This window comes from Schistocerca cancellata, chromosome 5 (assembly GCF_023864275.1).
Source record: "Schistocerca cancellata isolate TAMUIC-IGC-003103 chromosome 5, iqSchCanc2.1, whole genome shotgun sequence".
Lineage (NCBI taxonomy): Eukaryota > Metazoa > Arthropoda > Insecta > Orthoptera > Acrididae > Schistocerca > Schistocerca cancellata.
In genome coordinates this window covers 15,993,698-16,065,786 of record NC_064630.1, presented here as the reverse complement: position 1 = coordinate 16,065,786, position 72,089 = coordinate 15,993,698, and the positions used below count along the sequence as shown (strand labels likewise).

Below are 72,089 nucleotides of genomic sequence, written 5' to 3'. Positions count from 1 at the left end.
CACGATCATCGAAATATTCATTCAGGAAATTAAAGACGTCGGCCGTGCGATGTGGCCGGGCACCATCTTGCATAAACCACGAGGTGTTCGCAGTGTCGTCTAAGGCCGTTTGTACCGCCACAAATTCACGAAGAATGTCCAGATAGCGTGATGCAGTAATCGTTTCGGATCTGAAAAATGGGCCGATGATTCCTTTGGAAGAAATGGCGGCCCAGACCAGTACTTTTTGAGGATGCAGGGACGATGGGACTGCAACATGGGGCTTTTCGGTTCCCCATATGCGCCAGTTCTGTTTATTGACGAAGCCGTCCAGGTAAAAATAAGCTTCGTCAGTAAACCAAATGCTGCCCACATGCATATCGCCGTCATCAGTCCTGTGCACTATATCGTTAGCGAATGTCTCTCGTGCAGCAATGGTAGCGGCGCTGAGGGGTTGCCGCGTTTGAATTTTGTACGGATAGAGGTGTAAACTCTGGCGCACGAGACGATACGTGGACGTTGGCGTCATTTGGACCGCAGCTGCAACACGGCGAACGGAAACCCGAGGCCGCTGTCGGATCACCTGCTGCACTAGCTGCGCATTGCCCTCTGTGGTTGCCGTACGCGGTCGCCCTACCTTTCCAGCACGTTCATCCGTCACGTTCCCAGTCCGTTGAAATTTTTCAAACAGATCCTTTATTGTAGCGCTTTTCGGTCCTTTGGTTACATTAAACTTCCGTTGAAAACTTCGTCTTGTTGCAACAACACTGTGTTCTAGGCGGTAGAATTCCAACACCAGAAAAATCCTCTGTTCTAAGGAATAAACTATGTTGTCTACAGCACACTTGCACGTTGTGAACAGCACACGCTTACAGCAGAAAGACGACGTACAGAATGGCGCACCCACAGACTGCGTTGTCTTCTACATCGTTCACATCACTTGCAGCGCCATCTGTTGTTGAAAATTGTAACTACTGTAATTTTGAAAGTTTGTCCGCCTGAAAATGTACTGTTGTCCCAAGCATATTGCAACAAACGGTGTATTTCTATCGCTGCTCGTTTAGTTTTTATTGCCGTTTCAAATATACCGGTCATTTTTGAAACACCCTGTACTTCCGCCTGTACCGCAGCGCCGCGTGTGTTCAACTCGAGATAACTCACTCCTGCATGTGAATCGGCTGGTGTCGCAGGGGCCTGCACATGTTCAATATTTATTCACAACACTAGTTTATCAGACCTTCAATGTATTGAAGCGACCTCACACTATTAATTACATGGACAAAAATGGTTAATTGACAGCTCAATTTTAGAAGGTTAATATGTCGAACAGCCAAAAGAAAGTGCGTGCAGCAGTTACATTATCTACAGCTTTGAAGCAATAGAAAACAGCGAAAAAGAGGAAATGGGTCAGAGACTCGTTGAAAAAAGGAGCGAATCGCTGCATGTTAATTTATTGACTGAAATCACTATCACGGACCCGAAAGATTTCATAAATTACTTTTCGATGACTTCTGCATCGTACGACAAGTTATTAGTCTTGATACGAGATAAAAAAGAGAATAAAATTATATTAATGAGAGAGACAGTCGCGTTCTTCAACAGATTAGGAGCAACTTTGAAATGTCAGGCGACAGACAGGTCATTCTAATGCTTGAAATTTAGTTCTGTAATATCAGCAAGCACAGTTAGTAAAATACTAAGCAAACCCGTGAAGCAGATGCACCTGTCTAGCCAGGACTTGTTCAGGCAATTGACGTAAAACTTTTAAACTTTTTTTTTTACGCTTTGTGCTAGCTAATTCGGTGAAACTGACATGCATTTCGTAGTCCTCTTAGCAGTCATTGTAGATATACGAGGCATTTTTCGAAATGGAAATGTGTTTCAAAACTGCTCTGTAACACCAATCTGCACTATGTTTTTAAAATAATAAAGTAAACAGTATCATTGAGAATCGTCCGTTAACCATGCTAAAGTGGCAAATACAATGACTACCCTTGCATAGGCCTATTAAAGTTCTTTCATGTTGTAAGACCCCTCAAAGATTGAACCTGAGGTGTGATGTACAGCCGGCCGGAGTGGCCGAGCGGTTCTAGGCGCTTCAGTCTGAAACCGCGTGACCGCTACGATCGCGGGTTCGAATCTTGTCTCGAGCATGGATGTGTGTGATGTCTTTAGGTTGGTTGGGTTTAAGTAGTTTTAAGTTCTAGGGGACTGATGACCTCAGATGTTAAGTCCCATAGTGCTCAGAGCCATCTTTTTGTGATGTACACAACGGCGAATTTAAACAATAAACTCTGCACACTAGTGCCGCGTGGCTGCTTCCTGAGGCTCTGTCAACATCTGAATGGAGAATATTGCCAATCCGTCAATATTTGACCTTTCACGTTCTTTCGTATTGACAATACACGGAATGTTCTGACGTTCATCAGTACTGCCCATCAGCATTTCTAGTATTGACGAAGTGTCAATACGAGCCCTCAGACGGCTATGATTTTGACAGTTTGACAATCTACATCTACATCTACATTTATACTCCGCAAGCCACCCAACGGTGTGTGGCGGAGGGCACTTTACGTGCCATTGTCATTACCTCCCTTTCCTGTTCCAGTCGCGTATGGTTCGCGGGAAGAACGACTGTCTGAAAGCCTCCGAGGCCGCTCGAATCTCTCTAATTTTACATTCGTGATCTCCTCGGGAGGTATAAGTAGGGGGAAGCAATATATTCGATACCTCATCCAGAAACCTGGCGAGCAAGCTACACTGCGATGCAGAGCGCCTCTCTTGCAGAGTCTGCCACTTGAGTTTGTTAAAAATCTCCTTAACGCTATCACGGTTACCAAATAATCCTGTGACGGAACGCGCCGCTCTTCTTTGGATCTTCTCTATCTCCTCCGTCAACCCAATCTGGTACGGATCCCACACTGATGCGCAATACTCAAGTATAGGTCGAACGAGTGTTTTGTAACCCACCTCTTTTGTTGATGGACTACATTTTCTAAGGACTCTCCCAATGAATCTCAACCTGGTACCCGCCTTACCAACAATTAATTTTATATGATCATTCCACTTCAAATCGTTCCGCACGCATACTCCCACATATTTTACAGAAGTAACTGCTACCAGTGTTTGTTCCGCTATCATGTAATCATACAATAAAGGATCCTTCTTTCTATGTATTCGCAATACATTACATTTGTCTATGTTAAGGGTCAGTTGCCACTCCCTGCACCAAGTGCCTATCCGCTGCAGATCTTCCTGCATTTCGCTACAATTTTCTAATGCTGCAACTTCTCTGTATACTACAGCATCATCCGCGAAAAGCCGCATGGAACTTCCGACACTATCTACTAGGTCATTTATATATATTGTGAAAAGCAATGGTCCCATAACACTCCCCTGTGGCACGCCAGAGGTTACTTTAACGTCTGTAGACGTCTCTCCGTTGATAACAACAAGCTGTGTTCTCTTTACTAAAAACTCTTCAATCCAGCCACACAGCTGGTCTGATATTCCGTAGGCTCTTACTTTGTTTATCGGGCGACAGTGTGGAGCTGTATCGAACGCCTTCCGGAAGTCAAGGAAAATAGCATCTACCTGGGAGCCTGTATCTAATATTTTTTGGGTCTCATGAACAAATAAAGTGAGTTGGGACTCACACGATCGCTGTTTCCGGAATCCATGTTGATTCCTACATAGTAGATTCTGGGTTTCCAAAAACGACATGATACTCGAGCAAAATGCATGTTCTAAAATTCTACAACAGATCGACGTTAGAGATATAGGCCTATAGTTTTGCGCATCTGCTCGATGACCCTTGTTGAAGACTGGGACTACCTGTGCTCTTTTCCAATCGTTTGGAACCTTTCGTTCCTCTAGAGACTTGCGGTACACGGCTGTTAGAAGGGGGGCAAGTTCTTTCGCGTACTCTGTGTAGAATCGAATTGGTATCCCGTCAGGCCCAGTGGACTTTCCTCTGTTGAGTGATTCCAGTTGCTTTTCTATTCCTTCAATATTATTGAACGTGTGGTCCCGTTTATCTAGCGACGTTCTCTGCCCGCGCCATGAAGTTTGTCGAGCCTCCCAAGGCTGTTCGCCGTCGGAGCACCGTTCATTTCAGTCTTAACAAGTGTGCGAGCCACGTCCAATCAGGGTCCTTACAAACGCACAGTTGGTTGGTTGATACGATTCGCGTTACTTCTGTTTAGGTAGAAACTGCATATTTTGATTCGGATTTGTATGCTTTTTTTTTAATTTTTAGATACTTTGCAAGTAATCTGGTTTCTCTTTCGGGTTCATTCTCAGGTTGTAACGGAACTGAAATGATGGTGGGCTGACAGTAATTTGGAGCCCGCGCGTCGGAAACGGGCGCGCTTGTGTGAGACTGCCAGGGAGTGCACCCTGATGCCATCTATTGGCGAAACTGGGAATTAGCGCTGCCTGTCAGACAATGCACTAAGCTCTCGGAGTCAAATGTATTCTTTTTCTTGGTAATTATAAGTTATTACTGTATAATTTAATGTTGTAAAGCGCTAGTAGTAAATTATTATGACTAGTATGGACTCCAGGGTAGTAAATATAAATATTCTTAAATACTAAATGATTTCGGTAAAAAGGTGGTAGGGGAACGCCCCCACTCTTGGTGATACGACATGGAAGGGGTAGCTGTAGACACAGGGACTGAACAATGGAATGGCCTGGGGAGTGTTGACGTGATCGGACGTGCGTAACTGTGCTCACGCAAAAGTGATTGTGCAAACGCGAAGAGGCGAATATCGTCGCCGTTTTTGGAGTAAAACGCGACGAATGGTTGTTGAAGCCGCCTTTATGCCACTGGGGCTGATTGTAAGAGTTCCTGTGCCCAGATTTTATGGCGGACGTGCAGTAGCTTATACGAGTGCTACAGCTCATAGTTCCAGCCGCCATTAAGGGCATGAGGCGTGAAGAGCTGCGTTAGCCACATGCATCTCACCACCAGCACCGACACGTCTACCCAAGGCAAGACTGCTTGCAATTGTTAAGTCGAACTTTGTATACATGTAAAAGGAGAATACCAGTTTTCTTTTATGCAAGTGCAGAGGACAGAATATAGTAATGAGTAAAATTACGATGCATGTTGTTCATTGTAAAGTGTAGTAACCTCAAACATAGTATAGTGAAATCAGACTGAGGCCACCATCGCCTCTTTCATTTACAATTCTTTTGGTTGTAGAATACTTTAGTGTATAAGAATGTTGAAAAGAGCAATGGTCACACCAGAATGAGTCGCCTATTTACAGTTACTTAAATTTTTCTGAGCAACCTTTCAAGTAAAGTCACTTAACTAATTCTGTATCAATGGTCCAAAGAGTAATATCCAAAATCATTAAATAAGTTGAAGGATAGAATTTTGTTAACCCAAGTTGCATAACCTGTCTTGGTAGTAATTACCAAGCCAACTCACAGAAATTGAGAGAGTATTTGCTTTGTAGAATCATCTAGAATGATCAGAAATAGTAATATTCAGAATTAAGTTTAAATTCAACTCAAGCCATTTCACTTTGAAACGAGCCCAAAAATTGATTTATTCTTTTGCTCCTTCAGAGCTGGCGACCGTAGTTATAAGTATTTTCAGGAGGATTCGACGGTAAGTCTGCTGCTCTCGTCGTGCTGATAGGATTATCCTCTGCTGCTAGCAGTGGTGATTGGATACATAAGCTCACTACCAAGTTAAGTGGGTCAGGTAGGCAGTGTTACCGTGTGAACTGTAGGGCACTGTAGGCCGTGGATCGAACCCGTTCAATCATCACAGCTCTTAGGGAAATAGTCCGGTTAGGAGTGTACTAATCATTAGGTAAATACTGGCGAGTAACGGTCAAAAATGTATACGCAAGTGAATTTAGCAAGGTCCACGTAGCACCTAGTTAATGTGGTGCAAGGGCGAGGGTAGGAGTGGAGTAAAAGTGAGCTGAGCTTGTGGCAGCTGTGCTGGATTCAAATATTAACTACGTGAATTCACTACTGCCTCTTACCATTGGGACTGAGCTATTTACAGTTAAAATACGTAGCAGTAAGCGCAAAGGCGTGACAGCTACAAGTCCGTATTGGTTTTATACATACGGAATTGGGAAGTGGGTCATTCCGTCAGTGGAGGGGGTTAAAACAACTGAGTCAGTTGAGAACATACCCCATTTACTGATGGAAAGATTCAGCGGTTCGGTCGCAAGGTGATGTTAACACGTCGTGATGGATCCGTTAGTCCAGTCTTTCTTCCAGATTCGGCGATCGAGTATGTCCCGGTTAGAATTTATAATCCACCACCCGAAGTTGCGATTTAACGAGCATTTCGCTCTCATTTAAGTATATGGCGAAAGAGACAGCCTTTAGGAATTCTGAAACAAACCCTATGGTCGAGGACCGGTGCCACAAACGGCGCAAATTCACCACGAGATGGGGAAACTCACAGGCGTCTATTTTCTATCGAGACCTAAGTGCTGTAGTGTGCGAGTGAGACAGACGAGAATCTACGTCATAGGGAAACCCAGCAGAAAGCTTTGTGGTCAAGGAGACGTAGCAGTGTTGAATATGGCGTACCTAAGATCGGCCATAAAGGAAAACATTCCATAAAGGGAAACATTTACGAAAACTATTTAATTCTGTAGTAACGCTGGGAATAACGCCACAGTAATTTTAATCTGTCATACTCCATAAAATTTCATGGTGATCCCAATAAAACTTGAATATTGATCATATCTATAATAGTTTAGGATTTATTGTTAACGTGAAATAAACAAATTTTGTAACAAAGACCTGAATGCAAAAATCTGAACGCTTTGGTCGATCTTAACGATAGACATATCTTATAGAAGCGCATCATTAAAATAACAAATGGTGTAATTATCAACTCTGTAGCTTTATTTGTTTAAAAGAATAGTAAATTTAAATTATTAGTATTTTCAAATAAGCATCAGACCATCATGTGTTCCACACAAAACACATTGAACGATGACAGCATGACACCTTATTGAACCATTAGGTAATACAATATTTGCTGTAAAGTTTAATGGTGAAAGTGGTCAAGCTTTGATTAGTTAAATGTGTTAAAATGTAAAATAATATAGAATAAGTTGTAGGTAATAAGATGGACGGCCTCAGGAAAGGGAACTGCCCTGGTCAGTTGAGCGAGGATATTCGGAGCGCGGGAAACGCGGCCGGGGACGGGCAGAGGGACAGTGCTGGAACAGACGCGAAAGCGGACAGTTCGGCTGGAGACACTAAAGTGTACAGTTCGGAAGCGGATGCAGACGCAAAAGCGGACAGTCGGTCTTTTGGCAGCTAGGAAGTCAAACGACTTAGAAAATTTCGCGTTGTGTGCTATCGCGGGACTTGCTCTCCGAGCGGTAAGCAGCCGCGCACCTGATGTGAACTCTCTTTCGCTATTAGTTTGCTTTCCGAATAAACATTCTTCTAACTAAATTGCAACTGTGTGGCCTACATCATCGTTACTTTAGTTCCCGATATTATTATTACTGTTATTATATGATATATTAACTTTATATTTCGCGAACTAGCCATCAGCCAGACGGTTTAACCAAAAGGTCACAAGTGCCTAATTTAGGACGTGTAAGGCGACGTGTGCGGTTCAACCTGTAGACGAGTTTGACCCAAGACATTTCGACGAAGAGGAAACGGATGTGAGCCCGAACATCTTCGGGATGTTAGCTCGCAAAGTGGTTGTATTCATTTCTTAAGGGGCTCCGGAAAGGCTCAAAATCATGAAAAGTTCAATTTTTACTTTTTTGCGTTTTCTGAATCTGCAGACTATTACCTTTTAATAGATATATAATTTATTCAATTCCGAAGACTACAACTATTTTTAAATTTTTTTTGAAATGTGTTCTACACGGGCGTGACCCACTGTGGTGCTGTTAAACTGCTGTCAAATGGTGTTATTATTAACGTCCGTGTTCATCAGGTACATTTTAGTGATGTGAGATAAAGTATGTGTTGTGGCTAACCTGTGATGGTTCAATATATATCGCTGGTGTGATTGTCGATTGTTTCATGTTTATTTACTCTGTCGTTATCTCGAAAATATTAGTAATTAATTCTGTTTCTTGAGTCTCTGTTTTGTTGAAGTATAATAATGCGTAAAAGTAAAGTTATTAGAAATCCTCTGAAGGCTTTTAAGAAAAGGAGAAATGTTGGAAAGCCAAAGGTATGTGTTATTACTGTAAACAATAAAGACGATAACCAAGTGAGTGAACCTAACCTCTCAAGTACACCTGCCCATAGCAGTCAAAGTGGGAAAGAAAATACTTCACAGAAGAAGCTTGGTTCAATGAGTGAAAACTATGAATGTTTTATGGGCGAATCGGATGTGAATGAAATATTTGATATGTCGGTTCTCAAAGGAGTTTTTTCAAACTGTGTAAGATGTATTCATTGTAGTGAAGTTGGTCTGGAACTCTCCATAATAAAGCACGTAGGACTTGCTAGTGAAATACAACTGAAATGTGATAAGTGTTCATACATGACCACCTTTTGGAACAGTGTTGCAGTAACTGCAACTGAAGAAAATGGTAGCAAAATCTACGAACACAACATGAGATTTGTTTATTCCTTGCGTTCAGTTGGTAAGGGTGCTACTGCAGGTGCAATTTTCTGTGGCATCATGAATCTTCCAAATCCCCCAACCAAGTTTACGACCTATAATAAATTAATAGGGTCTAAAGTAGAAGATGTCTGTATAGAATCTATGAAGAACGCTGTGGAAGAGGCAGTAATGGAAAATAATGGTAACAGAGATTTGACTGCAGCGTTCGATGGTACCTGGCATAAACGGGGACACACATCTCTTCATGGTGTAGTATCTGCCACCAGTATGTATACAGGGAAAGTTTTAGATGTAGCAGTAATATCAAAGTATTGTAGATGTCCACAAAAATATAAAGGTACACATGAAAATAATTGCAAAGCTAACTATAGTGGCAGTAGTGGAGGAATGGAAGTGGCTGGTGTTGCCAGTATATTCCAGCGTTCTGAGGCGTGTGATAAAGTGTGATATGTTAATTACCTTGGTGACGGTGATTCTAAAAGTTTCAAACATGTTCAAGGACTGAAGCCCTATGGTGATGATGTTGTAGTGCAGAAATTTGAGTGTATTGGACACGTACAGAAGCGAATGGGAACAAGACTTCGGCGACTGAAAGCTTCGTACAAAAAACAAAAACTCAGTGATGGTAAAGGGTTGGATCGGAAGGGAAGGTTAACTGACAGTGTAATTGACAAAATACAGAACTATTATGGAATGGCTATTAGGCAAAATACACAAAGTGTCGACGAAATGAAGAAGGCTGTTTGGGCTCTTTTTTTTTCATACTTCTTCAACCGATGAAAATCCCCAACATAGCTTGTGTCCCAAAGAAGAAGACAGTTGGTGTAAATATAACAAAGGATTGCTAACTGGTGAAGTGTACACTCATAAGCATAGTCTGCCTCATGCAATAATGGAGGTGATAAAACCTATTTTCAGAGACTTAGCAGCACCTGAACTGTTGAAAAAGTGTATTCACGGAAAAACTCAAAACCCCAATGAAAGTGTAAATAGTGTTATATGGTCGAGAATCCCCAAGACTGTATTTGTTGGAATAGAAACACTTCACTTTGGTGTGTATGATGCTGTTGCGACTTTCAATGATGGCAACATTGTAAGGTGCAAGGTATTTAGAAATATGGGAATGAAGATAGGTTCTAACATGGTACGAGTGATGCTTGCTTTAGACAAGGAACGCCTTCGGGCTGCAGACAGGACTGTAAAGAGTCTAGAAATACAAGCAAGAGTAAACAGGAGGAGGAACAAGAGGAAGCTGGAGGAGGAGTTTGCAGAGTATGAAGATAATCCATCATATGGACCTGGAATGCACTAAAAAGTTAATCCAATCTTTGCCGCTCGATTCCCAAAACTTTTATTTTCTCATACTAATTACATGTTTTCTAAGGATCTTCCAAACATATTTGTTTCAAACTTTCAGTAAATGTTACACAGTACCTTCTGCATAATTTAACACAGCCTTTTTTCCAAAAAAAACTGTATATTTTTGAATATATAAATAAAAAATTGCAAAAAAAATGTTGTGAATTTTCATTACAATTGAAAAAAAAATCATCTTTAATAACTGAACTAAAATTTTGTAAAATCCCTGTGTTAAGTTGTAGCCCATATTCCAATAAATAATCTCTAAAAAGTTCAACTTCCTACCTCAAATACTTTGTGAGGAAAGATGTAATTTATAAGCGTTATTTTAACATTGCAAGTATAGGGCGTTCCGGAGCCCCTTAAGGCGGAGTCGCTTTCTTTTGGAGTCGTTCGGCATATCCGGTGGCAACGTTGGTCTGCACAACATCGCTTGCAGTGTTACAGTGGTATCAGAACCGTAGAAATGTGTGTTCGAAACAATATTCTTTCACACCTGAACGTCTGTGGTTACCGGATTCATGTTACGTATGCAGGGAAGAAGGAACATGCTTCGTTTGTAATGAAAGTGGCGATCTTACATCAAATTGTTCGCGTCGTGTAACGGTTTTAAAGCAGTCGTCCTACGAAAAACGTGTAAGTAGGCTGTTTATGTTTTCTTATTGGCAACGTTACGTAGCGCTCTGTATGAAAATCACTGGCTGTGCTGTGTGCAGTCTGTGGCTGGTTTGCATTGTTGTTCGCCATTGTAGTGTTGGGCAGCTGGATGTGAACAGCGCGTAGCGTTGCGCAGTAGGAGGTGAGCCGCCAGCAGTGGTGGATGTGAGGAGAGAGATGGCGGAGTTTTGAAATTTGTAATACTGGATATCATGAACTGCTATATACATTATGACTTTTGAACACTATTAAGGTAAATACATTGTTTGTTCTCTATTCAAATCTTTCATTTGCTAACTATGCCTATCAGTAGTTAGTGCCTTCCGTAGTTTGAATCTTTTATTTAGCTGGCAGTAGTGGCGCTCGCTGTATTGCAGTAGTTCGAGTAACGAAGATTTTTGTGAGGCAAGTGATTTGTGAAAGGTATAGGTTAATGTTAGTCAGGGCCATTCTTTTTTAGGGATTTCTGAAAGTCAGATTGCGTTGCGATAAAAATATTGTGTGTCAGTTTAAGCACAGTCATGTATAATTGTTCTAAGGGGACGTTTGGACGTTTCAAACGTCATCCGTTGGCAGCGGCTGAATTAATGTCGCCGCAGTCTGCTGTCAGTATCTGCCCGGCCTCAGAGGACTTTGGGGAGAGATTACTCCCCACTGCGGCCGACGTTTCGCCTTTACCGGCACGTTCAGGTGCGGTCCCTCCTACCGTCCAGGCGCCGCCGCCGGCAGCACAACTGCACTCACCCGTCGGCAGACTCGCTTCTTCCCGTGGCGATACTGCGAGCGCTGACGTTAACTGCGGTTCCTGTTTCGCCAGGGACGACGCGGTTGGCTCTGTCGATGATGAAATGAGTGTTCCACCTGCGTCTTCTACTACGTCTGTTTCTGTGGGTTCCGATGTCTTAACGGAGACATCGTCTGCTGCTCTGCCTTTACTGTGTTCTACTGCAATGCCACCCACTCCCAATATTAATGCCGTGGAGCAACAGATTACTAAGGATTCTCTTCCGGGTAGCCAGATGCAGACAGTGCATTCCCTTCTCTTCTTTATCTGATGGTGATGTTCATCGCTACCGGTTGTGTTTCTCGTATTCCGTTGCGTCGAGTCGTGACGCCTCCGCCCCCCACCACTTCTGGCGGCGGAGCTTGAGGAGGCCCCCACCCTTCCACGTCAGTAAGTTAAGGTGTCACGGAGTGCTGTGAAACAACCTTTAGCAACCCGAGCGTGCAGCGTCGCTCCGGAAAAAAAAAAAAAAAAAAAAAATGGAATCTGCACCGTCCGGTGGGGAGAATTCAAAGCCTTTAACTTTTTAACTTCCTCTCCGCCGTCTGTCGGTGTCGTGGATAGCGGAACATGATACGCAAATTCTTTTCTAGTTCTCTTTCCATGCCTTACATGTGTTAACTAATGCAGGCGTATGCTTTTCTTATCGTAAATGTTAATAAGATATGCTCTCCTTTACGGCTTGATGCGTTAAAACATGTTATTTATCATTCCCAGGCTGGGTGCGTGTTTGCAGGAAGTGTTAAGAAATCTGGCTTCGCAGGACAGAGCGGATCAGGCTGTGGAAAGGGGCCCAAATCAGTTGCTGTTAGTTGTACAAACATACAAACATTATTTTTCTAAAACACTTAATCAAACATGCCCTTAAAAGAATTCAGAAACAATACGGCTGAAGGCCAGAACACAAGTTATTAAAATTGCGTTAAGGATTACACACGGCTGAAGGCCTTAGTCACAAAATAGAAGAACTGAGTGCTCAAGACCTGGATAACAAGAATTTCAGTAAGAAAATTTTAAAAGGTTTTAAACAAATGACCTTTCAAATTTTAATTTAAGACATCTGAAGGCCTTAAAATATTTCACATAAGGTTCGGCTGAAGGCCATGTACTGAACATAGAACAACTCAAGGCCTAAAGGCCTGGATAACAAAATTAAGATGGAGAGGAAAATTTTCAAATAATTTTTTGAATTTTAATCTCAAAATATTTCACATTAAGTTCGGCTGAAGGCCATATACTGAACATCTGAACATAGAACAACTCAAGGCTTAAGGCCTGGTTAACAAAATTAAGATAGAAAGGAATATTCTCAAATTTTCAAATGATTTTTCTAATTTTAATTTAATTCAGCTGAAGGCCTTATCTTAAAACATTTCAAGTAGAAGTTCGGCTGAACGCCACATACTGAACATTAAAACAAACTAAATTAATATACATGTGAAGGCCTCGCACAGTACTTGAGACTAAAAGAAAACCACAATCCAAAACAACAGAACAGCGGTGCTCAGAAGTGTTCCAAGGGTCGGCCTGGGGAGGAAACTCTGACACAAGTTTAGGTGAGACAGGCAGCCAAGCGTAATACTAAATAATCAGATGGCGACACGGCCTAGGTACAGCTGAAGAATCAACCAACAACCTAATCAATTCCCTTCCACCCGACCAACGACAAAACAGTCGAAAATATCAGCGAGGACGAAGATACCAGCAGCACTACGTCTTGACAATTGGCGTCTAAATACAGTCAAGGCACAGTAACCACTAAAAAAAAAAATTAACACCACCAAGGCTGTCGAACTACTCGCCGTGCCAGACAGCATCAACACGGCGAGGAAAACACACTGCCGGAAAACTACGCTAACAACCAGCGCAGGTAGCCGGAGCGTTAACGGCCACAAGGCAGCAGATACCGCTGGTGCACTTCACTAATAAATTATAATCATGTCGATAGTATACCATACAGGAAGACGGCTGCAAAATTTTGCCTACTCCAGCACACCATATGTTCTGCATCTACATCTACATCCATACTCCGCAAGCCACCTCACGGTGTGTAACGGAGGGTACCTTGAGTACCTCTATCGGTTCTCCCTTCTATTCTAGTCTCGTATTGTTCGTGGAAAGAAGAATTGTCGGTATGGCTCTGTGTGGGCTCTAATCTCTCTGGTTTTATGCTCATGGTCTCTTAGCGAGATATACGAAGGAGGGAGCAATATACCTCTTGACTCTTCGGTGAAGGTACTGTAACCTACTTCCTTTGTTTTCGGATTGCATTTCCTTAGGATTCTTCCAATGAATCTGAGTCTAACATCTGCTTTACCGACGATCAACTTTATATGATCATTCCATTTTAAATCACTCCTAGTGGGTACTCCCAGATAATTTATGGAATTAACTGCTTCCAGTTGCTGACCTGCTATATTGTAGCTAAATGGTTCAAATGGCTCTGAGCCCTATGGGACTTAACATCTATGGTGATCAGTCCCCTAGAACTTAGAACTACTTAAACCTAACTAACCTAAGGACATCACACACATCCATGCCCGAGGCAGGATTCGAATCTGCGACCGTAGCAGTCGCGCGGTTCCGGACTGCGCGCCTAGAACCGCGACACCACCGCGGCCGGCTGTAGCTAAATGATAAGGGATCTTTCTTTCTATGTATTCGCAGCACATTACACTTGTCTACATTGAGATTCAATTGCCATTCCCTGCACCATGCGTCAATTCGTTGCAGATCCTCCTGCATTTCAGTACAATTTTCCATTGTTACAACCTCTCGACATACGACAGCATCATCCGCAAAAAGCCTCAGTGAACTTCCGATGTCATCCACAAGGTCATTTATGTATATTGTGAATAGCAACGGTCCTACGACACTCCCCTGCGGCACACCTGAAATCACTCTTACTTCGGAAGACTTCTCTCCATTGAGAATGAGATGCTCCCTTCTGTTATCTAGGAACTCTTCAATCCAATCACACAATTGGTCTGATAGTCCATGTACTCTTACTTTGTTCATTAAACGACTGTGGGGGACTGTATCGAAGCCCTGTGGAAGTCAAGAATCACGGTATCTACCTGTGAACCCGTGTCTATGGCCCTCTGAGTCTCGTGGACGAATAGCGCGAGCTGGGTTTCACACGACCGTCTTTTTCGAAACCCATGCTGATTCCTACAGAGTAGATTTCTAGTCTCCAGAAAAGTCATTATACACGAACATAATACGTGTTCCAAAATTCTACAACTGATCGACGTTAGAGATACAGGTCTATAGTTCTGCACATCGACGTCCCTTCTTGAAAACAGGGATGACCTGTGCCCTTTTCCAATCCTTTGGAACGCTACGCTCTTCTAGAGACGTACGGTATGTTGCTGCTTGTGGGAACGGCCCAGGAAGCAACAATCAGCAATGAACGTAGAGCTGTCACAGCAGTTGAGGTTTCATAACAGTTTAAATGATTACTCAACTCCAGCACCCAGCTTCGGTGGGCGGCGAACTTTGCAGCTCTCGCAGCTGGTGCCTCACAACCCCGACCGCTGCCAGCGGCCCTGGCCTGACCTAGCGCCACCACACGGAAATATAGCGGTCACACCAAATGAACGACGACTGTAACTAAGAAGCGCTTTGCCGGCTTTTTATACCAGTCAGAGGCATAACAGTCGCGAAATCGTTGCAGAGAAGCTGAACGAAGCCCAGTCACAGACGCGGTAAAAGAGGCGTTATCAGTCACGGAGAGTTTTTACTGTTATAGTATTTTGCCAACAGTGCGCTGTTTAAAGAGAGAATGGTGTCCAAAACGTGCGCTGTAATCACCTGTGTGGATATACGAGAGCAGTTCAATAAGTAATGCAACACATTTTTTTTTCTGAAACAGGGGTTGTTTTATTCAGCATTGAAATATACCAGGTTATTCCCCAATCTTTTAGCTACACAACACTATTTTTCAACGTAATCTCCATTCAATGCTACGGCCTTACGCCACCTTGAAATGAGGGCCTGTATGCCTGCACGGTACCATTCCACTGGTCGATGTCGGAGCCAACGTCGTACTGCATCAATAACTTCTTGCTCATCCGCGTAGTGCCTCCCACGGATTGCGTCCTTCATTGGGCCAAACATATGGAAATCCGACGGTGCGAGATCGGGGCTGTAGGGTGCATGAGGAAGAACAGTCCACTGAAGTTTTGTGAGCTCCTCTCGGGTGCGAAGACTTGTGTGAGGCCTTGCGTTGTTATGAAGAAGGAGAAGTTCGTTCAGATTTTTGTGCCTACGAACACGCTGAAGTCGTTTCTTCAATTTTTGAAGAGTAGCACAATACACTTCAGAGTTGACCGTTTGACCATGGAGAAGGACATCGAACAGAATAACCCCTTCAGCGTCCCAGAAGACTGTAACCGTGACTTTACCGGCTGAGGGTATGGCTTTAAACTTTTTCTTGGTAGGGGAGTGGGTGTGGCGCCACTCCATTGATTGCCGTTTTGTTTCAGGTTCGAAGTGATGAACCCATGTTTCATCGCCTGTAACAATCTTTGACAAGAAATTGTCACCCTCAGCCACATGACGAGCAAGCAATTCCGCACAGATGGTTCTCCTTTGCTCTTTATGGTGTTCGGTTAGACAACGAGGGACCCAGCGGGAACAAACCTTTGAATATCCCAACTGGTGAACAATTGTGACGGCACTACCAACAGAGATGTCAAGTTGAGCACTGAGTTGTTTGATGGTGATCCGTGGATCATCTCGAACGAGTGTGTTCGCAGGCTCCGCCATTGCAGGAGTCACAGCTGTGCACGGCCAGCCCGCACGCGGGAGATCAGACAGTCTTGCTTGACCTTGCGGCGATGATGACACACGCTTTGCCCAACGACTCACCGTGCTTTTGTCCACTGCCAGATCACCGTAGACATTCTGCAAGCGCCTATGAATATCTGAGATGCCCTGGTTTTCCGCCAAAAGAAACTCGATCACTGCCCGTTGTTTGCAACACACATCTGTTACAGACGCCATTTTAACAGCTCCGTACAGCGCTGCCACCTGTCGGAAGTCAACGAAACTATACGAGACGAAGCGGGAATGTTTGAAAATATTCCACAAGAAATTTCCGGTTTTTTTCAACCAAGATTGGCCGAGAAAAAGAATGTGTTGCATTACTCATAGAACTGCCCTCGTATGATCACTCGCGTTTTAAGAGAGGATGCCATTTATTTACTTTTTCAAAATCCGTCAAAAATTTACGTCCTATGGATCAGACTTTAAATTATAACTGTTGTTGTGAACTTAATGATGTAGTGGCATCGTTGGGTCTACATCATGCTCGCATTTGCAGATATCCCACATTAGCGTGGTTTATGTATTTTACAGCTATTTCTAGTAGTTGACTCGACCGTTTTTATTTGTCCGCAGCTTTTGTCAACTTATGTCACTGACCACTGTGCTGCTTCAGTGACTCTTTATCACGTTCCGCAGTGGATATACCTTGCTAGCCCTATTTCGAAGCTAAATATTTTACTTCCGGCGGACCCCTCTCATGATAATCTCATTGTTGCCGTGTCCGGGCGGGCAAGCTGTTCGCAAGTGCGCTATCCCTCTCCAACGGGACGGTGGGCTGCCATTGCCAAACTTAGGGTTCGCACTGCACTCGGGCGTTTTAGCACTACTGCAGCTGTTGAAATGAGGAGAACTGGGAGATTTCATTACGCTGTCCTTCGTGGTCTTTATGACAGAGCTCGAGACGTCCGTTTGGGAGTTATGGATGTTCACTGCGTGAAGGCGAAACTCACGCAACTTTAAAGAATGCAGTAAGATAGCCTTCGTTTGCTTTCCCAGCCACGTTCGATTCTCCAGAATGAGTTGGCGTCTCTGTGTCATCTAATTCGGCTTCGAACGCGATCTCAAAGAACATATCTCACCACCATTCGTTCTATAGATCGACGTGAGTGGTCATCCCAGTCTGAGATAACGCGTGCGTAAACTTTCCCTGTATTTTCCCCATCTTTACACTTGAATGGAATCAGACAGTATACCGCCGGCCGGTGTGGCCGTGCGGTTAAAGGCGCTTCAGTCTGGAATCGTGTGACCGCTACGGTCGCAGGTTCGAATCCTGCCTCGGGCATGGATGTGTGTCATGTCCTTAGGTTAGTTAGGTTTAAGTAGTTCTAAGTTCTAGGGGACTTATGACCACAGATGTTGAGTCCCATAGTGCTCAGAGCCATTTGAACCAGACAGTATACCGTCCGCTGATTTTACTACCCTCCTTGATAGTGTTGTTACGCCAGCTCTCCGTGAGAAGTTTTCGGCAGCTCTCCATCGCGACGCCGTATTTGACACGCTAATTCGCTCTCCTTCCCGCAAATCGCAGGAGTTGGATGTACTTCCCAAATAATTTTATGTTTGGTTTTGCTCTCTGATAGGAGGTACGATAACATCTATGGTGAATCAAGTGGTCCAACGGAGAGACATCGCGTCTCCTTTGAGGTCCGGAAAAATTGTCTTAATTCCCAGAAAGACGGGACGTCTGTTCGAGAGTCAGGTCCGACCGATAACGCTACTCAGTTTTGATTATAAAATCATAGCGCGGGCGATCAGTAGCTGTTTGTGGATTTTGCTTGCCGACATTTTCGCATAGTAATGGTCTCCCGTGTCGTACTCTCCCAACTCCCGTTGTTGAATGTTGGGATCTTATCTCGATTGCTTCCATTGTTCCCAAGTCGGGAGCTTTATATTTATTTCAGTCATGCGCTTTATCGAGCTACTCATGATTTTCTGTTGCGAGTGTTGACTGATGCTGGTTTTAATAGTGCTGCGTTACTGATCTTCATCTCTCTAATTGCAGGTATTCAGACGTCTTTTGAAGTGAATGGTCGTCTTATTCCACCCACAGAAGTGTGTGGATGTGTCCTGCGTGGGAGTGCCTCATCTATATCGTTATTCGTACTCTTTCTGGAATCCCTATTGCCGTCCATAGATCTGCACAATAAAATTTAAAAAGAGCGACTGATCGCTACAATCTATAATTTACAAGTAGGAAAAACTGCCATGTCTGCATAAGGGTTACTTCTCACTAAAGTGAGGTGTCGCAGGGTGTGGGTACTGCGATGTTTGCGTTCGTCTGGTTAAGGTTAACCATTAATACGCGCTCATCTGGAGATAGATTGGGTCGAAAGTCGAACGAAGCGTAGCTGTTTGAAGGGCAGAGGGAAAAAAGTGCCAAGGCAAGAGCCAAGGGGAAAAAAACCTCTGCGATAGTTAGGTTGGGTTGAAAGAGCAGACTGCATGACAGGATGGCGATGTACTTCCAACATGATGGATGTCCGGCACATAGCTCGCGTGCGGTTGAGAAACAGAAACGGTGGTCATTCATTTTTAACTGATAAACAGCCGTGTTTACGAAAAAAATGAAACTACTTAGACTTAAAAAAGATGCCTGGAGACGCCTGAATGATTGTTACAGGCAAAACACCTTCTGTCTGGACAAAAGTTTCTACAAAAAGTATTCGAATCTGTATATTAGACGGCATTCGCTTTGAATAAACTATACTCGATTGGGTGTTTGGTCGTTACTGGGAGAAAGGTTTATCGCCGGCACGTATGCCGATGACGTAGTGGTACTGTTTTTTACTCACGACGACATACTGATGCTCAAGCACATTTCAGATGCATTTTGTCGTCTTCCGGGAGCACAGGTTAACCACCTGAAATGTCGCTGACTCGGTGTGCAGGTATTTGACGTGGTTGAGATTCCATGGGCTGTGGCGGTCACCGGCTGTCGACCGTTGTACATAATTACTGATCGATGTCCGATGAAGATGGCTGCGTTAAGTTGTAGGTCCGTCGCGGACAGGATTCAAGGAGCGATCCTTGAACACAAGCGTCGCTTCCTCTCGTTACTTCGTAAGTTTCAGACCTTGGAAACTTAGGTGTTGAGTAAAGCCTGTTTCGTTGCTCAAAATTTTTCCCCTTCCTGCAATGACGCCCCGAAAGTTACAACGATTATCGGTCAAGCTTATCTGGCGAAACTCTATTTTTCCGGTGTGCTATGAGGTTATGGCGAGACTCCGGCTGATGGCAGGTTTGGGCCTCCCCAGGTTTGTGCTTTATTTCTTCGGCACCCTATTTTCACACGTCTCCGCGTCCCCCAGTAACTTACAGGTCGTCTTTTCGCCTGTCTCCGATCAGCAAGCTTAACCCTTCCAAAAGAAGTTGGTAAGGTTGAAACGTCCCCTTTTGAACATTTATACAAGACTGTGCTTAAACTGACACACAATATTTTTTTTTGCGTAACGCAATCTGACTTTCAGAAATCCCTACAAAGGAATGGCCCTGACTAACATTAACCTGTACCTTTCACAAATCACTTACCTCACCAAAAATCTTGGTTACTCGAACTACTGCAGTACAGCGAGCGCCACTACTGCCAGCTAAATAAAAGATTCAAACTATGGAAGACACTAACTACCGATAGGCATAGTTAGCAAATGAAAGATTTTGATAGAGAACAAACAATGTATTTACCTTAATAGTGTTGAAAAATCATAATATACATAGCAGTTCATAATATCTAGTATTACAAATTTCAAAACTCCGCCATCTCTCTCCCCACATCCCCCACTGCTGGCGGCTCACCTCCAACTGCGCAACGCTATGCGCTGTTCACGTCCAGCTGCCCAACACTACAATGGCAGACAACAATGCAAACTAGCCACAGACTGCACACAGCACAGCCAGTGATTTTCATATAGAGCGCTACGTAACGTTGCCAATAAGAAAACATAAACAGCCTACGTACAAAGTAAATGATAAATTAAAGCATATCCTGGTTTTTTTTATTGATGTCAGTTGTTTGGGGGTTGATATCCTTTCCCAGTCACAGCTTTCAGTAAAAATGCTGTTACGTCGTTGGATATTTCTAAATTGTATTTCCTCTCTGGACTCCTTGTCGCCAGAGACAGATTGGAAGATTGTCTGGTCTAATGTCAGCCTACCTATTTTCCCGATGGAAGTGGCATCATCATGGTACCAAGTCGTTCATAACCTTGTCCCCATCAATGTTCGACTTTTTCTCATTGGTCTTAGTGGCACAGACCGATGCAGTCGTTGCCAACTAAAAGGTACATCATTTCATCGGTCACTGGCCACAGACATTGGAGTTGGCTCCGCCGACAGTCGACCTTTCTTGCCAGGACGATAGATGCGGCGGTCCCCAGTGAGATCCTCCCGCGTCCCGATTCATCCTTCTTTCCCAGAACATGATCCCAAGCAGCAAAGTGTCTTACGTTTTTTCGGCTCTCCTGTTCCGTGTCCTTCTGTGGCGTGATCATTGGTGGGGGACGGGAGGGTGGTGTGCGACGGCAGAGGGTCCTTGTAACATCACTCAGTTAGACAACGCCTTCAGTGACACCTGCACAGCTTTATAGACGTATTTAAAAATGTACTCGTGACCGATTCCCAGGCGCCTGTGCAGATGCAACCCCATCAACACCCGTCATATTTCGCATGATTGCAAGCAGGTGCTGGAAGAGCAGTCCATCAACAGTGTCAGCTGTAGGGTGTCAGAGGGGTTGCCCATCTGCAGGCGCCCAGGAATCAGTCAAGTGTTCTGTCTGTACAGGTACATTTTTAAAGAGGTGATCAAAGGTGAGGGGGTAGCCCCAAAGGTACTGCCGAACTGGGTGGTCTTGGAGGGATCTTTTTCTTATTATTCATGTATGTGTCAGTGTCACACGCCTCTCCCTTCCCCCCTTCCCCGTGATCACGTCACTGAAGGACGTCAACAGAAGGGCCGAAAACGTATAACACACTTTGCTGCTTCAGATCACTTTCAAATTTCGTCGAACGGTTTTGAATAGTTCCTAGTGGTCCCACTCCGTATGCCAGAGCAAAAACGTGCAGTCGCACTACACTCCAAATGGGTCAGATCACATTGAGTAGAGTTGCAGTTCCACCATGTTCTTAGAGAGGGATTGAATCTTGCAGGGAGTGCCAAAGGTTGTCAAGAACGTCGTCCTGCTGCTCACCTCACTGCGAACTGTCATTTTCGACAGCAAAGTGTGTGGGAATCAACGTCCCTAACAAAGGGGTGGTTTCATTGACTCACTTTGTGCCACCGCCTGAGGCCTTTTCGTGTCCATTCTGAGCGGTGGTGTGTTTAAAATGTTTTCGTCGGCCACGTATAAGAAAACCACGCGATTTCAACTCTGGGCGTCGTGCTTCTGACTTCCATCGCAGTGGCGTCAAAAGAAGTGATGAAATGTGGATAAGAGGATGTGTGACAACCGTACAATCGTATGACAATCCCACGATGGTGTTGGGCAAAATTGTGGTGAAACTTGGTGCCTATGTGGCGTCATTAACCCTGCTTGCACCTCACATGAGCTCCTCAGATCTGGCCTTTTTTCGCCTGTGCCGACAGCTTCCCATTTGACGCGTCGCCGAACCATAGGGTGGCATCGCAGGGTGTCATGCATCTGCACAATTACAGAGGAAGGCTGTAGGCACCTGTCACCCAAATGATAAACTTCTGCGTCGCATTGGGAGACAGTTACGGAGTTTCGAAAAAGTGATCCTTTAATTGTATTACGCAGTGTTCCTAGGTTTTAAGATTTTGAAAATAAACGTCACCAAATTGCGAAATTTTGCGACAAATGTTTTTCGGCGTATGCATAATACAAAACTCTTAAAACTGGGCCAGTCTAGAGCAAAACTATATTTTTGTGTAAAGAAACACTATGTCAGCTTGTAACACCTATTTTCGACCTATTTTTTTTTTATCTGTATCGACATTTCTATCTAAGTTTGTAGTGTTGCTTATGTGAAATGTTGTATCTGTCATGGAAATTCTTTGATTATGTATACACGTTTCAGTTATGTGAATTTTTTTAACGATGTTGAGAATTTAAGGGGGGGTAGGACGTCAAATGGGCCGACTTGGAGCAGGAGAGGCATCTCAGGACATTCTAATTTCCAGTGTCTATACTTTTACAAATAAATTCATAAAACTTTGTCAGCGTCACCAGGAAGGATTCAGGATTCACACTCATTGCAATGGAAGTTCGAAAATATAACAAAATAAATTTTTTTTACGTGCGAAATTTCATCATATTTTGACGTACTAATGGCTACATTTCTTGCTATAGGTACACTTTTCTTCATAAGTTAGAGAGAGTCTTAGATGAATTTTGCACAGCATACATACCATACTTACAGGTGTATGAAACTCTATTTAATTTATGAAAAAACGAATGAGCTGTTGTATTTTAAACTTCATGATTAGAAAAAACACAAATTTTATAGTTATTTACCTTTTTAATAGATTTGGAAAATTCTAGAGTTTCATACACCTTTAAGTATGGTTTCTATGCTGTGCAAAATTCTTCGAAGGATCTCTCTTACTTATGAAGAAAAGTGTACCTATAGCAAGAAATGCTGCCATTAATAAGTGAAAAAAATAATGACAATTCACATGTAAAAAAATTATTTCGTTATTATTTTCGAAGTTCCACTGCTAAGAGTGTGAATTCTGAATCCTTGCTGGTCATGCTGACAAAGTTTAATGAATTTATTTGTAAAAGTGTAGACAGTGGAAATTAAAATGTCCTGTGGTGCTTCTCCTGCTCCAAGTCGGCCCGTTTGACGTCCTACCCCCCTTAAATAACTACTGAAATGATTGTTATGTAATGTACTGTAAATGACTTGGTCCATAGTTAGGGAACATAGGGCTGAATGTAAAAGATGTGGGGAAGCCCCGCAGGTACGGAAGTAGCCTGGCGGAGTGGGGAAGGTGTGGTTGGCGCGCAAGTGGCGACTCGTCCTCTGTGACGGGTGAGGAGTCTGGGCTGAGCAGTGCTGGGGTTAACACCTCGCCAGCAGCAGCGGATCACTGTGGCTCATATTCCTGGCGTATTAGTGACATTACCATGGCATGGTTCTTGGCCCTATAAGAATATAATTCCGACGCTAGGAACATCAGTAATAAGGCGGGGGCAACACTACTGTCATGACTGCATCGCCGCAATGTTAACAGCTACTGTAAATTATGCCACCAGTACCACCAGCCTTCCACTAAATTGTTTATATTTGGCACACTGTAAGTGGAGTAGGTATTTGCGAAATTTGGTTGATTTTAATAATAATCGTGATGTTGCTAAAAACTGTATCTCCCACCCGTGATTATCCCAAATCACAAACCTGGACAGAAATCCTATCCTAGTGAATTTAATTCGAAGTGTCCGAATTTATTACGGAAAGCCTTATTCGGCAGCTGTAAAAATAGTTCTGACTGCTTTATAATGTGTGAAGTTATAGCGTTTAAAGTTCAGTATTATAATTTGAGCAATACTCCACTTCCAGTATAATTTTAAGCTAATCTGCAATCACTCCCTCAAATAATATGCCTTAATTTAAAAGCTGCCTGAACTCAGTAAAGTTGTTATTGTTGCATTTATGCACTTTCGTCAAAATTACAAAGTTTATCAGTATTCATTCCATGAGAAAGTGTTTGAACTTGAATTTAATGTGGTGTTGACATTTGCACAGTCAATTATATTTTGAGTAAGTTAAAATACTGCTCATCAAAGCACATTTGTTATTTAAAGAGTTAGAGTTTGTTGTGCTTTTCATAATTAATAATGAAGCAAAGCAAAGGCTCCGTCAGAGCCACTGTAGTTAGATTTGCATCCCATTTAATTGCTTCAAATCGAGTTTAAGAAAGAAATATTTACTTTGTTGGTTATTCGGATGCAAGCTGGTTAATGCATTGGCGCAGAGACCCTGTTCTAAGCAGTGACGTATAGAATGTGATCATTAACAGACCTTCTTATTTAGATCAGAATCATTTCATTCTCTTCCCTGTTCAGTTTTGTTGCTAGTTTCATGTGACTTGGTGATTGGTTCCATTAAACTGTTGCATGTAGTTCATTTAAGGTACCTGATGTTGAGAGGAACTGTTTACTATCTAATTGGCCATTTGTTTGTCCGACTTTCTAATTAGTAGCACATTTATCTGTAAAGTTAGGTTACTGTGTTGTGGTGTGAGCAGATATAAGGAAAGAGTGTAGTGTGTGTGTCAAGGAAGGTTAGGTTAGCCTCAGCACTGCTTGATACGAGAATGCCTAATTAGGCTGACGATCGGTTTCAATACGTAATGTTACAACTTGCTTTTGTGCTGGGAGAATGTCTGTTCCTGACCCACCTGTTTACTGTTGTTTATACTCTGCTGGAGTGTTTCGGAAACGAATACCAGTTTGATTGTTCTGTTTCCATTGTGTTATCCCACGGCCACATCTTCTCAAAAATCCCTCGCAGAGCTATACCATTGGCATCGATTGTCGCTTACCGTTATCTCAGCATAGTGAATGGTTAACTATTTCCCCTGTCTTAGAAGTCGTGTCGCTATGGTGTCCTTTGCAGGGTGGTAGCAGTATGATTGGTTTTATTTAGGCCGGCCGAAGTGGCCGTGCGGTTCTAGGCCCTACAGTCTGGAGCCGCGTGACCGCTACGGTCACAGGTTCGGATCCTGCCTCGGGTATGGATGTGTGTGATGTCCGTAGGTTAGTTAGGTTTAAGTAGTTCTACGTTCTAGGGGACTGATGACCACAGCAGTTGAGTCCCATAGTGCTCAGAGCCATTTGAACCATTTTATTTAGATGCACTTAACCTTCCATACGCCTTCAGGATAGTTTAAAATTGTCTAAGAGGTTGTTTGATCTAAGATGTTTCGCAGGTCTGATGTACGTCTTGGTTAAGGGCTCCGGAACGTCCTATACTTGCAATGTTAAAATAACGCTTATAAATTACATCTTTCCTCACAAAGTATTTGAGGTAGGAAGTTTAACTTTTTACAGATTATTTATTGGAATATGGGATGCAACTTAACACAGGGATTTTACAAAATTTTAGTTCAGTTATTAAAGATGATTTTTTTTTTCAATTGTAATGAAAATTCACAACATTTTTTTTTGCAATTTTTTATTTATATATTCAAAAATATACAGTTTTTTGGAAAAGGGCTGTGTTAAATTATGCAGAAGGTACTGTGTAACATTTACTGAAAGTTTGAAACAAATATGTTTGGAAGATCCTTAGAAAACATGTAATTAGTATGAGAAAATAAAAGTTTTGGGAATCGAGCGACAAAGATTGGATTAACTTTTTAGTGCATTCCAGGTCCATAGGATGGATTATCTTCATCCTCTGCAAACTCCTCCTCCAGCTTCCTCTTGTTCCTCCTCCTGTTTACTCTTGCTTGTATTTCTAGACTCTTTACAGCCCTGTCTGCAGCCCGAAGGCGTTCCTTGTCTAAAGCAAGCATCGCTCGTACCATGTTAGAACCTATCTTCATTCCCATATTTCTAAATACCTTGCACCTTACAATGTTGCCATCATTGAAAGTCGCAACAGCAACTTTACTTTTACTCATTATTATACTTCAACAAAACAGAGACTCAAGAAACAGAATTAATTACGAATATTTTCGAGATAACGACAGAGTAAATAAACATGAAACAATCGACAATCACACCAGCGATATATATTGAACCATCACAGGTTAGCCACAACACATACTTTATCTCACATCACTAAAATGTACCTGATGAACATGGACACCATTTGACAGCAGTTTAACAGCGCCACAGTGGGTCACGCCCATGTAGAACACATTTCAAAAAAAATTTATAAATAGTTGTAGTCTTCGGAATTGAATAAATTATATATCTATTAAAAGGTAATAGTCTGCAGATTCAGAAAACGCAAAAAAGTAAAAATTGAACATTTCGTGATTTTGAGCCTTTCCGGAGCCCCTTAACGCCATAAAAATGACGTCACAAGTCACTATTACACGGGACTATTTGATTTGAGAGCTACAGCTGTGAATCCCACCAAATGCCGCTGTATTTTCGCTTTTGAGTAGTTTTGTGGTGGTAACAATGGTGACAGATATAGTGGGGTGCATCATGCGTACGTTTTTAGTTATTTCAGAGGCTCTTGCTTCTTATTCAAACTTTCTAAGACGTCGAATGAATCGGACCTGTAAACATGGAATAATCACAATATATATCCACAGTTGTGGATTTGCCTATCTGCTAATTGAGGCTCGATTAAGCGGTACAAGACAAATATAGGTATATCTCAATTGGTAGCCGATTTAGCTGTAGTCTATTAACTCAGTCCCACGTATAACGTTGCGAGCGGTGTGGCCGCTGCGCAAGGTATTCCGAAACGGCGTATCTGGTTGAGCGTGGTGTGGCTGGCAGTTCGCTGTGTGGTGTGGGTGGGTTAGGTAAGCTAGCGTGTGCTGTGGAGCGTTCCGAGCCGCTGCAGCCGGCCGAGGAGGGAGCGGCTGTGCGTGGCGAGGCTGTGAGCGCTCGCCGCTTGGCGTTACACCTTGCCGTGTGCCGCCGCGTGCAGTATGGCAGGGGTCGACAGAAGCGTCCGATCCCACGCGTTGGTGTTGACCCGTGACGTAAGGGTGTTGTCGTGTGTGACGTCATGGCGGCGTGGAGTTTGGATTGAGTGTGGCTGTCTCCAGTTCTGTTCTATCTTATTTTATTTACTTTCCTGATCTGTTCGTTCTATCTCGTGAGATTTTTTTTTTTCAATTTAAAAACACTTATTACTTATTATGCTTATCCATTACGGATATTTTAGAACCGTGACTGTATATTAATGTAAATAAATTATACACAACTGCAACCAGTCAGTTTTTCATTAATAATGCTTTATTACATTAACCGGTTTTCGAACCCTTTCAGGTTCATCTTCAGATCATTTCGGGAGAATCCGTGATGTTACATCATTACTGGTAGTAGCATAATGCTGGGTGCTGGTTCTATGGCAGAAAGATGGGTCACACTTTAATGTATCGCCATGACTATACCTTATCTTTCGATATCGATGTAAATTTAGTTTTTACTTACTGCGACAGTATAGGCGGCTTTTTTCGTATCTGTCTGCCTCCATTTTGATGTCCAGAACACTTTCACACGAACTATATTAGATCACACTTTAACAGTGACACTTTACCAGCATCCAGCATGCGCTTTACAACTGTTGCTTATAACAAAGATCTTGACAGAGAGATATGGCATAAGCCTACTTTGTACAGAGATGTAATTTGTTGTTCTTTACATGTGTTAAAGTCGATATAAGGGCAAGTTTTTTCATTAGAATGTTGATAACATGAGAGCACTAGAGAAAATAATAATAAACTACTACAAGAAAAAATGTCAGGTGATCTGTTACGTTATTTCTATTTGTATGTTACAGGCAGGTTTATTTTTTTTTTTTTTTTTTACGCGAATCCCAAGGAATCAATAATACAGAGTTATTGGTTCTGCAGTGAGGTGCAGTTGTCTGTATGACTAGGACCTGTATATTTAAATTAATAACAAATTACATCTCTGTACAAAGTAGGCTAATGCCATATCTCTCTGTCAAGATCTTTGTTATAAGCAACAGTTGTAAAGCGCATGCTGGATGCTGGTAAAGTGTCTGTTAAAGTGTGAACTAATATAGTTCGTGTGAAAGTGTTCTGGACATCAAAATGGAGGCAGACAGATACGTAAAAAGCCGCCTATACTGTCGCAGTAAGTAAAAACTAAATTTACATCGATATCGAAAGATAAGGTATAGTCAAGGCGATACATTAAAGTGTGACCCATCTTTCTGCCATAGAACCAGCACCCAGCATTATGCTACTACCAGTAATGATGTAACTTCCCGGATTCTGCCGAAATCATCTGAAGATGAACCTGAAAGGGTTCGAAAACCGGTTAATGTAATAAAGCATTATTAATGAAAAAGTGACTGGTTGCAGTTGTGTATAGTTTATGTTTTCTTTATGTAAGTAGGCTGTTTAGGTTCTTATATTGGTAACACCGCCGCCACGTAGCGCTCTCTGTATGAAAATCACTGGCTGTGCTGTGTGCAGCCTGTGGCTAGTTTGCATTGTTGTCTGCCATTGTAGTGTTGGGCAGCGGCAGCTGGATGTGAACAGCGCGTAGCGTTGCGCAGTTGGAGGTGAGCCGCCAGCAGTGGTGGATGTGAGGAGAGAGATGGCAAAGTTTTGAAATTACATATATTATGACTTTTGATGATATTAAGGTAAATACAGTGTTTGTTCTCTATTAAAATCTTTCATTTGCTAACTATCCCTATCAGTAGTTAGTGCCGTAAGTAGGCTGTTTTATGTTTTCTTATTGGCAACGTTACGTAGCGCTCTATATGAAAATCACTGGCTGTGCTGTGTGCAGCCTGTGGCTAGTTTGCATTGTTGTCTGCCATTGTAGTGTTAGGCAGCGGCAGCTGGATGTGAACAGCGCGTAGCGTTGCACAGTTGGAGGTGAGCCGCCAGCAGTGGTGGATGTGGGAAGAGAGATGGCGGAGTTTTGTAATTTGTCATGAACTGCTATATATATTATGACTATTAAGGTAAATACATTGTTTGTTCTCTATTTATATCTTTCATTTGCTAACTATCCCTATCAGTAGTTAATGACTTCCGTAGTTTGAATCTTTTATTTAGCTGTCAGTAGTGGCGCTCGCCGTATTGCAGTAGTTCGAGTAACGGAGATTTTTGTGAGGTAAGTGATTTGTGAAAGGCATAGTTTAATGTTACTCATGGCCATTCTTTTGCAGGGATCTTTGATAGTCAGATTGCGTTGCGCTAAAAATATTGTGTGTCAGTTTAAGCACAGTCGTGTACAATTGTTCTAAGGGGACGTTTCATTATCTGTTTCCTCGAATTTCTGTTTTAGTTTATTATATTTATATTTCTGATCTGCTCGTTCTATCCCGTGAGATTTTTTTTTTAAACACAAAAAACACTAATCAGCTACTGAAGCATCTTTATCTTCTATGGGTTGCAGGGGTTAGGACCCCTGGGGAGGTGGGTGGGTATTCATGCATGGCTGTCTTCACTTACACGTTGTAGCTACGCAAGGCGTCTAAATTTGTTTATATTTAGTTTGCCCCCCACCCACCCAAAACACCCCATTTCCCGCGCTTGTCCCGTTAGTGTCATTAGGCTTCTTGTGGAAAGTGTGTGTGTTTGTTTTTGTTTCCGCCATATTTGTGACGTCATGGGCCAAAGCAGACGGGTGGGATCGGACGCTTCCGTATTTCCTATGGCCGGGCTCAGTGCTGAGGCTAAAAGCTTCAGATGTTCCCTAAAAATACGATAACAGCTTCCAAACATGGCAGTACTGAAATCGTGGTAAACAAACTAATTTACGGCAGTTGTTACCATACTACCTTAGTATCCGCTGCTTGGCTGACGTAGACTCTATAGTCTGCACAGATTTCTTTTGTTTCAGTTTTCATTTAATTGAATTTTTGTGTTGGTTACAAACTGCAGCGTCTTCTAAGCGTTTCGCGCTAATTAGCATTCTTGTGGGGATATTTCTTTACAAACTTTCATCCCTTAGGATGAACACTTATTTTTTGTTTCCAACCGAAGAGGCAATTACCAGTTTTAAAAGATTTAGCTTTAAAATGCTTTCGCAATGAAATATTTTCGTAAAACGTTCCACCCCTTAGAAGCTGAATTTCCTAAAACAATGAAACACATTATTTTTTATTTTTAACTGAGAAGACAAATTCAGAGTTTAATTGGTTTAGTTTTAAAAATGCTTTCATAATTAACCATTTAATAAAACATCTCATCCCCTACTTCACCTCCTTAGGGGCTGAATTTCCAAAAATGCTGAAACATATATTTTTCACTTCCTGTCACAGCAACCAAATACCAGTTTTCTTAGTTCTAGTTTCAAAAGTCCCTTATTAGCGACATACATGCAAAGAGCCTTTCGTTCCCTACTTCACCCCCTTAAGAGTTGAATTTCGGACAATTTCTTCTACAGTATAAGACCCATACCCTCTCCACGCTTCAAGTTTCCATACTTAAGTGGTTTGGGCAGGGTGATCATCAGTCAGTGAATCAATCAGACGATATTTCATCTCCTTAGGGGTTCATTTTCCAAAACAGTGACATTCCTATGTTTTATTTCTGACAGAGAAGCCAAATAAAAATTTTCATAGATTTAGCTTCAAAAATGCTCGCACAACGAAATATTTCCATAAAAACTTTCATCCCCTTTTTCACCTCAATAGAGTCTGAATTTCTAACTGAGAAGCCAAATTTAAATTTTTATAGATTTTGCTTTGCAGACTCTTTCATAATAAATATTTTCGTAAAAAATCTCATCCCTATTTCATCATCTGAAAGTTCAATTTCCAAAAACACTGGGACACGTATGGTTTTATTTGCAACCGAGAAGTCAAATACCAGTGTTCATAGATGTAGCTCTAAAAATACTTTAGTACTTCTTTAATAATGATATATTTTCAAAAAAGCTTTCACCCAATATTTCACCCCCATAGTATTCAAATTTTCAGGAATGCTGAAACACATTTTTTTTTAATTTCTAACTGAAAAACCAAGTATCAGTTTACGTAGATATAGCTTCAAAATTTCCTCAATAGAGAAATTTTTTCAAAAAACTTAATCACCTCTTTCACCCCCTTAGGGTATGATTTTGAAAATAAATCGACGCCTGCAGTAGAAGATCTACACCTTCTCCAAATTTCAAGTTTCTGTCCTTAGCGGTTTGGGCTAGCCGATGAAGAGTCTGTCAGTCAGGGCATTGCCTTCTATATGTAGAGATTTATAAAGTAAATGTTAACTAAGTTACTAAGATTTATACATCAAATTATTTATAAAATCAATAACAAATGTTAGAGATACGCTACTGATGTGTACAATGCACTGTTGGATAGGTCTTGACGCCAGTGATAAAATGAGTATATTTACCTTATTGTTTAATAGATACATAAATTGTTATAAATAAATTATTTAGTATTTCATATAATAGTCCAGAAACAAAGACTTCTCCTTATATAAACTACAGATTAACATCAGCATGAATAATCTGTTCTAGTGTGTCCATTTATGTAAATCAGTTAATGAGAATTTAGTAAGTTAATGTCTGTAAGACGACAGTTTAACTAGTGCAGTACTGTAATCGGCACTCAGCTGTCTTGTCTGTAAGTGCTTTCATAGGCCGTGATGTACGCACAACGAATGCTGTTGCTGCAAGATTAACTGAACGCTGACAAATTGAAAAGTTTGCTCTTACCTTTCGTTGCGTTGTTGTTCTTCAATTGTACAACTGCGTTGTGTATTTACAGAGTCTAGAGACCGTCTAGATTTTGATTTTAATTTCCTCTGTTGCCTCTTAAATAAATAAATAGGCTGTTGATTTCGGCAAATGTATTAATTTGTTGACTGGTAGGTTAACATCTGCCTAATGTATACACTGCACCATTTCATCACAGCTGAGCAATAAGTAAATTTACAGAGCAGAACTATAAACACTCCGGCATACTAGAGAGTACACATTACAAAACAGTTTTGTTTCAGGAAAGTGTAAGGTCTTTGACAAATTCACACGTAGCCTTCAGTTTTACTTTCTTGCACATGTGTTTATTAAAAAAGAAATTGCCGAATGGAACAGAAATTAACGAATCGTTTCAGAAAAGTGTAAGATCTTTGACAAACTCACACGTAGCCTTCAGCGTTACTTTGTTACTCGCGTGTTTATGCAAAAAAAGGAAAAATGGGAATAGAACAGATATTTACCAATTTTTAAACAACTACACTGTCGGAAAAAAATATTTCCACCTGGTAAGACGATGTCGATTTTGATCCGATAACGGCATATGTCAATTGGAGGATAATAGATGTGCCGACAAAGCTTTCAACACCGTCCGTCATCAGACAGCGTACTTCCATGGCTGCCAGAGCGCCATGTGTTTACTCTTTAATAGGAAATGTTCACAGCCAGAAGGCTCAGTGTGGTGCAAATGTGTGAAGCGAGCAGGCGACCATGCCACAGAGACGCACTCGTGCTTCCTACAGCCAACTAAACGTGTCTGAAAGGGGGTGAAACTGTGGCCTTCCGAGTGGCGGGATGGTCCTTTCAGAGAACTGCCACACATGTTGAACGAGCTGCCTCAGGGAACATGCTGGTATCAGTGGTCACGTGAACATTCCCACACTCGCAGACGAGGTTCTGGACGTCCATGCAACACAGATGCCCGCCAGGATCTTTGTATTGTAAGGACAGCTGAGGCAAATCGCACAGCTGCCACAGCACAGGTAAGAATTGCGAGCCCAGACATGTCAACACAAAACTGTTGCGAACTGGTTATTAGCAGTGTGACTGTGCACGCCTCCAGCCAGTGGATGTAGACTGAACTTCAGCATTGACATCAATGATTCCTTCACACATGGCAACGGATGGTTAACCGTCGCTATTGTACGAGGTGGTTCAGGTGTCCCAGATGTATCTGGCCTCGAAAGCTTTGTCGACCGAGATGTCATCGCAGACAGAACCTATCATGTTACAGAAAATGCTAATAAAGACTTTGGCAAATCTACCTACATGTCACCCTCGCCCTTTACCTCCACTCAAGCCACATCATCGACGTGCACGGCTCGATTGATCTTGTCAAAGGATTACTTGGAAGATAGAATGGCACGCCGTGGTCTTCAGCGATGAAAACAGACACTGCCTGCGTGCAAATGATGGTCACTTGCGTCCACGACGTAGACCTAGTGACCGCTGTTTCGTGGAGTACAATCGTCCAACACATACTGGCCCCTCCCTGAGCCTTGTTGTCTGGGGTGCGATAAACTACACCTCTCGTTCACCTTTCGTGTTTCTGGAAGGACGCTAACGAGCGCTCGGTACGGGCACAATGTTATTAGACCGTTCTTCTGCTGTTATTCCAACTGCAAGGTAATGTGTATTTCCAACAGGATAACGCTCGCCCAAACGCTGCCCCTGAAACCCTACGCGCCCTGCAAGACGTGAAACCTCTGACCAGCACGCTTTACGGACTTGTCTCCAGTCGAGCACGCGTGGCATATGATGGGACGAGGTGTGACTCGTCAGCCAACAACAGCTGTTACAGAACTACGTGAACAGGTGGAGCAGAGCAGGCACGGCATAACGTATCCCACAACACAGCTCGCCATCTGTGCAGTGGGCTGGATGACAGAGTGAGCGTCTGCATTACCGTCCGTGGAGGCTACACGACTTACTGGTACAGGTGTTTCAGCGTTGGGTCTATACCTGGTAGCTCAGAATAGCTAGTGCTATTGAACTGCAAATGTAATCATTTCATGTACTCCATATGCAAGTAGGTAAAAAGACCAGGGCTAGCAGAAATCCTTGGGTAACAGAATAAATATTGAATTGAGGAAAGGAGAAAATATAAAAATGCAGTAAATGAAGCAGGCAAAAAGGAATACAAACGTCTCAAAAATGATATCGACAGGAAGTGCAAAATGGCTAAGCAGGGATGGCTAGAGGACAAATGTAAGGATGTAGAGGCTTATCTCACTAGGGGTAAGATAGATAGTGCCTACAGGAAAATTAAAGAGGCCGTTGGACATAAGAGAACCACTTGTATGAACATCAAGAGCTCAGATGGAAACCCAGTTCTAAGCGAAGAAGGAAAAGGAGAAAGGTGGAAGGAATATATAGAGGGTCTATACAAGGGCGATGTACTTGCGGACAATATTATGGAAATGCAAGAGGATGTAGATGAAGATGAAATGGGAGATTCGATACTGCGTGAAGAGTTTGACAGAGCACTGAAAGACCTGAGTCGAAACAAGGCCCCCGGAGTAGACAACATTCCATTGGAACTACTGACGGCCTTGGGAGAGCCAGTCCTGACAAAACTCTACCATCTGGTGAGCAAGATGTATGAAACAGGCGAAATACCCCCACACTTCAAGCAGAATATAATCATTCCAATCCCAAAGAAAGCAGGTGTTGACAGATGTGAAAATTACCGAACAATCAGTTTAATAAGCCACAGCTGCAAAATAATAACACGAATTATTTACAGACGAATGGAAAAACTAGTAGAAGCCGACCTCGGGGAAGATCAGTTTCGATTCTGTAGAAATACTGGAACACGTGAGCCAATACTGACCTTACGACTTATCTTAGAATAAAGATTAAGGAAAGGCAAACCTACGTTTCTAGAATTTGTAGACTTAGAGAAAGCTTTTGACAATGTTGACTGGAATACTCTCTTTCAAATTCTAAAGGTGGCAGGGGTAAAATACAGGGAGTGAAAGGCTACTATTTACAATTTGTACAGAAACCAGATGGCAGTTATAAGAGTCGAGGGACATGAAAGGGAAGCAGTGGTTGGGAAGGGAGTAAGACAGGGTTGTAGCCTCTTCCCCATGTTATTCAATCTGTATATTGAGCAAGCAGTAAAGGAAACAAAAGAAAAATTCGGAGTAGGTATTAAAATCCATGGAGAAGAAATAAAAACCTTGAGGTTTGCCGATGACATTGTAATTCTGTCAGAGACAGCAAAGGACCTGGAAAAGCAGTTCAATGGAATGGACAGTGTCTTGAAAGGAGGATATAAGATGAACATCAACAAAAGCAAAACGAGGATAATGGAATGTAGTCGAATTAAGTCGGGTGATGCTGAGGGAACTATATTAGGAAATGAGACACTTAAAGTAGTAAAGGAGTTTTGCTATTTGGGGGGCAAAATAACTGATGATGGTCGAAGTAGAGAGGATATAAAATGTAGACTGGCAATGGCAAGGAAAGCGTTTCTGAAGAAGAGAAATTTGTTAACATCGAGTATAGATTTAAGTGTCAGGAAGTCATTTCTGAAAGTATTTGTATGGAATGTAGCCATGTATGCAAGTGAAACATAGACGGTAAATAGTTTGGACAAGAACAGAATAGAAGCTTTCGAAATGTGGTGCTACAGAAGTATGTTGAATATTAGGTGGGTAGATCACATAACTAATGAGGAAGTATTGAATAGGATTGGGGAGAAGAGAAGTTTGTGGCACAACTTGACCAGAAGAAGGGATCGGTTGGTAGGACATGTTCTGAAGCATCAAGGGATCACCAATTTAGTATTGGAGGGCAGCGTGGAGGGTAAAAGTCGTAGGGGGAGACCAAGAGATGAATACACTAAACAGATTCGGAAGGATTTAGGTTGCAGTAGGTACTGGGAGATGAAGAAGCTTGCGCAGGATAGAGTAGCATGGAGAGCTGCATCAAACCACTCTCAGGACTGAAGACCACAACAACAACAACATATGCACTGTTGCAACACTAAATCTTGAGTGCTTTATCTGAAAACTACCTTGAGCAGTTAAACAGAGAACCGACTCGTGGCGACAACATATTACACCTTCTGGTGACAAACAGACCCGAACGATTTGAAACAGTTAACGCAGAACAGGGAATCAGCGATCATAAAGCGGTTACTGCATCGATGATTTCAGCCGTAAATAGAAATATTAAAAAACGTAGGAAGATTTTTCTGTTTAGCAAAAGTGACAAAAAGCAGATTTTAGAGTACCTGACGGCTCAACACAAAAGTTTTTTCCCAAGTACAGATAGTGTTGAGGATCAGTGGACAAAGTTCAAAACCATCGTACAATACGCGTTAGATGAGTATGTGCCAAGCAAGATCGTAAGAGATGGAAAAGAGCCACAGTGGTACAACAACCGAGGTAAAAAACTGCTGCAGAAGCAAAGGGAACTTCACAGCAAACATAAACATAGCCAAAGCCTTGCAGACAAACAAAAACTACGCGAAGCGAAATATAGTGTGACGAGGGCGTGGCGAGAGGCATTGAATGAATTCTAAAGTAAAGTTCTATGTACTGACTTGGCAGAAATGTCAAAGCGGTAGGTGGATCAAAACAAAATGTCCAGACACTCTGTGACCAAAATGGTACTGAAACAGAGGTTGACAGACTAAAGGCCGAATACTAAATGTCTTTTTCCAAAGCTGTTTCACAGAGGAAGACTGCACTGTAGTTCCTTCTCTAGATGACAAAATGGTAGATATCGAAATAGACGACAGAGGGATAGAGAAACAATTAAAATCGCTCAAAAGAGGAAAGGCCGCTGGACCTGATGGGATACCAGTTCGATTTTACCCAGAGTACGCGAAGGAACTTGCCCCCCTTCTTGCAGCGGTGTTCCGTAGGTCTCTAGAAGAGCGTAGCGTGCGAAAGGATTGGAAAAGGGCACAGGCCATCCCCGTTTTCAAGAAGGGACGTCGAACAGATGTGCACAACTATAGACCTATATCTCTAACGTCGATCAGATGTAGAATTTTGGAACACGTATTATGTTCGAGTACAATGACTTTTCTGGAGACTAGAAATCTACTCTGTAGGAATCAGCATGGGTTTCGAAAAAGACGGTCGTGTGAAACCCAGCTCGCGCTATTCGTCTACGAGACTCAGAGGGCCATAGACACGGGTTCACAGGTAGATGCCGTGTTTCTTGACTTCCGCAAGGCGTTCGATACAGTCCCCAACAGTCATTTAATGAACAAAGTAGGAGCATATGGACTATCAGACCAATTGTGTGATTGGATTGAAGGGTTCCTAGATAACAGAACGCAGCATGTCATTCTCAATGGAGAGAAGTCTTCCGAAGTAAGAGTGATTTCAGGTGTGCCGCAGGGGAGTGTCATAGGACCGTTGCTATTCACAATATACATAAATGACCTTGTGGATGACATCGGAAGTTCACTGAGGCTTTTTGCAGATGATGCTGTGGTGTATCGAGAGGTTGTAACAATGGAGAATTGTACTGAAATGCAGGAGGATCTGCAGCGAATTGACGCATGGTGCAGGGAATGGCAATTGAATCTCAACGTAGACAAGTGTAATGTGATGCGAATACATAGAAAGAAAGATCCCTTATCATTTAGCTACAATATAGCAGGTCAGCAACTGGAAGCAGTTAATGCCATAAATTATCTGGGAGTACGCATTAGGAGTGATTTAAAATGGAATGATCATACAAAATTGATCGTCGCTAAAGCAGATGCCAGACTGAGATTCATTGGAAGAATCCTAACGAAATGCAGTCCGAAAACAAAGGAAGTAGGTTACAGTACGCTTGTTCGCCCGCTGCTTGAATACTGCTCAGCAGTGTGGGATCCGTACCAGATAGGGTTGATAGAAGAGATAGAGAAGATCCAACGGAGAGCAGCGCGCTTCGTTACAGGATCATTTGGTAATCGCGAAAGCGTTACGGAGATGATAGATAAACTCCAGTGGCTGACTCTGCAGAAGAGACGCTCAGTAGCTCGGTACGGGCTTTTGTTGAAGTTTCGAGAACATACCTTCACCGAAGAGTCAAACAGTATATTGCTCCCTCCTAAGTATATCTCGCGAAGAGACCATGAGGATAAAATCAGAGAGATTAGAGCCCACACAGAGGCATACCGACAATCCTTCTTTCCACTAACAATACGAGACTGGAATAGAAGGGAGAACCGATAGAGGTACTCAAGGTACCCTCCGCCACACACCGTCAGGTGGCTTGCGGAGTATGGATGTAGATGTAGATGTAGATGAACTCTGAAAGATGTACTACTTACTTTCCGGCTGTGTAATGTTCTTATGTCGGTCCTAAACTATGGGAATATGGTTTTACAGTTTCGGTTGTCAACAGTACATGTAATGCGACTAGAGAGTGACACTTGGTCTTCAAGATTATAACTTAAAGTTCCTTAAAACTTTGACTTTTGTAGTGCTGTTAATTAATTTTATGGCGTAAAAATATAAGTGGCGTTTTGATATTAACATCAATATGAATCACTTGTGATTTAAGAATATTATTTACAATGCAATTTAATTCTTATTCATTGCAATAAATACTCCAGCCAGGAAATCTGACAAAATGTTGAAGGTTTTCGGACTCTCCGTCACGTTAGCTTTCTAGTGAGATTAAATATTCATAAAAGGTAAATAATTTTTGTAATACGAAACTTTGTAAATTGTGTTTTTATGAATCTCAGTGTTAGTTCCATGACGTGGTAGGTTTTAAGGTTATTTACGAGTTGTCGCCAATAACATGCTAGATTGTTGCGCATTAAATTGCTTCGCTTTTTGTAGTATTGTTTTATTACGCATATTCAGTCATGGTAGGAATTTTGGCTTGTCACCAGCCGTCACTAATCTCAAGAAGTTAATGCGTGCGCTATGTCAATACATGTCAGCATTCCTGAAAGCAGAGAGAAAGTTGTTATTTCAATTACATGTGTTATTCGTGAAACAACAGCGTAAACATATCAATCGAACTGCTTGAAAATCGAAATTGTTTCATTGTTTCGTTGTTGATGTTGACAGAAAATCCGGCCACGCCTTGCTTACCATTGGTGAGCTGATTTGCCGGAAAGGTTTAGGTGTTCATTTTTCCCGCGCGCTGTTCGGGGGTGGAATGGAAGAGAGATAGTACGATTGTGGTTCGATGAACCCTCTGCGAAGCACTTAAATGTGAATTGCAGAGTAGTCATGTAGACGTAGATGTAGATGAAATCGATGAAAATTACTGCTGCCTTTGTATCTGAGCGTGATTCTGGTACCTCGCACGGATGATAACAAAAAATACTAACTTGTTTCATGAGTTCCACATCTAGTCAGATGGTGCAGTGATCAGGACATTGGACTAGCATTCGAGAGAACACGAGTCTCAAATTCTGTTTCGGTCGTTCAGATTTATGTCAAATGTTTTTCCCTAAACCACTTGCCTTCTGTGATAAAACCGATGTTAAATAGTTTTTTTTTAGAAGTTTCGTCTGAAATTAACCCAAATTGATAGGATTGCTAAGTTTTAAACCTAACCATAATTTTCTTTTTAGTTGAACCGCGCGTGAATATTTATATCGTGTCATTTTGAGCTTCCCACTGTGTATTTGGTCATCTCCCTGCCAATTAGCTTGAACTAGTGTTTAATAATGGTAGGTTTGCGACGTGGACGCAACTTGGAGCTGGAAGCAGCCATACTCTGAGATTGGTTAGCAGTTGTGTGAAGCTCCGTCTGGGAGATGGTGCCATCGTGTTTCTTCTACCCTCTTTGCGTCTTGAAAACAGAGCGTATTGTGTTTTAATTATTCTCCTGGTACACCTATCTGTGGCAGTAAACTATGCCTTATGTACGAGTAGTTACACCATCATGAATCAGCTACGCCGAGATATGGATAATCCCTGCAAGAAATAAGCATTCAAGGCAACTGTCAGCAAGACTGAAAGAAATAAGGCCTTCTTATGGGAATAAGAATTTTATTGTAGTAAATACGCTAGCTAAAACTCATTACAATTGCATAAATAAATAATACTGGTAGCGTATGACACTAATATCTACAAAAGAGTAACACTCTAGTATGTACATAATTATAGGATAAAAATTCAGTTCCTTTGGTGTCGTTGCAGTCTACACAAAAAGGTGAGAGTTTAATCTCTTTCTGACATAATCATTAATTTATGAGTATTATAATAAAAGGGCAATAAGTTTCTTGCACATTAAGAGAATTAAGTTTAAAGGCAACTAAAACTGAGCTGGTCAGAGTGTTCCCTGAAACCAGGAAATTATCTGTAGAATCACGAAGACAGCTAGTCACAGATTCATGCCACTGATTCACACTAGTATAGCGGGCCACTACTGAATTAAGAACATCTGCCACAATTACTCAAACTTCTCTAGTTACGGGGGGGGGGGGGGGGGGTGCTTTTATCAACAGTACGTGAAAAAACAACAAAAAGAGTCTGATATTCAGTCTCTCTTAATTCAAAAGATTTCTGCTACACACATCTTCAGTAAGTTTCATCTGCTTCACTCAAATTACGTACAACCATTTTTATTTATCGGCCAATGGAACTAACTATATGCGAGTTGAAAATTTTCACAATACTGTTTCGGTATTCATATTCACATACATCCACTTTCAAAAAATAAATAAAAATAAACTACTTGTTACGAAAAACTTATGTCACATTGAACAACTCATTGACACACAGGCGTCACATACTACAACTATGTGACTGACTGACTGATCTCGCTCTGACAAGCAGATTATTACAGCCACAAGTAAACAGGCTTCTTATTGTTACAGTTCACAATAGAGGACTGCTATTCACACTTCCAATCGTTTTCCCAAACGGTGTATCACTGAAGAAGTCCAAAGATTTGTCCTGAGTTGCAATAAAGAACCATACAGAAGAACCAATGATTCTATGGCCAGACGTATTTTTCTATCCAGTCAATGTAGCTGGAAACACGGGTGTACAGGCTCGGGATGTTTCCTCCGCATGGACTGGGTCCTATGCTGGTTATTCCGACGATCGAGTAGGTAAAGGTGTCTTATTTTGCAAGGAGGGGACCCCCAGAATCACCCTGAAAGAGAAATACACGTTTTCAGAAAGGTGTTCTACACAGAAAATTTCTTACAAACGAATGTTCGTTTGGCTGAAGCGATACTGTACTGTATTTGAACAAAAGAAGACATTTATGGATGGCTTACGTCACAGATGGCAACCACTCCTTGTGGATCACCAGCGCAGATAACAGAAGAATCGAGGCCTTCTGGGAACCTCTGCCTGTACTGCTGGCAGCGTGAGAAGGGAAGTGACCGGACGGTGCCCTCTTGCAGAACTCGACTCTGCTTTGTACCTGGGTAGAGGAATATGTGGCTGTAACATTACTTCTATTTTGGATTTTTTTTTTTTTGAGAGTTTTCAAATGGCTCTGAGCACTATGGGACTTAAAATCTGAGGTCATCAGTCCCATAGAACTTAGACCTACTTAAACCTAACCAACCTAAGGCCATCACACACATCCATGCCCGAGGCAGGATTCGAACCTGCGACCGTAGCGGTCACGCGGTTCCAGACTGAAGCGCCTAGAACCGCTCGGCCACACCGGCCGGCTTTGAGAGTTTTATGCTCCGCAGAAATATTCCGTAAATTTGCATTTCTGTTGACAATTTATGTGAACATATAAATATTTACCATTATGCTAGAGGAGAGGTGTTAAATACTCACCATTTTCCGGCATTAGTTAGCTAAAAGGTGCCAAGAACAAGAGAACGTCTAGGTGAGCGTGTAATGTAACAGCTCAGTTACACGAAGACACGCTTAACACAGCTACTATATACATCACGAACGTCTTTTTGTTCACACAATACTGTCAATGTGTGTAATGAATACTTTTCAATTCTGCACATTCATTCTGATTTTTCTTTTTTTCGAACTAAATGTGTAATCAGTGTGAACATTTCAAAGGGACTGTATACAGTGAAGCGAATGTAATTCCACGCTGGTTAAGGCTTGTCCTATATGAGTCCATCGATAATTATCTGAAAAGACAGGAGGGTACCCCGTGCGTGACTGAAGCGCAAAGCAGGTTGGCGCGCACGCTGACAAAGGTGAAAGAGTTGGTATGAGTGTGTGCTCGAGGTATGAAGCAACTCGTTGGTGCAGCCAGTGAAGCCGGAAGTAATGAGTGAGCAGATGAAATAGAGCTGGGATGGACGCCATGGCTCGTAATAAGGTGTAGATGCAAGAAGAAGGTACGTACGGCGTGCTTGCTGCCAACATTACACAATAGTTGTGAACACGTATGAAATGACCATGCGTAATCCGCTGTATTCATCAAAAAGAAAGTTAGTAGGGTGAAGATCAGGTGCTTTATTGTGAATTTAGATCTACACCTCTTGTTAAATGTTTTACGCTCGTTATGCTGACTTGAAACTACCCTAAATCCAATTGTTTCCTGTATTTCCCGTTATGTATAGCTAGATGTCACGAGAATAAGATTTTCACTCTGCAGCGGAGTGTGCGCTGATATGAAACTTCCTGGCAGATTAAAACTGTGTGCCGGACCGAGACTCGAACTCGGGACCTTTGCCTTTCGCGGGCAAGTGATCTGCCAACTGAGCTACCCAAGCACGACTCACACCACATCCTCACAGCTTTACTTCCGCCAGTACTTACCTGCAAAAGGCAAAGGTCCCGAGTTCGCGTCTCGGTCCGGCACGCAGTTTTAATCTCCCAGGAAGTTTCAGCAAGATGTCATTCAGAAACGTACTAAACGGATAGCAGTTCTAAAGCGACTGCTATCAGTGCTGTTTCAAAGATTTGATATTTTGAGTGTAACGATTAAATTGCAACTTTCATTAAATTTACTATTATCTTGGAACTTTAAACGTTTTCATCCCTAAACTGCTCTCACTGTAGAATTAAAACTGATTGGCACTAATTATTCAATTTGAATTTACGTGATCAAATCAGTACCTTCAGTATATGCACTATGAGCAATGTTTCTGCTTACTTGAAACTGTCACAGCAGAGATTATTCAAATTCAAAAACAGATTTCATCTCTGCAAAGAAAAGTCTCAATCAAATTTCCAGTGAAAATAAAACTTTCTGGGTGGGGGGGGGGGGGGGATTTTCTAAAGATCGATATTGGGCACTATCTCAGTCTGTGTGTGCTGTGCTACCACAAACATTGTGTCTTCAATAAAGGATTATAAAGTAGGTGAGAAGTGAAATGCTTAGATTGACAACCACTGGTTCAATGTGCCATGTAACTTCGGAATTAGGATTGTTTTATAAACAGACTACGGTTAGCTCGAGCTCCAACTGCTTGTTAGAAAGCACGTTAGGTACAGTGAAAGTATGTAGATAGATAAGTTATACATCAATTTACAATAAAGATGTAGTAATTAAGTTCAGTTCGAAATACAGTAAAATAACAAAATACTAACGTGTGATAATTAAATCATTGTACTAACAGACTAGAATGTTTAGATGAGTAATAATAAATTCATAAATAAATAATTACGATAGATAGATAAAGAAGACCGTTAAAATGGCAGATGCTTTTTAAATTAACTTGGAGTCTGTTGCCTGGGGTCTCCACTTTCGTCTTTTGTGTGGTGTCATCCTAGTTCGTTCTCATTTTTTTCTCCATCTTTTATTCTCTACTCGTGAAGGCAGAAAGGGATTTTGTAGAACCTGATTCCCTTCAAATACTAGCAGTCTGCGAGTAGGTCAAAGGGAAACATATGGAACATTTCCAATTCCAGCATATGCCTCATAAACGAAAACCTTGCTCGCAACTGGAGAGATACAAATACGAGTATTTTATGTCATCCGTCGTCCCTCACAAAAACAAAAATTTGTGTGTGTGTGTGTGTGTGTGTGTGTGTGTGTGTGTGTGTGTGTATGTGTGTGTGTGTGTGTGTGTGAATAGTCCAACCATAACCATAAAAATTACCATTAACATGATACCTGTGACCTAGGGTAAGGAGAAGAGCTGAAAACTTCTGCAACTGCGGTTACTACCGTTCTTTCGGACATATTCAGAAAGCAGACTTTGAAAAGGTTTTAATTCTCGATTGCTTAAGGTGCGTTTCTCAATAACGTCTTACCACCTGAATCATCTCTCAACACCTAGAAATCGTTAAGTGAATTCAGCAGGATGTCAACAAAAGCAGTCGCAAAATTACTAATGAAAATAGTAGATGAAATAATATGACACAGTGCGACGGCTGATAAACTTCTTCAGAAACAAACACTTGCCAGAGTGAGGTTTCGGCATTATAAAGCAGAAATTACCTAGCGACCCGAAACATAATAGCAAGACAAAAAGAAGCAAACGTAAAACATTCATAAACAAAGGATGTTACTTTGTTTCCCTAACTTGTAAGAACGCGATCACTTAACGTACTTGACAAAGGGTGAGAAAAAACTGATGTTCCGGGAAATTTAAATGAAATGTTTTGGCACAGACGTATAGAATTATGCAGCTGGGAGAGCCGACGTTCATTCCTGTGCCGAAAGCTGCCTCCTCTCCGAAAGGTCTCAGACAAAAACAACGAACAACGTAGCCCTTTGCACCTCACAATAATTTTTGCTTGTGGGTGCTTTTACTCTTCTCATAGACAAAAAATGCAAAATAGATCCGTTCATTGATTAAAAATAAGTGAAAAGATTCTGCGGGATTTGTTTGCATTCAGCGCCAAGGATTCCGTAACAGCTTATAGCAGTTGGTATCAGGAATGAAAGAAACAATAAACCCTCTTCATGTATTAAACGATTATTGTGTCTTCAACGGCCCAAGACAATGTAATTCTGCTTAATAGGTGCAATCGTGGATATAATCGTTGCTGACAGTCTTGCAGTTACTAGAATGAAATAGTAAACATTGTGGATTTCCCAGAAATGATTAGGGTGGTAAGGTATGTATTCTTGGCGTTGAAGTAGCTGCTGTGTTCACGAGAAGACACGAGACACAGCCATACACAGAAGAGTGCCGTGCTATCTACAAATCAGGTGCAAGTGAGAGAAGGCTAGAGCGGCCACACAAGGCAAGGCCTACATTACGCCTTCACCTTCCGTCACATAAATAGTTCCCAAATGACCGTCTGTCGGCGACATGCCTCTACAAGCCGATACACGGCTCTGCTCAGCACAATACCTCAACACACACACTCTCAAGACGTCATCAGGACAGGGAGTCAGATCTCGTCTACAGTCGCCACCAAGAAGACCCGAACTGTACAGCCAACAACTGTCCTTCACCTTCATCTGCATCTACATCCAGACCCTGCGAACCACTGTAAAGTGCATGGCAGAGGGTGTGTCTCACTGTACCACTTAATAGGGCTTTTTCCCATTCCATTCACGTACGGTGCACGGGAAGAACGATTGTTTAAATGTGTCTGTACGTCCTGTAATTATTCTAATCTTACCCTCACGATCCCTAAGGGAGCGATATGTAGACGGTTGTAGTACAGTCCTAGATTCATCATGTAAAGCTGGTCCTCGAAATATTATTACGTAGGCTTTCTCCCCTATCTTTATGAATCTTCTGGGACAGTTCTTTCAATATTTCAGTGACATTCTCCCACGCGCCAAAAAAAAACTGTGACTATTCGTGCTTCCCTTCTCTGTGTACGCTCAGTGTCCTCACTATTCGAATTTGGTGCGGGTCCCACACACTTTGAGCAATGTCCTAGGATGGGACCCATGAGTGATTCATAATCAGTCTCCTTTGTAGACTTACTGCATTTCTCTGGTACTCTACCAATAAACGAAGTCTGCCACCTGCTTTACCCAAGGCTAGAGCCTACGAGATCGTTCCATATCGTGTCCCTGCTAAGTGTTAAGGTACTTGTACGAGCTGACTGATTCCAGCTGTGACATAGATATTGAGATAAATGATCGCGCAATTGAAGAGTAGCTACAATCGCTTAGTAGTGGAAAGGAGTCAGGACCAGATGAGATACCTGTCATATTCTATAAACATTATACGAAAGAACTTGCTTCCCTTCTAGCAATAGTTTATTATCGATCGCTTGAGCAGCGAAAGGTACCTGACGACTGGAAAAAGGCGCAGGTAGTTCCGTTTTTAAGAAAGGCCGTAAGACAGATCCACACAATTATAGACCTATATCGTTGACGTCAATCTGTTGTAGAATTATGGAACACGTTTTGCGCTCAAGAATTATGACGTTTTTGGAAAATGAGCATCTCCTCTATAAAAATCACCAAGGAGTCCGCAAACAGAGATCCTGCGAAATTCAGCTCGCTCTGCTACTCCATGAGATCCACAGCGCAGTGGACAACGGTACCCAGGTTGATGCCGGGTTCCTTGACTTCAGTAAGGCATTTGACATCGTCCCGCATTGCCGTTTAATGAAGAAAAAAACATGGGCTTACGGATTATCGAAGCAGACTTGCGATTGGATTCAAGACTTTCTTGCAGATATAACTCAGCACGTCGCTGTTAAGGGAACAAAATCGACAGATGTAAAGGTAATATCTGGAGTACCACAGGGAAGTGTGTTAGGACGGTTTCTGTTCTAATAGATAGCGTCGGATGCTCTTCAAGGCTATTCGCAGATGATGTAGTTGTCTACACCAAAATAGCAACGCCAGAAGATAGTAAGGATTTGCAGAACGACCTGCAGAGAATTGATGAATGGTGTAGGCTCTGGCAGTTGACCCTGAACGTAAATAAATGTAACATACTTAGGAAAAGAAATCCACTACTATACAGCTACACTATTGATGACAAACAGCTGGAGACAGCGTCTGTCGTAAAATATCTATGCGTAACTGTACAGAGCGATCTTAAGTGGAATGACCGTATAAAACTGATAGTAGCAAAAGCAGACACCAGACTCACATTCATCGGAAGAATCTTAAGGAAATGTAACTCATCCACGAAAGAAGTGGCTTGTAATGCGCTTGTTCGCCCTATTCTTGAGTATTGTGATTGGATTGAGGAGTTCCTAGATAACAGGACGCAGCATGTTATTCTCAATGGAGAGAAGTCTTCCGAAGTAAGAGTAATTTCAGGTGTGCCGCAGGGGAGTGTCATACGACCGTTGCTATTCACAATATACATAAATGACCTGGTGGATGACATCGGAAGTTCACTGAGGCTTTATGCAGATGATGCTGTGGTGTATCGAGAGGTTGTAACAATGGAAAATTGTACTGAAATGCAGGAGGATCTGCAGCGAATTGACGCATGGTGCAGGGAATGGCAACTGAATCTCAATGTAGACAAGTGTAATGTGCTGCGAATACACAGAAAGATAGATCCTTTATCATTTAGCTACAAAATAGCAGGTCATCAACTGGAAGCAGTTAATACCATAAATTATCTGGGAGTACGCATTAGGAGTGATTTAAAATGGAATGATCATATAATGTTGATTGTCGGTAAAGCAGATGCCAGACTGAGATTCATTGGAAGAATCCTAAGGAAATGCAATCCGAAAACAAAGGAAGTAGGTTACAGTACGCTTGTTCGCCCACTGCTTGAATGCTGCTCAGCAGTGTGGGATCCGTACCAGATAGGGTTGATACAAGACATAGAGAAGATCCAACGGAGAGCAGCGCGCTTCGTTACAGGATCATTTAGTAATCGCGAAAGCGTTACGGAGATGATAGATAAACTCCAGTGGAAGACTCTGCAGGAGAGACGCTCAGTAGCTCGGTACGGGCTTTTGTCAAAGTTTCGAGAACATACCTTCACCGAAGAGTCACGCAGTATATTGCTCCCTCCTACGTATATCTCGCGAAGAGACCAGGAGGATAAAATCAGAGAGATTAGAGCCCACACAGAGGCATACCGACAATCCTTCTTTCCACGAACAATACGAGACTGGAATAGAAGGGAGAACCGATAGAGGTACTGAAGGTACCCTCCGCCACACACCGTCAGGTGGCTTGCGGAGTATGGATGTAGATGTAGATGTAGATGTCTGGGATCCCTATCAGGTAGGACTGATAGAGGAGAGAGAGAAGATCCAACGGAGAGCGGCGCGTTTAGTCACGGGATCGTTTAGCTGGCGAAAGAGCGTTACGGAGATGCTAAACAAACTCCACGTGCAGACATTACAAGAGTGGCGTTGTGCATCACGGAGAGAGTTACTATTGAAATTTCGGGACATCTCTTTTCAGGGGGAGTCTGACAACATGTTACTTCCCCCTACATACATCTCGCGTATTGACCACATATTACTTCCCCCTGCATGCATCTCGCGTATTGACCACGAGGAGAAAATTCGAAAAATTAGAGCCAATACAGAGGCTTACCGACATCATTCTTTCCACGCACTATTCGCGAGTGGAACAGGGTTGGAGAGATCAGATAGTGGTACCGAAAGTACCCTCCGCCACACACCATTAGGTGGCTTGTGGAGTATGATGTAGATATTGATATTACAGTAATAGTATACTACGTTGTTTTCCTTTTGCGAAGTGCACGATTTTATGTTTCTGAACATTCAAAGCAAATTAGCAATTTTTCCACCACTTTGAAATCTTACCAACGTCTGAATGAGTATTTGCGCAGCTTCATCCAGACGGTACTTCATTCTAGATTGTTCTTCATCTGCGAAAAGTCTTTGGTTGCTGTTAATATTGTCCGCAACGTCATTAATACACAACACACGTCTCCGTGTTACACACGAAGTTATTTCAACAACTGTCGATGACTTTCCAACCAAGATAACATGCTGCGTCCTCCCTCTCAAAAATTCCTCAGCCCAGTCACAAATTTCGGCTGGTATTCCATACGAGCGTACTTTTGATTATAAGGGTAGGTATGGTGCTGACTCAAACATTTTTCTGACGTCGAGAAATACTTCATCTACCTGACTACCTTGATCCATGGATTCAGCATATCATGAGAAAAGCGCGAATTGGGTTTCACATGGTTTATGTTTTCGAAATCAATGTTGGTTGGCATGGAGGAAGTCGTTCCGTTCGAAATACATCATTATGTTTGAGCTAAGAGTATGTTTTGAGAGTCTACAACAAATGAATGTCACGGATGTTGGACGGTTGTTTTATGGATCACTCCTGCTACTTTTCTTGTTGGGAGGTATGATCTCTACTTTCTACCACCTACTGGCCATGTTTTAGTTTTTTTTTCTTTTTGTTCGAAGGCTGTGTGACAAACTATAATTAGCACAGGGGCTAACTCATCCGCAAATTGGGTATATGATCTGACAGGTATTCAATCGGGGCCTGGTTTAACTGATCTAGTGATCCTAGGATTAAATTTGGATATAATACCTATTTAACTGATCTTTTGAGTGATCATAGGACTAAATTTGGGCAGTACTCCCACGTTTTCCTTTGTAAAGGAGCGTCTGAAAACAGTGCTGAGCATTCCTGATTTTGGTTTGCTATTTTCAATTTCAGTTCCTGTCTTGTCTTGAGTGACTGAACAGTAAGTTTGATGCCACTGACAGATTTTACATATGACACGAATTTCTTTGGGTGGTGTGGAAAATATTTCGAGGATATTCTGCTGCTGTAGTCATTGAAGGCTCCACGCCTTGCTCTCTTGATTGCCAAACGCGCTTTGTTTACCATCTCTCTATCTATAGCCCTAATCTTCATACTTGTTTTCCTTGCCCTTTGTACTTTTTGTTAATCATTGCTGCTATTACTGGCTCATGGCCACTCATAGCAGTTTCGATGTGCGCGTCCACAAAGAGGTCAGGTGCCGTTCGCTGGATTCACGATCATCATACTACTTTTCAAAAATTGATTAATGCAAGTGAACATTCAACTACAGTCCAACACAGAGGCTTCGTACACCAGTTAAGTAGCATAAAACGTCTATTAATAAATTATTGTAAATAATTGCAAATCCTTTTTGCCATCATTTCTGCTACAGCTGTTTCGTAACCCTATTTGGCCCTATGACGTGGTCGTTTAGTTGTTGTGTGCAAGCTAGCTATCTTATAACAGGAACAACTTTCTGTTGGAGGCGATTCACTCCTTGCCATATTTACATGTTTGATGCCAAGTATATTTCGCGAGTACGACGATAACAAACATGCGCGTAAATAACGTCCTCAAAGTTGACATTACGAGTTCTTTATTTTTGCCATTGAGAGTCATGTCATTTTATGCCTTTTATTAATGTTGACTACTGCTTTGTTTTCAGCATCTGTAACCTCTTGAAGATGCTGAAAATGTCGAAACTGAAACAGTGAATATTGTCATAAATGTACAGTCATGGGTGAATATGAAGACAATTAAAAATCGTATAAGACTTTGGGCCCGTAACAAATACAACTGTGTATGTAAACAGTTGTTCAAATATTTGCGAACATGAGGTAAAAATAATAATTTTTATTTATTTATTTCTCTTTTATTTATTTATTTCCGATTGAGTAAAAAAAGAAGCTATGAACTGTAAAGTTCGCAAGAAATATACTAAGCGATGTAAAACTGACACAACGAATGGTTGGAGCCTACTTGAGAGAGATTGCACATTATGATGCTTTTTCCTTGATGACGAACAGAAATTTGAATAAGTGAAGTGAGTTAAAAAGAAACACTAACTTAGAACAGTTTTGGAGGGAAGTCCTCGCACTGAAGATAATGGGGAAGCCGGAAAAATAACGAACTGTCAAAGAAAACAAATTGCAGTAAAAAAAATCTTAAAAACTCAGGAAATGTACAGCAGATGATAACAAGAAAGAAAATGAAAATCTCACTGATGATAGTGAAACTTGAGCGAAACATGTCTTGGAAATAGAAGAAAAGACAAAATTGTGTTTTTTTCAAGGCTGACCCCTCCAAAAACAAATCTATTTACAGGGAAACGCAGACAAAAGAGTTTCAACCTGAAGGTGATACACCAACTCGCTAATACAACATCTGCTGAGTTCGTTGCGTTACTAAATACTGAAACTCACATTGTAAGATGCAACTGAAGACCAATTTTGAATTATCAAGTGGGGTGTGAAATCGTTATGTACACGCTCATATGTTTAATGAAAATCCGTACTAGACTGGGACCCGGACGCCTCACCTCGCACACGTCTCCTCATCGGTGCTCTACCCGTCGTCCGTCCATGTTTTCATCGTCACTACTTTTCATGTTACAGCATCGTCATTGATTTCATTCCCACCGATTCAATCTATTAATCTCAGCGAATCAGATTCAATTTACCCCTGCTGGGATAGCGGCGGGAGTGAAACCACCGATCCAGGACTGGCAGGTGCTCCGATCCCGAATGAACGACGAGGTTCGGTGTGTTGGCCAACCTGGATGTGATTTCTAAGTGGTTTCCAGTGTCTCACTAGGTGAATACTGGACCCGCACCCAATCCCGCCTCAGTTGCACGATTCACAAACATTTAGAGAAACTTTCGGTCAGTTTCACACGAACACTACTACACATAGATACCTGGGGTGCACATATCCCGTCCCAGGGGCTGGTGGGGTGGCGACAGCAACGGCATGCGGCCACCCCTTCGACTAACCCTGCCAGGTACGTTAATAACCATACCGACCATGCGCCGATGCGGCATAAGGAAAACAAGTAGAATATAATTCAATGCACGTTGTGGTATTCGCAGTGACTTTTCCCCGTGTAAAGCCGCGGTGTAGTGGAGTTGGGGCCAGACGGGGTGCGCGGTGCTTACCCAGGGGGTTGGTGGCTCCCCAGCCGGTGACGGTGAGAGCGGCCGGCGGGTCGCCGCTGCTGGTGTAGAGGCAGGCCGGCGAGACGGTCCTGCTGAACGGCACCCTCCTGTCCAGCCTGAGCAGCGCGATGTCCGCCCTGTACGAGGACCTGGAGTAGCCGGCGTGGATGACGATGTCGCTGATGCCGTAGCGCGAGCTGCTGGCCCTGGAGGAGCTCAGGTTGGCGGTGCCCAGCTGCACCCTGACTGGCGGTGGTCTGCAACCCACCACAAAAGCCCCCACTCAGTCACAGGGGCCGAGGTGTCACGCGGGGTGAGGTGCGATCTTACGTTGTAATACACTGAAGCGCCAAGGAAACTGCTACAGGCATGCGTACTCAAACACAGAGATATGTAAACAGGCAGAACATTGCGCTGCGGACGGCAATACCTACATAGGACAAGTGTGTGGCGCAATTGTTAGATGCGTTACTGATGCTACAGGCTTCTCGGAAAACTGATTCTTCCAAAAAAATGCATTTGACGAGGGTGCGGGTCTGATTTTGTTTATAGCTGGATGCAAAGTGAAGAATGTTAAGAGCCGGCCGCGGTGGTGTAGCGGTTCTGGCGCTGCAGTCCGGAACCGCGGGACTGCTACGGTCGCAGGTTCGAATCCTGCCTCGGGCATGGGTGTGTGTGATGTCCTTAGGTTAGTTAGGTTTAAGTAGTTCTGAGTTCTAGGGGACTTATGACCTAAGATGTTGAGTCCCATAGTGCTCAGAGCCATTTGAAGAATGTTAAGAACGATGGCACGAGGGCTGTACGGATGACGAAAGTTGGTATTTACCTCTGGTCAAGAGTTTTGTGTCCAACAGATACGTGTTGAATAGCCTTCCATCTACATCTACCATTTCGGAACCGTAGAGGTTGCTGTCCAGTACGGTACGAACCTTGGATTAAACAAAACCTCTTGTGTTTAGCTTAACCTTCGTTGAGAAAATCACGTCCGCAAAATGTTTCGTATTGTAACTGGAATCCTCAGAGGAGTGGCGTAAGAAGTCATTCCCTCCAGTGTCTTCCGATGCCAAGGGAGTTACTGCGTCGTGACAGATGGCACCCTTGTTTCTTCCTATACGATCAGCGGGAGATGGTGTAGTGGGACGCGAAATTGAAGCGTCACCCATCCACCAGTGTCAGCCCTGTTTGCAGGTGAATATAAGTTTAATTTAGTTTTGTTTATGTATTTTTTGTAATATTTGTAATAGCTGTGAATTATCTAAAGTTTTGTATTTATTTCTTATGTTTCATGTACGGAGACGGCGGCGCAACGAACGGAGACAGCATCTTCGCTGCCGGGACCAGAGAGAAAATTGCTGGACACTATACGTCGCGGGTCGACAGCCAAAGAGCAACAGAAGATTCTGAAACCGATTTGTTGCGTCGTCCTTCTAAAAATTGAAAATGAACAATTTGTAATGTTTTGTACAACAATGACGTTATAGAGAGTTTAATCTTATTGAAAATGTTAGTCCTATCTTGTCAAGGCTCAGGTTCACCTCTGTATGTAGGAAGATAATAAACTAGTGGATGCTATTAAAGTTGAAATACGTGTTCCGAGGATTTATTTATGAAGAATTATGTGAATGAATTAATAATATATTTGACAAGATTATTGAATTTTGACAGCGTTCATCGCGACTTTGAATCTGAAAAGTTTATTCAATGTGGTTCTAATATCGATTAAATCAGATAACGTGTATCAATATAATTTCTGAGCAGAAACAAACGACATCTAAAATTGAAAAAGTTTAGCAAACCAATTGGCCCGAGTGACGTAATTCTGTGCATACGACTGAAATGATTTTTTACAGTTTCGTTCAAGAACCATTCTGAGACAATTTAAAAAGAATATAAATAATTTTGAAGTGGGTTGTAACTGACGTACGTGACGAAGTCTACACATGGTCATTTGTCGAAAGAAAATCAGTTATAAGAAACTTACGTCGTTACACTACAATGGGTCTCCTTTCCAAGGTTGGTGGACACCAAAAATACACGCTAGGTGGAATCACAAGTGTATTTGTTAGCAGACTTAACATCCCCCCCTTTTTTTAACGAAAACCCTTAGGAGGTGGCTTAAAAAACACTCGTTCGACCTATACTTGAGTATTGCACATCAGTGTGGCATCCGTACCAGGAGATAGAGAAGATCCAAAGAAGAGCGCCCCGTTTCGTCACAGGGTTATGTGGTAAGCGGGATACGATTACGGAGATGTTTAGCAAACTCAAGTCGCAGACTCTGCAAGAGAGGCGCTCTGCATCGCGGTGTAGCTTGCTGTTCAGGTTTCGAGAGGGTGCGTTTCTGGATGAGGTATCGAATATATTGCTTCCCAGTATATATACCTCTCGAGAAGATCACGAATACAAAATTAGAGAGATTCGAGCGTGAACGGAGGCTTTCCGGCAGTCGTTCTTCCCGCGAACCATACGCCACTGGAACAGGAAAGGGAGGTAATGACAGTGCCCTCCGGCACACACCGTTGGGTGGCTTGCGGAGTATAAATGTAGATGTAGATGTAGGAGATCTCGACGGTCGTTTCGGAAATCTCTTGGTGTGTCCAAGAAGGACGAAACTTGAGCAGTTACTTATCCGACATCTTAGGCGATTTCTTAAACAACTGAATATGGAATACTAAATGTCCATGGTGTGGGAAGCTACTTCTCCGGTTCCTCGAGATCATGAAGACGTGGCTAGTAGACTTCTAATTCTTTCAACTGATAGCGAAATTAGCCTATCAGAGTTTATGAATCCTTCATTCAGCAAGTAATCCAAATTTTAATACGGGTGATGTGTTTGAATTCATTCCTGAATCACGCCTCGCAAGTTGTTTGCAGTTCATACTCCGTTCCCCAGATCGAACAAACACGCTGTGTTCTAGTAGATGGATGACAGTGTGCCGGGTGACATTATACCGGCAGCCAGCAGGACGTGACGCACCTGTCCCTGTTGTTGCAGCAGTGCGCCGCCGTCAGCACGTACTGGTCGCTGATGAGGGAGCCGGCGCACAGCCAGCTGAGCTCCCCCTTGCCCGGCACCTGGTAGCCGAGGGCGGCCTGCAACACCAAACACAACACACACAACACGTCACTACACGCAGGATCGGGAGTAAGACATGACTGACTCTTGGGTGCAGCGATATGTGGCGGCAGCGGGTCTGCAGCAGTGGTGACAGACTTCCATTTATTTGCGCCTCTTCCAAACGATTGCCAAAATGCAAGGCTTCCCCTATTAACCCGTTCGTGTGATGTTCCTGTCGCACAGTTACTTTTCATTAAACCCGTGTGCCACATTTGTAATGAATTGCGAAACTGAGCTGGTATGGACGCACGTGCTGTCGCAAACGTTACGTGTCTCTGTGAATTCAGCGATATTGAAGCTGCTTACAGAATCGTGTTGTTGTCACTTACAAGTAAACCGCGCCTACTCGTCACTGCCGATTTCGTTCAGATTTATCGTACATACTGGACTCGACAAGAATCAAAGTGACAGCAGAGGGAGCTCCAGATGGCTAAGCGTTTAAAAAAAGTTACGTTTTTGGCGCGAGTCGTGTGAGGCATGACCCACCACAGACGCTAGCGCAGTTTTCAGATAGAGGCTGGCGCAGCGGTAAGAGGGCGCATGGTAATCTGAGGGCCGTGGGGTCGAGTCCGTATCCGGAAACTACTTTTTCATTTTCAATTTTTGCTGAAATTCTTACTGCAAATAAACCAGAATTATCCTCAATATAATGCACTAGCTCAACGCCCGCTATTTCACTCGCGTAGAGTGTATGTATGGTCTGCAGAGTTTTTATTTTTTTGTTGTCGTTTTGTTTGTTTTCATATAATCGAATTTTTATGTTCTTCACAAACTGCAACACCTTCTAAGCTTTGGCTCTGAGCATTATAAAACTTAACATCTGAGGTCATCAGTCCCCTAGAACTCAAAACTACTTAAACCTAAATAACCTAAGGGCATCACACACATCCATGCCCGAGGCAGGATTCGAGGCAGGCGGTTCCAGACTGAAGCTCCTACAACCGCTCGGCCACACCGGCCGGCTCCTACGCTTTTCCTTTTAATTAACGCCATATAGACAGGGTCTTTTCAGAATCTATTTCTAAACGAAAAGTGATTCTGGTAATTGGGGTCCAAAGTTTTTGCTAATCATGCCATTCTTGTGGAGATATTTCCATAGCAACTTTCGTCCCCTCATAAATATTTCTTTATACCCAACTGAGAAATGAAATACCAATTTTCATAAATTTAGCTTTAAAATTTTTTAATGCAACGAAATATTTTCTTAAAGGTTTTCATCCCCTATCGCACTCCTTTACGGGTTTAAATTCCAGAAACACCGAAACACGTATTTTTTTTTTTTTAATTTCTAACCGAGAAGTCAAATTCCAATTGGCACGGCTGTAGCCTTAAAAATCCTTTAGTAGTTCTTCAGTAATTATTTATTTTCAAAAACACTTTCACCCACTATTTTACCCCCTTAGTGTTTGAATTTCCAAAAATGCTGCAACATGTATTTTTTATGTTCTGCCTGAGAAACCAAATTCCAGTTTCCGTAATTATAGCTTCAAAATTCCCTTAATAACGGCATATTTCAAATAAGCTTCCATCCCCTATTTCACCCCCTTAGGAGTGGAATTTCGGACAACCCTTCTTAAGAGCGGTCTGCAGTATAAGACCCACACCTCCAGATTTCACGTTTCTATTCTTAGCGGTTTGGGCTGGGCGATGGTCAGTCAGCCAGTTAGGACATTGCCTTTTAGATACAGAAATTTATTAATATCTTCATAAAATACATAAAAAGGAAAGCCAAAAGAATTCGTATTCCAAGTAATTTCGCCGAGTGGTTCTAGACGCTACAGTCTGGAACCGCGCGACCGCTACGGTCGCAGGTTCGAATCCTGCCTCGGGCATGGGTGTGTGTGATGTCCTTAGGTTAGTTTGGTTTAAGTAGTTCTAAGTTCTAGGGAACTGATGACCTCAGAAGTTAAGTGCCGTAGTGCTCAGAGCCATTTGAACCATTTTGAACCAAGTAATTTCCAAGAAAGGACTGTACTTGGAGCATCCACGAGATGAGATAATTTAAGGCGAAAACTTATTTTTTTTATTCCGATTTTATACGTCTAGGGACCGCGTTAAACAACTATTTTTCAATGTACATTTCTCCTATTGCGCTCCTCCTCTTTTCTCTTCTGCCAATATGTCTTCATCCTCTCTCTGTGCTGCTCCCTTCGGTCTTCTGTCCACACTGTTCCTCCAGTTCTTCTCTTCTTCATTTCAAATCCTTCAAAATGTTGAATTTTGTCTCTCATTAAGTCTCTGTTGGTTATATCATCTTCTCCTATACCCATCTCTAAGTCTGCTTTGACTTCTTTGAACCAGGTAATTTGGGTTCTGGGGTTCTTGTCAAAAAACATGAATATTTTCTTTGTCAGCCTTTCATCATTCATTCTTTTCAAATGGGCGTAAAAGCTTACTCTTCTCTTCCTTATAGTATCTCCCACTTTCTCAATTTTGTCATACACTTCTCTATTACTTCTAAGCTTCCAAGTCCCATTCTCAAACCTCGGCCCAAGTACTCTTCTAATGATTTTTCGCTCCTTTTTTGCTATAGCTTCCATTTCTTTGTTAGTGTTCATTGCTAAACATTCAGATGCATACAGACACTCTGGCTTAATCACAGTGTTGTAGTGCCTTATTTTTGCGTTAATTGATACTGACTTCTTGTTGCACACATTCTCTGTTAGCTGGAATGCCATTTCCATTTTTCTTGTTCTTGTTTTATTTCCTTCTTTATCTGAAGCATTGGGCTGGATGATTTCCCCTAAATATTTGAAATTAGAAACCTTCTTTATCTGGCCATACTTTGTAATCATATTGTTCGGTGCCTCTTTTACATTGGTTAGGTACTCTGTCTTTTCAAAGGAGATTTTCAGTTCTGCTTTTTCTGCTGTTTCATTCAGAATATTGATCTGTTTGACTGCTTCTTCCAAACTTCCTGCCAGAATCGCTACGTCATCAGCAAAAGCGAGGCAATCTACTTCTAATCCATCCTTTATTCTTCCTAATCTGATTTTTTGTATTCCTTCTTCAGTCGTTTTCTTCCTCCACTCTCTAATAACTTTTTCTAACACATAGTTGAATAGGGTAGGTGACAACCCATCTCCTTGTCTTAATCCTGTTCTGATTTTGAATGGTCTGGATACCTCACCACGGAACTTTACTCTTACATATGTATCCGTAAGTGTTTCTTTGACGATTGCGACTGTTTTCTTGTCTGCTCCAAACTCCCTAAGGATGTTAACCAAGGTTGTTCTGTCAACGGAGTCGTACGCCTTCTTGAAGTCAACAAACGTGATAAAGATGTCTTTTCCTCTTAATCGTCTATATTTAATAATTAACTTCAAGTTTAAAATTTGCTCCAGACAAGATCTTCCCTTCCTAAAGCCTGCTTGGTATTCACCAACTTCAAAACTTCTTTGTATTTTGTTAGTTTTCTTTTGACCTTCAAAAAGCCTTCGGCAGCAGCGCGCGAACAACAGTTTCCTTTGTTTTTACGATAAATATCACCCAACACGTGCAAATCATCAACTGTAATATAATATACATTACATTTAGCGCTATTTCGATTTATTTGCAGGATAAGTAGCGTAAAAATTAAAGAACTTGCCACGTAGGGAGTCGTGGGTCGTGCCTCCCTCGACCTGCGCCAGGAGCGATGTGTTTTCTAAACAGTTGCCTATCTAAAGATCACAGTTCTGCCACTTTCATTTCTGACCAAGCCGTGCATACACCACAGATGTGCAGAAATCCGGCGACAAGAAACAGGCGCATCTCCTTGTTAATCTGAAATGTTATACAATCAGTTCAATCACTCTGTCCTTCAATTCAGCTCATTCTGTGGTTTTGTTGTAGTCGTGCACATGTATCTGAATCTTGCTGATCGCTAATACTCAGTCGAGGTATGTTCACGGGCTTGGAATCAATTATACAGTCTAGCTGCGTATCTTTATTTTAATTTCCGACATCCTGAGTCATTTATTGAATATTTACGTATATAATGATGTATGCTTCGTCTACCGCCATTTTGTGTTCACGTGTTGCAGGGTGCCACCTTTGTGTGACTGGTGATTGCGTATCACAAGGTTAACGAAGCATTTCAACTCTCACATGCTTTGTCCTATTGACAACAATGCATACGCCGTTCTCTGCACAATTTCAGCTGTGAAGGCAGGTCTTAATTGCGGCCGTTGGGTGAAGAGATGTTCGTGCTGGCTTTATAAAGTGTAGTTGCTGACGTTCGATAAACTAAATTCCAGAGAACATTACGACGACCCGGCTCGCTTTACTTGCTGAATTATAGTCATTTAAAACTTTGTTGCTGCACATCATTCATATGACTCTGAGACGTACTACCGTCAGATACACCGCAACTACAGAGAGAGGTACAGATACTCACTGCGCGGTATTGGACTATGAGCTGATCACTATTACACTTTAGTTATTTTGATAAGATCTCACGACTGATTTCCATACTCATCGATGCTCAATTATTAATAAAATGCGTGTCATTCACTACACAGCGCTATTTATGTAAGTCTAAACTGCTAATTTGATTCTATTTTCATTGTCGAAGTCAGACAGTGTCACAAAATTGATTATTTTGGTCGTGAATTTATTTATAACAAGGCATAGTTTCAATAAATCAGGGCGCAATCATTCTACTTATATTGGTAGTTCACTTACAAAAAGAACAAAGAGCAGTCACCTTACGTCATGAACAATACAGATGAGTCAATTGTCTTTTTCAATTCCTGAAAAAAATATTGTGGAAGAAGGTAAGTTGACAATAAACACGGAACTGAAACTTTGCTAGGATCACCGCACATGTATTCTGTTAAGCAGAACACAAGACACCGGAAGGATGGAAATAATTTGCCGGTCGCTGACTACTGAGTACATTCACATAACTTATGAAGATGGTTAGAGCAGGCGTGAACATTTCTCTCAATACAAAGCGCAAAAGTGCCCTAAAGGAGGTCAGGGGAACACGTAAGCTAGCCGTGTTCACTCACGCCCATGGATTATTCATCGAACCACTCCAGATTTGGGCATGGTGATGTAATGCGTCATATTGGCCACGATATAGTCAGGTACAATAAGTGAGGAAGGAATGATTGCGATGTGTTTGAGGATTTCTGTGCCTTTCACCGGTGGAGACGAGGCTACACTTGTGACGATTCAACGCACGAAAACATCGCCTCTTCTAGGACACTGCCAACGGTACAAATCGTATCATTTTCCCTATCACCTAATGCAGATATCCTTTGACCGTTTCTAACAAGAAGTTGAAGTAGTCAGTTTTTATGGCCAAAACTTGCCGTTTTATCAAGTCACTAAGCTAATTTGTTTAAGAACGTCCAAAATATGCTTGTGCAGACAAACTTGTAGATATGGCAACCACAGCCATGAGTAATATTCTTGAGTATTAATAGACCGCTTCAGCTATATTTAGTCCTTTACTTTTGGACCACTACCAGTTTCATGGCACTAGGAGCCACAGCTTCAGTTGAACATATAACTACAACATTACAGCTACGTAAAAAGCTAGGAACTTGTAGTGCTATGCAACCCGTAGCGATCTAAAAACGAAGAACTAAAATACAGCGGAAGCGGTCTGTTAATACTCAAGATAAAAATGTGTCTGTTTTTAACACTGAAGTCTCATTATTTCGTTCACGCAATATTTATAACGATTCTGACTATTTATTAATTCACGACCTTGTATTAGATTTATCTTCGGTTTTGTACGCATTGCTGAACTAAAGGCAGACACCACTGCAGTTAATTCTGTTAACCATCTGAATTTCATCATTCCGGGACAGTGCGTTACGATTATGATTGTTCGGTGTTTGAATAGCTTGATCAGATTTTTCTCCATACCGCTTTCGAAATACAGTATTTTATATCATCAGGAGTTCCCATGAATATACGGTACTCAAAAAGGTGACCAACGGACATTCAGGAACATTACATTTTAACAAAACTCTGCATACGTGCTGGTGGAATCAAAGTTCACAATTTGCACGCTCCATACTGCCGCCAACAATCGCTTCTGGCTGTTTTTAATACAGGCTGCTGCTATCAGCGCGGTAATTAAATACTAGTGAAAACTGGACATCACATTTCCTTGCTCACCATGTGCGGAAACTCTTCGTCCCGGGCATCGTGGCCGCCCAGGATGTGGTTGGTGGGGCCGTTCTGGATCGCCTTGTAGACCTCACACTCTGCAACAACACATAACAGCGTCTTCAAGTACAGTGCTGTGTGTACTGTGGAATTTATGGATACTGTTACTCTCCAAGCAAAGTTTCTTACACGTTTTCTTTTCTGTTAATAAAAGATAGCGGAGAAGGAGGACAGCTGCCAAATGTCAACTACAATACTTTGTCCATCAGATTCTGATGCACTGAACACTGTTATCGACAGAAACCTGTACAATTCATAAAAGCATTTTACTGAAACAAAAATTTTGCTCACACACAAGTGTTCAAATGATTTTACTCTGTTAAGGTAGTCCTGGTCATAGACATTGCTCGTAACCCTAATGCTAATATACTAATCTCGCATTAAACAGGCTCTGTTTCAAATGACACTCTAGTTCTCAGTATCTCACAAAAACGAGAAGTAAGTTTGTCATCAACAAGGGCTGACATAACGTGTATACAGAAATGCTGCAAATGTAGGAGAGTTAAAACTGATTATTTGTTCAGTTAGAGTTGCGTTTTAATATAGGCAGCCGAAACTGGTAGTAACATGTACTAAATCGCGACTTTGACTGAAATAAATGATCAGTTATGGATTGTCATTTTCCAACTGCGCTGATTTTCAAATAAGAGTAGTAGGTTCTCACGATATCTGGCGTACGATAAATGTGTTTCACTTTGCTAGATTTCGTAGCTAATACGTCGAAACTTAAATCTCTAAAGCTTGAAATCTAGATTTACTTGTATACCAGAACAGAGTCAGGAGATAAATTAGGCCAAAAACAGATAATATACAGCCTGAAGATTCAGGTAGCATACATTAATACACTCTAGAATCATGCACGTATTATTAGGCGGAGACAATATTACTGTTGATTATGCCGAATTAGAAAGAAACTTGAAAAATTCTGGTAAAACGCAGTATTGGTAGCTCAATCCTACCATGTATGAGTCCGTTAGAAACTCTAATAAATCTAGCAGCATTCCAGTCTGCGTTTAGAAAACTTTTTATTTGCCGAGATCTCAAAGAAAGATACAACGATTACTAGTTTCGGCCAGTTGGATGGCCTTATTCATATCACTTAACAAAAAGCAGTGCCTACATAGGTTATTAGAGCGAGACGCTTTTCACAGTCATGATTACAACTCCAGACTAAATATTTTCAAAAGATTTAAAAATGACACAAGAAATTGGGACAGCAATCAATCTACCTTTTACCTACACCTAAAAATCCAAAACTACAGAGCAAAACACGTAGAAAATGCATTAGAACTTTTATAAAAAATACCAAAAGGACATGCTGTGAACTTTCTTGCAGAATTACAGATGTATACGCACACAAAAAAATCATCCAAATGGTGTTCTCAATGAAGAAATCTGTCTTAAGCATAAAACTTACCTAGAATATTTTATTCACTTTTGGAAAACAAGAACGAATAAAAACACACAGTAAACGAAAACAAAAGATAATCCTACGTATAAATTGTGACAAAATTATAAAGTGAATGAAGCACAACTAATATCAGTGACTGTCAAAGACTACGCTGTAAACATAAAGCATCAACGAGAATAAATTGCCAGTCTAGCTGTGAAAAGTATTTCACGGAAAGAGTTCTTTACAAATAGAAGTAACATGACTTACTACAGTCAAGCAACATACAGACAATTGACAGTTTATTCATTGATGAAGTATGGGCCTCTGTTCCAATTAGACGTACTACAAATGTAAACTAACCTTTTATAAACTTAAGCAGACTCATCAATTGTAACATCTACAAGTTTGCTCGAGAATAGCACTATTGCGAAACAAGCTTGTACTACGGGAGAAGTATTAGTATTTAAACTATTTGCACCTTGCCTGAAATCATTCATTATGAAATGTCATATTATGACGTATTCTATGCTGCGAGCCCGGCCGAAAAGAAAATCGAAAGGTATAATTACAATATATATACGCCATGCACCATTGCATTGTGCGGTATAATAGACACATCATAATGATACGAGACAACATAAGGAACCGTGTTACCTGTTAACAATATCGGAAGAACCTATCCAGCAGACAGCAACAGGCAGATCTTGTCAAATAAAAAATTTTCTAAAAAATGCTGCACCACAGTATTTAAAGATCGCCTCCTGCAACACTGACATTGTCACGTAATTATAATACAACTATATCTGTATTAAAATAGTACAGATATCTAATAGCTTTCCTCCTCAATGACAAGGGAACATAAATACGAGTACAACAAGATCTTTACTGCAGTGGCACATGGTAACACTGCAAATTGATATGTCAAGTCGTTTTTAAATATTTACAGGCTCTGCTGTGATTCAAATGCGCAGTATCGGAAACTGCTCTCATACTCGTAAATATTTGGTATTAGCACTCGTTTTTGTTGACGTTGAAGAAATCCTTTTTGTCTTCTGAAAATCCGTTTTTTATGTTTGTGAATTTGGTTCGCTAACAGCGTAAGGTCCTCACTTTTACGATTACGATGTTATAACTGTTGCAAGGACACTGGACACACAGGCGGGTCGTTCATATCTTCTGACAGAAGAAAAGTGTAGGAAATACTCACTGAGCGTGAAGACGCTGAGGCCATTACAAATTTGTTTTTTACCAGTAAGAAGTAATAATAAAAACACCAATAAAGAACTTGTAATAGCCTTCTCCTTCATCCTTAACAGCCTATGAGAATTAGATAACAGCCACGTCTGCAGGTATATAAGAAACAAAGTTTTCTCATTTGGGAGTAATCAAAAACACCGTGAAGAAGGTCACTTGCTCCGAAACGTCGGTAGTTTCAGATACTGACAATGCGGTCACAAATCCAGAAAAATCGGAACCCTACGTTTATATTTAAGACCATCATTGTTTATTATTTATCTTTTTTCCCTTCTCCCGTGGTGTAGGTACAGAGAGGACGCCTTGCTGCGTGGCTCACCCACTCACCGGCGTCGCTGCGCCGCTTCGAGGCGGCCGCCGGCTGCCGGCGGCGGAAGTCGCGGCTGCCCGCCGTCGCGGCGCTGCCGTCGCGCTCGTCGTCGTCGTCGTCGTCGTCGTCGTCGCCGCCGTCGCGGCGCGGGTCGTCGTAGTCGAGGCCGTTGCCGTGGAAGCGGTCCCCGCGGCGGCCGCCCCCGGCGCCGCCGACCACGACGTTGGCGGCCTCGGTGCAGCAGACCACCTCCTGGTCGCCCACGAAGCCGCAGCGCGCCGGCGGGGGCCGCCGCTGCCGCAGGGCGCGCCTAGCCGAGGCGCAGGCACCCACTGCCACGCACCGCCCGGAGGCGCCGCCGTCCCGGCACCTGTCGCCCTCTGCAGGCGGGAAAAACGCCTCTGGTTGTCACGTGAAAGCACGACAGGTGATCCGCGAAAAAATAACTTCTGTACTGCCGAGTGTTAACCGAGGTACGAGCGTACGGAATAGGTTGCCACGAATGTCAGTGGCTCGAACACATCTTAAGCAACAGAACACATTGAGTTGTCCTCGACGGCGAGTGTTCATCAGACACCACGTATAGTTAGGGATGCCCCAGGGAAGTATGATGTTGTTGTTGTTGTCTTCAGTCCTGAGACTGGTTTGATGCAGCTCTCCATGCTACTCTATTCTGTGCAAGCTTCTTCATCTCCCAGTACCTACAGCAGCCTACATCCTTCTGAATCAGCTTAGTGTATTCATCTCTTGGTCTACCCCTACGATTTTTACCCTCCACGCTGCCTTCCAATACTAAATTGGAGATCCCTTGATGCCTCAGAACATGTCCTACCAACCGATCCCTTCTTCTGGTCAAGTTGTGCCACAAACTTCTCTTCTCCCCAATCCTATTCAATACTTCCTCATTAGTTATGTGATCTACCCATCTCATCTTCAGCATTCTTCTGTAGCACCACATTTCAAAAGCTTCTATTCTCTTCTTGTCCAAACTATTTACCGTCCATGTTTCACTTCCATACATGGCTACACTCCATACAAATACTTGCAGAAATGACTTCCTGACACTTAAATCTATACTCTATGTTAACAAATTTCTCTTCTTCAGAAACGCTTTCCTTGCCATTGCCAGTCTAAATTTTATATCCTCTCTACTTCGACCATCATCAGTTATTTTGCTCCCCAAATAGCAAAACTCCTTTACTATTTTAAATGTCTCATTTCCTAATCTAATACCCTCAACATCACCCGACTTAATTCGACTACATTTTGCTTTTGTTGATGTTCATCTTATATCCTCCCTTCAAGACACCATCCATTCCGTTCAACTGCTCTTCCAAGTCCTTTGCTGTCTCTGACAGAATTACAATGTCATCAGCGAACCTCAAAGTTTTTATTTCTTCTCCATGGATTTTAATACCTACTCCGAATTTTTCTTTTGTTTCCTTTACTGCTTGCTCAATATACAGATTGAATAACATTGGGGAGAGGCTACAACCCTGTCTCACTCCCTTCCCAACCGCTGCTTCCCTCTCATGCCCGTCGACTCTTATAACTGCCATCTGGTTTCTATAGAAATTGTAAATAGCCTTTCGCGCCCTGTATTTTACCCCTGCCACCTTTTGAATTTGAAAGAGAGTATTCCAGTCAACATTGTCAAAAGCTTTCTCTAAGTCTACAAATGCTAGAAACATAGGTTTGCCTTTCCTTAATCTTTCTTCTAAGATAAGTCGTAAGGTCAGTATTGCCTCACGTGTTCCAGTATTTCTACGGAATCCAAACTGATCTTCCCTGAGGTCGGCTTCTACTAGTTTTTCCATTCGTCTGTAAAGAATTCGTGTTAGTATTTTGCAGCTGTGGCTTATTAAACTGATTGTTCGGTAATTTTCACATCTGTCAACACCTGTATGATAGGACCGCTATTGTTTCCTACCAGGTGTAGAAGATTGAAACGGGAATTTCCCTATAGATGGTGCTAGCCGTCAATGTAGGGCCGGTGAGACCGCGTCTGCAGCGCCATCTGCTTCCTGTAACTGCTGACGACGAATGTGGACACGCAGTAACTCAAGTTCCATACATCCTTATTGCTGTGGCCTTCTCCACCAGACATCACGGCGCCTAGAGTATTAGCAACCAAACTGACAGCCTGCAGCCGCGGGTTGCCCGCCTCGCAGGCACACCGAATCACTACACAACTGACAGGCAATATTGATGAACGGCCACAACAAACACCACAACAACAACATCACAGCAAAGACACCAGCGGCCACCAGGGGCCACTACCGGCCCACATAAACATAAGGAAGAGGTCGCTGCAGATCCCGGAACTATTTTCACACGTCAAACCACGTGATGGAAAATAGTTCCGAGGTACTCATCCGCCGAAGCGCTATAAAGGCCGGCGCTCGGCCGCACTTCGGCGCCGTCACCCCCCGTCCACCTTCTCCAGTTTGCCGATGACACCGCCTTCCTTGCCCTTGCCCCCACCCTGCGACGCTCCCAACACCTTCTCCAATCCCATCTTGACCGGTTCACCGCTTGGTGCAACCAGTGGTTGCTCAAGGTCAATCCTTCCAAAACCCAGGCGATCATTGTAGGCAAAACCACTCCCTCCTTCCGCCTCCTTGATTTCTATCTCACAGTTTATGGCCGTCCCATCGCTCTCACCCCCACCCTTAAGTACCTTGGCGTCACCCTCGACCGTCGCCTCTCCTGGACTCCCCATCTCCAGACAATCCAAGCCAAGGCACGTTCCCGACTCCGTCTCCTCAAGCTCCTTTCCGGCCGAACGTGGGGTCTGGACCCCTCCACCATCCTCCACACCTATAAGTCCCTCATCCGCCCTATCCTCTGTTACGCCCATCCCGCCTGGATCTCCGCCCCCCCTTCCTTTTATAAATCCCTCCAAATCCTTGAACGCCATGCTCTCCGCCTTGCCTATCGCATCCGTCTCCCTTCCCCCACGCGGATCCTGTATGACCTTATCCCCTTCCCCCACCTCCTCCTCTTCCTCGAAAGGATACGAATCCTATACACCTCCCGTAAACTCGATCCTCCTCACCCGCTCGTCTCCCCGATCCTCTCCCACCCCCGCCCGCTGCCGCGCCTGTACTCCCATGTCCCACCTGGTCTCCATCTCTCCACCCTCCATACCCTCTCCCAAGGTGGCTTCCGCCAGCTCCCCCTCCCTGATGATGTCCTCCTCCCCTGCATCTACCCCTCCTATCAACCTTGATCCTTCCCCCCCCCCTCCTGTGTCCTTTCCTTTCGGCACCCTCCCTCCCCCCCTTTCCCTTCCCTTCTCTTTCCTTTCCCCCTCCCTCCTACCCTCTCCTCCGGGCTTCCCCTCCCCCTTCCTCCCTCCCCCTCTCTCCTTTGCCCATGGCATCTCTGCTCTCCCCTCTCCCATCTCCCCTTCCTCCTCCTCCACCCCCCTCTTGGCAGGTCCCCAGACTCGTACACGCTCAGTGAACATTCGCGCGCCGGAGACCATCGCCACCAGTGTTCAGTGTGTGTGCATCGTTTTGTGTTTCGTGCAGTTCCGACTCAACTGTTCACATGTGCCGTCGCCGTTCGCCGTGTTTTGTGCGCCATGTTTCCAAGTGCTAGTGTTTTTTCGTCCAACGTGAACGGCTTCTTGTCTCTTGTTTTTTTTTGTATCTCCATGTTTTTGCCCGCCGTCTTTTTTTTGTATGTCACCGCTCTATCATGTTTATTGTGCAACTAAAGGCTGAAGAGCAGCGTACCATGCTGCTGCCAGCCCACCTGTATAGGTGTTTAAATTACAATAAAGGAAAAAAAAAAAAAAAAAACCGCACTTCGGCAGTTCATCGACCGCCAGCAAATGTGGATAGCTGCCGCCCTGGCAGCCTGGCTTGGATCTTCTCGTTCATCTCTGGATTAGGCTTGGTATATCGGAGAATTCTCTGGTGGAGACTAGCAGGAAATTATTTCAGTTGTTTTCCATATTATTCTTGTATGTAGTTGTGATTCGAAGACGGATCACTGTTTTGTGTTGGTGTTTTACTTGGAGAATTTGTTTTGGTTAATGGAACAGTCCAATAAATTGTTTTCGGACTTTGATCGTTAGTTTCTTCTGCTTATGCAGACATAACACGTACCTCTTACAAACCCGCAAACATGTCGAGTTTTCTACCTATGTACTACGATTTGCTGACAGCTTTGGTTTTCTGTGATAACAGAAAATTGCTGCAGAATGGCATCGAACGCTTGTCGAAGCTTTCGGCGAACATGCTCTAGGGAAAACACAGTGTTTCGAGTGGTTTAAAAAATTCAAAAGTGGTGATTTTGACGTGAGAGACGACGAGCGCGGGAAACCACCGAAAAAGCTCGAAGACAAAGAATTTCAGGCCTTATTGGATGAAGATGATACTCAAATTCAACAGGAACTCGCGGAACAATTGAATGTGGCAGAGAAAGCCGTTTCTCTTCGGTTGAAAGCTATGGGAAAGGTGCAGAGAGTGGGAAAATGGGCTCCGCATGAAGTGTATGGAAGACAGGAAGCAAATCGAAAGACCAATTGTGAAGTGCTGCTCGCCAGATACAAAAGAAAGTCGTTTCTCCGTCGATTAGTGACACTTGATGAGAAATGGATATATTTTGAGAATCCAAAGCGGCGTAAATCATGGGTGAATCTAGGCAAACTATCGACATCCACTGCAAGACCAAATCGCTTTGGAAAGAAGACAATGCTCTGTGTTTGTTGGGATGAGAAGAGTGTCGTATATTACGAGCTGCTAAAACTTGGTGAAACCGTTAACACCGATCGCTACCAACAGCAAATGATCAAATGGTTCAAATGGCTCTGAGTACTATGCGACTTAACTGCTGAGGTCATCAGTCGCCTAGAACTTAGAACTAATTAAACCTAACTAACCTAAGGACATGACACACATCCACGCCCGAGGCAGGATTCGAACCTGGGACCGTAGCGGTCGCGCAGTTCCAGACCGTAGCCCCTAGAACCGCACGGCCACTCCGGCCGCCAGCAAATGACCGATTGAAATCGAGGATTGCGTGAAAACGACCAGAATATGGAAAAAAGCAACACAGTCATATTGCTCCATGATAACACCCCATCTTACACGGAAAAAGTGGTCAGGGAAACGATAGAGGCGTTCAGTTGGGAAATACTATGGCATGCTTCTTATTCTCCAAACTTGGCTCGGTCCGATTATCATCTGTTTTCATCACTGGGACACGCTCTCGCTGAACAAAGCTTCAGTTCGTATGAAAATGTAAGAAAATGGCTCGCTGACCGGTTCGCTTCAAAAGCAGAATTCTATTTTTGACGTGGCATTCTTGGCCTGCCGGAGACGTGGGAGAAGTGCATAAATATCAGTGGAGATTATTTTCAGTAAAATGCTGCTTGTCAGTTTCAAACAACAGACGTGTAATTAATGCAACCAAATTCCGGTTTTCATACTTCTACACCTGGTATGTACGTAAATGATATGGCGAAAAGAATGGGCAGCAGTTTGCGGTTGTTTGGTGATGATGCCGTGGTGTAGTGTAAGATGTAGTCGCTGAGTTAGTGCAGGATGAGGCAAGATGACTTAAACAAAATTTATAGCTGTGACTGCAGAAAAATGTATGTTAATACGGATAAGAAGGAAAGACCAGCCATGACGTTCGAGTACAGCATTAGCAGTATGTTACTTGACAGTCACGTCGTTTAAATACCTAGGCGTAAAGTTGCAAAGTAATAGGAAAGGGAATGAGCGTGCAAGGGTTGTAGTAGGGAAGGCGATTGGTCGACTTAGGTTTACTGGGAGAATTGTAGGAGAGTGTGGTTCATCCGTAAACAAGATCGCATATAAGACACTACTGCGACCCATTGTTGAATATTGTTCGAGTGCCCAGAATGAGATTTTCACTCTGCAGCGGAGTGTGCGCTGATATGAAACTTCCTGGCAGATTGAAACTGTGTGCCGGACCGAGACTCGAACTCGGGACCTTTGCCTTTCGCGGGCAAGCGCTCTACCATCGAGCTACCGAAGCACGACTCACGGCCGGTCCTCACAGCCTTACTTCTGCCAGTATCTCGTCTCCTACCTTCCAAACTTTACAGAAGCTCTCCTGCGAACCTTGCAGAACTAGCACTCCTTAAAGAAAGGATATTGCGGAGACATGGCTTAGCCACAGCCTGGGGGATGTTTCAAGAGTGCTAGTTCTGCAAGGTTCGCAGGAGAGCTTCTGTAAAGTTTGGAAGGTAGGAGACGAGATACTGGCAGAAGTAAGGCTGTGAGGACCGGCCGTGAGTCGTGCTTCGGTAGCTCAGATGGTAGAGCGCTTGCCCGTGAAAGGCAAAGGTCCCGAGTTCGAGTCTCGGTCGGGCACACAGTTTTAATCTGCCAGGAAGTTTCATTGTTCGAGTGTTTCGCATCTGCACGAGGTCGGGTTAAAGGAAGACATCGAAGCAATTCGAAGGGAGGCTGCTGGATTTGTTAACGGTAGGTTCGAACAACAGCAACTGTTGTGGAGATGCTTCGGGAACTGAAATGGGAATCACTGGACGTTCCTTTCGAGGAGCATTACTGAGAAAATTTAGAGAACCGGCATTTGAGGTTGACTGCAGAACGATTCTATTACCCTCAACGTACATTTCGCGTAAGGACCACGAAAATAAGATACGAGAAATTAGCACTCGTACGGAGGCAAATAGCAGTCGTTTTCCCCTCGCCCTACTTGCGAGTGGAACCGGAAACGAAATGGCTAGTAGTGGTATAGGTTACCATCCGCCATGCACCATACGGTGACTTGCGGATCATCTGAGTATGTGTAGATGTAGATTTGCTTCTCCTTCTATGTTTATATTCTCACGGCGTCACATCTCTAGCCTCACTGTCTGCTTTGGTTACTATGCTTGGGTGGCAGTCTCACTTCTCAGCACAGTGTGGTCATACACTGAAAAGGTTGTAAGTGTCTTATTTGGTGGGTTGCGCTGAGAAATAATTGTCAAGACAAAGATTCCACACGTCTGCCATTACCGAGATAATTGGCACTAACGTTATCCAGTCAGGCCGCTGCGCGTGCAGATTCAAGCGGACGCCAGAGACCAGATCACCGAACGTGTCCATTTGGTTTTATATAGTACAAGAGAGCTGCACAAAAACTGGACCTGAGACAGCAGTAATGGTCGCACTCGTGCCGAAGGCTGAGCAGCCTCGTGCGGTATCATCAAACACACTGGCAGTCTGATTCTTACCGCCCAATAGTGCCAGGTTTTAATAGAGGGTAGCAGGCGGATGGGGGTTAAAGATATTTCCATTACGTTTTCATAAAATTTTGATACAAAGTACTTTGCAAATGATTATTATTACATGCTTTAACTTGCTACAACTCTGCTTTATAGATTTTATAACATAAAGTTACTTTATTCCTACATAAATCACTATTACTGTAGAACTGGAGTACAGTTAAAAGTTTTTACTACTGTGAGAGGATGTAGATGAAGATGAAGATGAAATGGGAGATATGATACCGCGTGAAGAGTTTGACAGAGCACTGAAAGACCTGAATCGGAACAATGCCCCCGGAGTAGACAACATTCCATTGGAACTACTGACGGCCTTGGGAGAGCCAGTCCTGACAAAACTCTACCATCTGGTGAGCAAGATGTATGAAACAGGCGAGATACCCTCAGACTTCAAGAAGAATATAATAATTCCAATCCCAAAGAAAGCAGGTGTTGAAAGATGTGAAAATTACCGAACTATCAGTTTAATAAGCCACAGCTGCAAGATACTAACACGAATTCTTTACAGACGAATGGAAAAACTAGTAGAATCCGATCTTGGAGAAGATCAGTTTGGATTCCGTAGAAACACTGGAACACGTGAGGCAATACTGACCTTACGACTTATCTTAGAAGAAAGATTAAGGAAAGGCAAACCTACGTTTCTAGCATTTGTAGACTTAGAGAAAGCTTTTGATAATGTTGACTGGAATACTCTCTTTCAAATTCTAAAGGTGGCAGGGGTAAAATACAGGGAGCGAAAGGCTATTTACAATTTGTACAGAAACCAGATGGCAGTTATAAGAGTCGAGGGACACGAAAAAAAAGCAGCGGTTGGGAAGGGAGTGAGACAGGGTTGTAGCCTATCCCCGATGTTATTCTGTCTGTATATTGAGCACGCAATAAAGGAAACAAAAGAAAAGTTCGGAGTAGGTATTAAAATCCATGGACAAGAAATAAAAACGTTGAGGTTCGCTGATGACATTGTAATTCTGTCAGAGACAGCAAAGGACTTGGAAGAGCAGTTGAACGGAATGGACAGTGTCTGGAAAGGAGGATATAAGATGAACATCAACAAAAGCAAAACGAGGATAATGGAATGTAGTCGAATTAAGTCGGGTGATGCTGACGGAATTAGATTAGGAAATGAGACACTTAAAGTAGTAAAGGAGTTTTGCTATTTGGGGAGCAAAATAACTGATGATGGTCGAAGTAGAGAGGATATAAAATGTAGAGTGGCAATGGCAAGGAAAGCGTTTCTGAAGAAGAGAAATTTGTTAACATCGAGTATAGATTTAAGCGTCAGGAAGTCATTTCTGAAAGTATTTGTATGGAGTGTAGCAATGTATGGAAGTGAAACATGGACGATAAATAGTTTGGACAAGAAGAG

General features: G+C 42.6%; 1 protein-coding gene across 1 annotated transcript; it reads right to left on the bottom strand.

Moving 5' to 3' along the window:
* Positions 1 to 39,546: 39,546 nt before the first annotated feature.
* Positions 39,547 to 63,492, bottom strand: LOC126187696 (serine protease snake-like). Its single transcript, XM_049928938.1, has 6 exons — positions 63,462 to 63,492; positions 60,437 to 60,525; positions 54,179 to 54,294; positions 51,202 to 51,458; positions 40,752 to 40,900; positions 39,547 to 40,624 (listed from the first exon to the last, which is right to left on the bottom strand). The coding sequence occupies exons 2-6, from the start codon at positions 60,437 to 60,439 to the stop codon at positions 40,592 to 40,594; spliced, it is 558 nt and encodes a 185-aa protein (XP_049784895.1). The 5' UTR covers positions 60,440 to 60,525; positions 63,462 to 63,492; the 3' UTR covers positions 39,547 to 40,591.
* Between the last annotated feature and the right edge of the window lie 8,597 nt (positions 63,493 to 72,089).

Bases quoted from the DNA above. Each gene is read 5' to 3' on its own strand.
- LOC126187696 (XM_049928938.1), bottom strand. The intron at 51,459-54,178 runs GTGCGTCACGTC...GGTGGGTTGCAG, and splicing joins TGCTGCAACAACAGGGACAG to ACCACCGCCAGTCAGGGTGC. The intron at 40,901-51,201 runs GTAAGCACCGCG...TCCTCTACCCAG, and splicing joins GGGAGCCACCAACCCCCTGG to GTACAAAGCAGAGTCGAGTT.